At 40.0% G+C, this 70309-nt stretch overlaps 6 protein-coding genes across 12 annotated transcripts in view; 4 read left to right on the top strand and 2 right to left on the bottom strand.

The window, feature by feature from the left end:
* Window positions 1–298, bottom strand: part of adprhl1 (ADP-ribosylhydrolase like 1) — a 6281-nt gene extending 5983 nt beyond the window's left edge. The window contains exon 1 of the mRNA XM_056453066.1: window positions 1–298. This exon is cut by the window's left edge and continues 27 nt beyond it. Within this exon, the coding sequence (XP_056309041.1) occupies window positions 1–178 (178 nt within the window). The 5' untranslated portion in view covers window positions 179–298.
* An 841-nt stretch (window positions 299–1139) lies between these two features.
* Window positions 1140–7902, bottom strand: dcun1d2b (DCN1, defective in cullin neddylation 1, domain containing 2b). Of its 2 annotated transcripts, none has more exons than XM_056464149.1 (7): window positions 7800–7902; window positions 5796–5939; window positions 5238–5406; window positions 4948–5078; window positions 3913–3995; window positions 3155–3251; window positions 1140–2218 (listed from the first exon to the last, which is right to left on the bottom strand). In XM_056464149.1, the coding sequence occupies exons 2-7, from the start codon at window positions 5848–5850 to the stop codon at window positions 2139–2141; spliced, it is 615 nt and encodes a 204-aa protein (XP_056320124.1). In that variant the 5' UTR covers window positions 5851–5939; window positions 7800–7902; the 3' UTR covers window positions 1140–2138. The 2 variants fall into 2 exon arrangements, with proteins under 2 accessions (XP_056320124.1, XP_056320131.1); XM_056464156.1 differs by having other exon boundaries at window positions 5796–5918; window positions 7800–7886.
* tmco3 (transmembrane and coiled-coil domains 3) lies at window positions 7354–21335 on the top strand. 2 transcript variants are annotated; one of them, XM_056464135.1, is made up of 13 exons: window positions 7354–7460; window positions 9909–10303; window positions 13686–13865; window positions 14943–15137; window positions 15285–15413; window positions 15494–15586; window positions 15698–15884; window positions 16099–16216; window positions 16457–16652; window positions 17276–17426; window positions 17758–17837; window positions 19508–19657; window positions 20386–21335. In XM_056464135.1, exons 2-13 carry the CDS (start codon window positions 9917–9919, stop codon window positions 20527–20529), a joined length of 2010 nt encoding a protein of 669 aa, XP_056320110.1. In that variant the 5' UTR covers window positions 7354–7460; window positions 9909–9916; the 3' UTR covers window positions 20530–21335. The 2 variants fall into 2 exon arrangements, with proteins under 2 accessions (XP_056320110.1, XP_056320102.1); XM_056464127.1 differs by lacking the exon at window positions 7354–7460 and adding an exon at window positions 7901–7973.
* Window positions 21336–22605: 1270 nt separating this feature from the next.
* Window positions 22606–37611, top strand: tfdp1b (transcription factor Dp-1, b). 2 transcript variants are annotated; one of them, XM_056464109.1, is made up of 12 exons: window positions 22606–22737; window positions 25811–25880; window positions 26311–26371; window positions 28077–28189; window positions 30002–30099; window positions 31191–31356; window positions 31461–31607; window positions 31709–31777; window positions 31886–32037; window positions 34006–34172; window positions 34989–35040; window positions 37184–37611. In XM_056464109.1, exons 2-12 carry the CDS (start codon window positions 25869–25871, stop codon window positions 37290–37292), a joined length of 1146 nt encoding a protein of 381 aa, XP_056320084.1. In that variant the 5' UTR covers window positions 22606–22737; window positions 25811–25868; the 3' UTR covers window positions 37293–37611. The 2 variants fall into 2 exon arrangements, with proteins under 2 accessions (XP_056320084.1, XP_056320091.1); XM_056464116.1 differs by having other exon boundaries at window positions 22606–22772.
* Window positions 37612–41191: 3580 nt separating this feature from the next.
* On the top strand, window positions 41192–51282 carry grk1a (G protein-coupled receptor kinase 1 a). Its single transcript, XM_056453059.1, has 7 exons — window positions 41192–42043; window positions 46760–46887; window positions 47944–48101; window positions 48859–48942; window positions 49210–49334; window positions 50005–50206; window positions 50783–51282. Exons 1-7 carry the CDS (start codon window positions 41342–41344, stop codon window positions 51073–51075), a joined length of 1692 nt encoding a protein of 563 aa, XP_056309034.1. The 5' UTR covers window positions 41192–41341; the 3' UTR covers window positions 51076–51282.
* A 3152-nt stretch (window positions 51283–54434) lies between these two features.
* Window positions 54435–70309, top strand: part of cenpe (centromere protein E) — a 36241-nt gene continuing 20366 nt past the window's right edge. For 3 of the 4 annotated variants that reach the window (XM_056464080.1, XM_056464088.1, XM_056464070.1), the window contains exons 1-25: window positions 54435–54545; window positions 55262–55368; window positions 57350–57439; window positions 58215–58333; window positions 59034–59153; window positions 59232–59313; window positions 59545–59612; window positions 59697–59771; window positions 60525–60576; window positions 61353–61440; window positions 61754–61883; window positions 62073–62192; window positions 62535–62687; window positions 63411–63558; window positions 64141–64240; window positions 64334–64691; window positions 65020–65076; window positions 65174–65383; window positions 65690–65764; window positions 66533–66601; window positions 66683–66814; window positions 67019–67196; window positions 68168–68313; window positions 68394–68666; window positions 69062–69274. In XM_056464080.1, the coding sequence (XP_056320055.1) occupies window positions 54490–54545; window positions 55262–55368; window positions 57350–57439; window positions 58215–58333; window positions 59034–59153; window positions 59232–59313; window positions 59545–59612; window positions 59697–59771; window positions 60525–60576; window positions 61353–61440; window positions 61754–61883; window positions 62073–62192; window positions 62535–62687; window positions 63411–63558; window positions 64141–64240; window positions 64334–64691; window positions 65020–65076; window positions 65174–65383; window positions 65690–65764; window positions 66533–66601; window positions 66683–66814; window positions 67019–67196; window positions 68168–68313; window positions 68394–68666; window positions 69062–69274 (3219 nt within the window). In that variant the 5' untranslated portion in view covers window positions 54435–54489. The remainder of the gene's footprint in view (window positions 54546–55261; window positions 55369–57349; window positions 57440–58214; window positions 58334–59033; window positions 59154–59231; window positions 59314–59544; window positions 59613–59696; window positions 59772–60524; window positions 60577–61352; window positions 61441–61753; window positions 61884–62072; window positions 62193–62534; window positions 62688–63410; window positions 63559–64140; window positions 64241–64333; window positions 64692–65019; window positions 65077–65173; window positions 65384–65689; window positions 65765–66532; window positions 66602–66682; window positions 66815–67018; window positions 67197–68167; window positions 68314–68393; window positions 68667–69061; window positions 69275–70309) is intronic. The other variant, XM_056464097.1, reaches the window with a different exon arrangement.

Genomic DNA, 70309 nt, shown 5'->3' with positions numbered 1-70309 from the left:
TGTGCATCAGGGCTCCGTCACTCAGGGGCCAGTGTTCTGCATCCAGTTTAAGGGCCGCGAGTCCCCCGAGGGCCTGGAGCTCCTGCTGGATCTGAGAACCCGAGCTGCAGGTCTGCCAGCGGGAGCCCAGCGCGTCTCCCACCGCTCCCAGAACCATCGCCGCCTGGAACTTCTCCATCAGTGTGTGTGTGACGGAGGCTGACCATCATCTGACCAACACACTCTTATCAGCAGCTCTTTGTGTGGCGATCAGGTGTCTCCTAAAAAGGCAACAGCTGTGGGAGAACGAGAGACTGGGCTGTACTGGAGACCACTGGGTAACACACACACACACACACATATATACACCCATACACACACACACACACACATATATAGTCCATTTCAATGTGGTGATGTCACTGGCCCATGAATGTCTCCATCTTGTTGTCAGACTATTTCATAACTCTTAAAAGAGGGAATTCAATCATAACTCTGTGTTAAAACAGCGCTCATAACATTATTGATCAACATGTGGATTATCTGAAGCTGTAGAAATGAAAACATGTCAAACAGGAAATATGTTAGGACCATTGTTATTGTTTACGTCCATCAAAGTGGTCTATATACCCATACACACGTTTACTTATACACAGGCACACAAACACACACACATATACCCATACACACGTTTACTTATACACAGGCACACAAACACACACATATACCCATACACACATTAAAAACACACTATAGATGTTTCATGCAAATATTTATTCAATTTAAAGTAAACACAGACAATGAAAGAGATCATTAGACAGTTGTTTTAGTAATAATATTTCATTTATTTCGTTCTCATTTATCATTCATTCATTTATTAATCTGGGATCACCACAGTGGAATGAACCGCCAACTTATCCAGCACATTTACCTGTACCTCATGTGTTTACCTGTACCCCGCCAACACGGGGAGAACATGCAAACTCCACACAGAAACACCAACTGACCCAGCCGAGACTCAAACCAGCGACCTTCTTACTGTGAGGCGACAGCACTACCCACTGCGTCGCCCCCATTTACTACTGTTGATAATAATATTTAAAAACACACCAGGTAAAGCACAGTACACATATAGTAAATAATGAGGCGAGAGAATGCAGTGTGTTAAATCCTCTTTATTTACATACACAGCATAACACTGATGTTGAGCTGAACTGCAGACTGTGATGAACGTTACACACACACACACACACACACACACACACACAAGCAGAAACTGTGTTAGAAAATTTCTGAAACAGCACAAAACCAGCCTCAGTGTTCGTCCGTCACGCTGCATTCACACACACTTTGACACGTCGCTCTGTGTTAGTAATGTCGATAACACTACTGTAACAGCACAGGAATAATAACGTGTTAATATGTAAATTAGATGTTAATTTATTATGAGTGAAGGCATGCTCTAATCAGGACACAATATGAGTGAATAATGGCCGGCTTAACTACTGGTTAGTACATGTTTGTTAATTAATGTATTAGTTAGCACTCTAGTTTAAGCTACACGTAACTAACACACACTCATGAGCAGGTGTATGTTTATGCTATGACTTTACTTATAGGGGCACATAATTATTATTAACTCATTAGTAATAACTCATGAACTCCTGTGGTTAAACTGTACTTTCCTATTGCTTTTCAATGTAAAGCATTTAAAGGAGCACATTATTATTATTATTAACTCTTTATTAATAACTTCTGTGTTTAATTGTAATGGTCATGCATGTCAGAGGAGTGTGTGTTGACAATAGAAAGTGTTCAGTCTACATCAATATGACCGTAGGAGTTCATGAGATATTACTAAGGAAAATAATGTGCCTCTTCAAGTAAAGTCATGATATAAACATCCATTAACAGCTCATGTTAGTTGCGTGTAGCTTAAACTAAAGTGTTAATTAATACATTAATTAACAAACATGTGCTATTGCGTAGTAAATCAGCCACTATTCACTCAAACTCATGTAGTAAAGTTAGTTCCTGATTAGCGCACGCCTTAACTCCTCATTAGTTATAATGAGTTCACATATTAGTCCATCGTTATTCCTGTGCTGTTGTTGTAGATCGTTATCATGATGTCTGTTTCGTCCTCTTCACCGCGCTCATTATAGAGTCTGGAGGTTTTCTGCTGTTACGATCGGCCGTGCAAACTCCACAAAGTCATCGATGAGCACCGGCCACGCTCCTACAACACAGCAAAACACCGTCAGTGTTACACTGAGAGGCTTTCAAACCAACCCTGTTCATCTGACATAAGAAATGACCCACTTTAGGAGAAAAAGGGGATTAGTGCTTGTCAAATATGCATTTATTAGGCACAAAACGATGTTAATAAATGTAAATAAGTACACATGTTACTCGCTTTAGAATTGCAGGTACATTTCACGCTTAAACAGGAGTGATATACATGTATAAAGATTAAATAAATGTCTAATTTACAGTAAACTGAATCAATTATAAATGTAATGTAATAATAATGCCAAATATATATAATGTGCATTATTACATATAACATCTAATAATGTAAGAAGTGTAATAATGCATTAATGTTAGAATTAAGATCTGTTCTACTGTAAAATAATGCTTATATGTCATTTTCCTTCAGCTTAGTCCCTTTATTCATCAGGGGTTGCCACAGTGGAATGAACTACCAACTATTCCAGCATAAGTTTTACACAGTGGATGCCCTTCCAGCTACAACCCAGCACTGGGAAACACCCATACACACTAATTCACACACACACACACACACACACACATACACACACACACACACACACACACACACACTCATACACTACGGCTAATTTAGTTGATCAGTTCCCCTATAGCACATGTGTTTGGACTGTGGGGGAAAACCGGAGCACCCGGAGGAAACCCACACCAACACTGGGAGAACATGCAAACTCCACACAGAAACACCAACTGACCCAGCCGAGACTTAAACCAGAGACCTTCTTGCTGTGAGGCCACAGTGCGACACCACTGAGCCACCGTGTCGAAAAATAAGAGAAGATTTATCTTGGAGACAGAAAATATACCCGCAATTCCATATTAGCCATATATATCTGAAACGAGTGCGTGTGTAAGCTCATGCAGTGTATGGGACTGACTGACTGACCCTCCTCGTCGTAGTTTGACATGTCGTCTGCGATCATGTTTCCGAAGTCCAGCAGCAGGTTCCACGTGTCTTTAGGGATGGATTTCTTATGATGCTCCTTTACAGAAACAAGATTAAGCAGAAGGAAAAGCATCATCAGTTCACCTCTCATATAACATTATTCCAGTGTCACATGACTGATGTTTACATCCAGGATATTGCATTAAAACACTAGATAGAGTCGAGACACATGTTCAAAAATAATGCGAATATAATTAAACTGGAGTATTGTTGAACGCTTGATTCTGATTGGCTGATGATCATTCTTAGTTATTAACAGATGAAGGCACAGCTAAAGTAGTTCCGGCAGGTTTAGAGCACATTACAGCTCCATATCACTCCGCTGAATGATCAGAGTTATTTCACAGCAGGAGGAGGAGATGTGGAAGACACTAGTGCTACACACAGGAGACGCTTGAGGAGGACACACACCTGACTAACACACTCACACACACACACACACACCAGCTCAACTGTGGTGCGGCATACTGGCTTTTTGTTGACTATAGAAAAGACCAGTGCACTGTGCTTCTTATGTTGCTAGGTAACCGCTGTATCAATGGTCTTGGTGCTGGAGCGCGTGACATCGGGTGCAGTAGATAAAGGTGTTGTTTACATCCTTCTGCAATGCTCGAGCTACAGTGTGTGTAATATTAAAAGGAGATTTTCCACAGAGCTGCTAACAGACAGCAGGTTCCAGTCATTATAAAGCAGGGTACCAGCAGGAACGTGTTCCACAGGCCCAGAAACTTGAAGCGTCCATTAAGAATGAGGTTCCAGTAGGCCACGGCCATCTCCAGATCTGAGAGACACACACACACAGAAACAAACACACACTGATTATAGATAAACACACAGCTGCACATACACTCAAACAGACCAATAAACACACACACACACACACACACACAAATTATAGACACACAGCTGCACACACACTCAAACAGACCAATAAACACACACACACACAGAAACAAACACACACTGATTATAGACACACACAAACACGCACACACACACTGATTACAGACACACACAAACACACAGCTGCACACATACTCAAACAGACCAAAAAAACACACACACAGATAAACAGACACATGCACACACAAAAACACAGACACACACACACAAACAAACAGACACAAATACACACACACTGTCACAAACATTAAAACATAGACACACACATGCATGCGCACACACATAGACACACACATGCATGCAGACACACACATAAACACACACACACACACACACACGGACACACACACATGCACACACACATGCAGACACACACATAGACACACATGCATGCAGACACACACAGACACACACACATGCACATACACACATGCACACACACATGCATGCAGACACACACACACACGCACATGCAGACACACACATAGACACACACACACACATGCATGCAGACACACATGCATGCACACACACACACACACACACACACACACACACACACACATACAGACACACACATAGACACACACATAGACACACAAACATACAGAAACAGACAGACAAACACACACACAGAAATAGACTAACACACACAAATGCACTTACACAGTCACAAACAAAAAGACATACACATACACACACACACACACACACACACACAGTCACAAACAGACATAGACAGATACGCACACACATAGACAAACATAGACACACACACACAGATGTTCACAGTGGCAGCTGACAGCGCTGACTCTCTCCTGATCTCTCACCTAAACACTTCTGTCCGGGACTCTTGGCGAAGCTGAAGGTGAAGCGGTAGAAGTCTCTGAATTTCCCAGAATCCTTCAGCTCCTGCTCCAGTCTGGGTAAAAGACTCTTCAGCTTCTCTGGAGTGTCACAACTACAGCACAACACACACACACACACACACACACACACACACACACACACACACACACACCGAGTCAAGATCTGCAGGGAAATCACCTCCCCTGTGTGTGTTTGTCTATGTCTTATGTACTTGTGTGTGTTTATGTGTGTGTGTGTGTGTGTTATTAACCCGAGCTCCGTCATGCCGTCCAGGAACTCCTGCCGGCTGAACTCGCACTGCGTCGCGGCTCTGAACTTCCAGGCTACGATGAGGACGCTAACGCTAGCCGGATCCAGCATGAGGTCATCACAGAACTGCTGGATCCCGTCCACACCGATCTTATTCTCATCCTGTGGATCTGCAGAACAGCACAGCTCAGGTAAAACACCACACACACACACACACGCACACACACACACACACACACACACACACACACACACACAGCCAAAGTTTGCAGTTTATCACCTCTGCTTAAATGCATCAATGAGTTTCTCATCCAATCTTCTGACCAATCAAATGCTTTCTAGTGTCTGACATGCCCCGCCCCCTTCTACTCATTGGCTGTTCATTTAATGCACTTGAGCTCAACTGCTCTCACTGACAGAGTTGTTAGAAAAACTAAATTCTATTGGCTGATTTTGAAAGGGGAGGAGCTACTCTATGCCCCGCCCTCTCTTCGTGAGATTTAAATGCAGATTTCAGAGCACTTCACGAACGTCCATGTGCATATAGCCCACAGCTGACCTTTGTAGCGGCTGTAGAGCAGGTCCAGCTTCCTCCGGTCCACTGCTGTTTTCATGGAGTCTCTGAGCTGTTCTGTCTTCAGGCTGCAGTCATGGTGGGTCAGGCAGAATGGATGGTTTATTTCTGCAGCATCAAATGACGGATCTTTAGGAGGACACAGAGAGAATGAGCGACTGTTTATGAACATTAACACAACTCATCAGCACTGCTGTGCACCATCAGTACAGGAGACACAGGAAATAACTATATACTCATGCAGACCTTTACCATGATGCCAGAATAGAGGATCAGTTTCATTTACCTGTCAATACTACTGGGAACTTTAGTCAGGGGGGTTATGAACAATTATTTTTGACTTAAACAAAATAATAATTAATATTAATCAAATATTTAAATATTTTATAATAAAATATTATTATTAATTAATAATAAAATAATTCTTTATAATAATAACTTTTATCTTGCAAAGTTTTTTATTTACAATTTAATTCATTCATTCATTCATAGTCCCTTATTCATCAGGGGTCGCCACAGCAGAATGAACCGCCAACTATTCCAGCATATGTTTTACACAGGATGCCCTTCCAGCTGCAACCTAGTACTGGGAAACACCCATACACACTCATATACTATGACCAATTTAGTTCATCAGTTCCTCTATAGCGCATGTGTTTGGACTGTGGGGGAAACCGGAGCACCCGGAGGAAACCCACACCAACACGGGGAGAACATGCAAACTCCACACAGAAACACACACTGACCCTGCTGAGACTCGAACCAGCGACCTTCTTGCAGTGAGGCCACAGTGCTGAGCCATCGTGTCACCCTATTTACACTTTAATGTTTTCAAATGATTATTTTATTTGATTAATTCTGATTCTCACAGCACTTTTAAGACCACAAATAGTTGAGTTTTGATCTTTAAAAGAATTTTTTGCAATTTTATTCTTGAAATTATATTTTTATCACAGTTTACAAGTCTTTATTTTACATTTTGAGTGAACGTTTCGCTATTCTGTTTGTTTGTTTCTTGAGTTTTCAATCTCAATTGTGAATTTCACATTTTCAGATTGACTTTTTTAATTCTGAGTTTACTGAAGTTGCACTGAAGGAAAATCTGAAGTTTGCATTTTTTTCCTCTAATTTTGAGTTTGCATCTCTCATTGTTTCCCTTTTTTAATGATAACTTTATATCCTGTAAAACTCCTCTAGTGTGAACACGAACAGTAACGTGCACTTGAACTGATCATTACTCAAAACTCTAAGAAGTGATCGTTCAACATATGCATGCATGAATCAGCTGAACAGAGCCTTTACTCAAAGCACATCCACACTGACTGACTGTTCCTGTGTGTTTGGGTTTGATCAATGCTGCCCTCTTCCTTTCTGCCCTACATGAAAATGGGCGTGGTCAAAACAAAGGGGCGTTATCTGGTTTGCTGACGTCAAAGTGAGGGTTAAGGTTACATATGATGGATCATAGCATGATTTAGAAACACCCACCAGTTTGAAAACGCCCACAAATTCAGAAGCATCATGTACGCATGCGCGGCACTGCTTTCAGAGGAGTTGTAGTTTCAACACACATGCGGCTGTTCAAGTTCATTTCGACGGAAGACGGTGGACGATTTCAATCAATTCAAAACTTCTAATTTTTCGCTTCACGTGAGTTTTATATGTTTACAGTCAAACTCAATGACTCAGCTGATCAGCCTCGGTTATGTGAGTGCGGGAATAGGAACTACATTTCCCAGAATGCCCGGTCGATTGTTTTGATTCAGTCGATCAGTGTCAGAAATAATAATATAAACATGAAATAAAACAGCTGACAGTAGCCGCTTAGAAAGTCACACACACGGAACTGGCGCTCGTCTATTTTCCGCGAGCTTCACAGCGGTTTAACGGAGAATGATCGGCTCCGGTGAGTCTGTCAGGAGGCGAGCCCGCGAAACTCGTCCGTAAACACTCATCATCTTCATCTTCATCATTATGTATCTCGGTTACCTGCTCCTGCTCCGGTTGTCTCTCTCTACGGTTGTTTCTCTCCGAGCAGCGGGTCTCCGTTTCTCTCGTTCTCCGGTTCGGGAGTCGCGGTGTGTGACGTCACAAGAGCGCGATTGTTTCCTCGGTGTTTTTTCACTGACTAGTTCCTCCAGTTCGCCTCTCCGCACTGAGCAGGTATGAGAGACTCCTGTTTTCTCCATTATTATACTGCAGAATGTCGTGTAGCAGATGCTCTTTAAACGGCCCTGAAGGTGAATTTGTCCTCAGTAAAATAATCTGCGATCTTCAGCGTTTGATTAGATCATAATTCTGCATTAATCTGACTTAATGACAGTGATATACATATATAATGGAGGAGTGTGTTGTCATGGGTTGGTTAGTTTGGTGTCAATTGATTCTTAATGTTAAGCAGTACTGCTTCACTTCTGTATCATATTACATGCAGTTAATTTGAAATATGGAGTGTATCCTTAGTTATATTTATGATAGTTATTAATACTGAAGGCTGTTTAATTTAATGAAGGTAACCATGGCATCACTTCCCTGACATTGACACTCGACACTGCTCATTAATTATGAGTTCATTCATAACTTCTGCTCACAGCTCCTCCCACTTCCACTAAAGCAAATTATTAACTTATTAACTAATTATTATTAAAGTAAATTATTATGTATATGTATGTGTATGTATGTATGTATGTACGTAAGTATGTATGCATGTATGTATGTACGTACGTACGTACTCCTATGGGTATAAATAATTTCATGTTTAATTATATCTCAATAAACCTGGAATTATTTATACCCATGGTAGAATGTACATGCATACACACATAAACATATAATCATGCACACTATGTATTTTATAATTACATGGGCTGTGCGATATGTTAAATAATAAAGGTGCCAGTGTAAAAACTTTAATGTGCATTATATTTATAATTTTGTTATTTTATAATTTTTAATTTTGATTACAGAATATACCCATGCCTGACTGTCTTTTTGTACCATTTTATTTGACAATAAATCATATGAATGGAGCATTGTATTTTGAGTAAAATGACTATATCTATAATGAGGCTATAGACCATTTTGAGGGATGTAAACAAAAACAATGGTCCCACCGAACTTCTTGTTTTACATTTTTTTATTTTATCACTTCAGAGAATCCAAAAAGAGCCACATATTGATGAATAATGTTATGATAGCCGTTTTAACATTAAGTTATGATTGAATCGCCTCTTGGTACAGTTATGAAATCGTTTGACAACAAGCAGGAAGTGTTCACGGGCCGATCATATAACCACATTAATATGGTCTATAGGGTATATTTTTTCCATTCTGTTTCTTTTTGGGATTATACATTTTGTCTCTTATTTCCTATTTATTGTTTCATTTCTTCATTTATTTTAATTGTGTGTATATGGCTAAATTAATGAAATTTAGTTATTTCTGATGTAATGTGTTTCCTTAAAATATATACAGCCGTCAAGCTTCATTACCCGATAATTCAATGTCAATCTATATTGTCTTTAACCGTAATGACTGATTTCATAGATTATGGTTTTTATAACAAAGTAAGCAGAAAATGCACTGAAAACATACAGAAATGTCTAATTTAAAGTGCTGTTAATGTGCTACTGAAAATGACTGTGAAATAGACTAATCTTTCAATAATTTTCCCACAGAAATGCCTAAATAGCTGTACTTTTCTTCTGATAGTCTGGCATGACATTGACCCTGTTATGCCACATTCTAGTATTTGCATCTCACTGCTAGTCTGAGCTCCAGCAGTGTTGTTTTCTGCACACACACCTTTACACTGACGCACTGTTGAGGAAACACTGCTGGATATCAGTGTACGTCAGGGACATTAACCTGTATTTAGTTGTAGGATGTAGGTGTGACGGCAGCTAAACACACTGTGGGTTGTTTGTCTAGTTAGAGACACACCTAAACAAGCTCAAACTGACACACTTTCAGACTCAGGAGTGTGTTGTGTTCATAAGTCAGGTGATTTCTCCAGCTCTAATTTCTTCATACCATTAATAACATGAAGCTGCATGATGGTATAGTAATGATATAGATCTGTGCTGTGTGTGTGTGCAGTGTGCGGGATGCGAGCTCTGTGTGCAGTGCTGTGCCTGGGCCTGGTGGTGGCGCTGCAGCAGAAGCCGCTCCACAGATCCGTCCATGGGCAGCAGTGGGTGTCGGAGAACTGCCGGCGGCTCTCCACGCTGCTGCGGCAGAAGCAGTCGGCGGTGCGGAGGCTGGACACGGCGGCGGCGGCTCTACAACGAAACCAGGAGCTGGCGGCGGCCGAGAAGCTGTTCCGCATCCACACGCTGGAGGTGTTTGAGCGCGAGCTGAACGAGAGCGAGAGATCCCTGTTCCAGGCCCTGGAGGGACTGCAGCGCGTGCTGAAGGGGAACCTCAGAGACGTGGTGAACATGAAGGAGAGCAGCAGACAGCGGCTGGAGGCACTCAGAGAAGCGGCCATCAAGGTCTGTATCACACCTGCTCTTCAATCAATCCTGAGCTTCGTTTTTAACAGCAGATGGCGCTCTAGGCTAGTTTGAACACAGACAGTGCTCTAGGCTAGTTTTAACAGCAGATGGCACTCTAGGCTAGTTTTAACAGCAGACGGTGCTCTAGGCTAGTTTTAACTGCAGATGGCGCTCTAGGCTACTTTTAACAGCAGACAGCGCTCTAGGCTAGTTTTAACTGCAGACGGCGCTCTAGGCTAGTTTTAACAGCAGACGACGCTCTAGGCTAGTTTTAACAGCAGACAGCGCTCTAGGCTAGTTTTAACAGCAGACGGCGCTCTAGGCTAGTTTTAACAGCAGACGCTGCTCTAGGCTAGTTTTAACAGCAGACAGCGCTCTAGGCTAGTTTTAACAGCAGACGGCGCTCTAGGCTAGTTTTAACAGCAGACGGCGCTCTAGGCGAGTTTTAACAACAGACAACGCTCTAGGCTAGTTTTAACAGCAGACGGCGCTCTAGGCTAGTTTTAACAGCAGACGGCACTCTAGGCTAATGGCATTCTAGGCAAGTTTTAACAGCAGATGGTGGTCTACACTTGTGTTTAATAGCAGATGCCTCTCTAGGCTAAATTTCAACAGCAGATGACGCTCTAGGCTAGTTTTAACAGCAGACGGCGTCCTAGGCAAGTTTTAACAGCAGATGGCGCTCTAGGCTAGTCTTTAACAGCAGATGGTGGTCTACGCTTGTGTTTAATAGCAGATGGCACTCTAGGCTAGTTTTACCAGCAGACGGCGCTCTAGGCTAGTTTTAACAGCAGACAACGCTCTAGGCTAGTTTTAACAGCAGACGGCGCTCTAGGCTAGATTTAACAGCAGACGGCGCTCTAGGCTAGTTTTAACAGCAGATAGTGCTCTAGGCTAGTTTTAACAGCAGACGACGCTCTAGGCTAGTTTTAACTGCAGATGGCGCTTTAGGTTACTTTTAACAGCAGACAGCGCTCTAGGCTAGTTTTAACTGCAGATGGCGCTCTAGGCTAGTTTTAACAGCAGACGACGCTCTAGGCTAGTTTTAACTGCAGACAGCGCTCTAGGCTAGTTTTAACAGCAGATGGTGCTCTAGGCTAGTTTTAACAGCAGATGGCGCTCTAGGCTAGTTTGAACAGCAGACAGTGCTCTAGGCTAGTTTTAACAGCAGATGGCACTCTAGGCTAGTTTTACCAGCAGACGGTGCTCTAGGCTAGTTTATAACAGCAGACAGCACTCTAGGCTAGTTTTAACAGCAGATGGTGCTCTAGGCTAGTTTTAACAGCAGACGACGCTCTAGGCTAGTTTTAACAGCAGATGACGCTCTAGGCTAGTTTTAACTGCAGATGGCGCTCTAGGCTACTTTTAACAGCAGACAGCGCTCTAGGCTAGTTTTAACTGCAGACGGCGCTCTAGGCTAGTTTTAACAGCAGACGACGCTCTAGGCTAGTTTTAACAGCAGACAGCGCTCTAGGCTAGTTTTAACAGCAGACGGCGCTCTAGGCTAGTTTTAACAGCAGACAGCGCTCTAGGCTAGTTTTAACAGCAGACAGCGCTCTAAGCCAGGCTAGTTTTAACAGCAGACGGCGCTCTAGGCGAGTTTTAACAACAGACAACGCTCTAGGCTAGTTTTAACAGCAGACAGCGCTCTAAGCCAGGCTAGTTTTAACAGCAGACGGCGCTCTAGGCGAGTTTTAACAACAGACAACGCTCTAGGCTAGTTTTAACAGCAGACGGCGCTCTAGGCTAGTTTTAACAGCAGACGGCGCTCTAGGCTAGTTTTAACAGCAGACGTCGCTCTAGGCTAGTTTTAACAGCAGACGGCACTCTAGGCTAATGGCATTCTAGGCAAGTTTTAACAGCAGATGGTGGTCTACACTTGTGTTTAATAGCAGATGCCTCTCTAGGCTAAATTTTAACAGCAGATGACGCTCTAGGCTAGTTTTAACAGCAGACGGCGTTCTAGGCAAGTTTTAACAGCAGATGGCGCTCTAGGCTAGTCTTTAACAGCAGATGGTGGTCTACGCTTGTGTTTAATAGCAGATGCCTCTCTAGGCTAAATTTTAACAGCAGACGGTGCTCTAGGCTAGTTTTAACAGCAGACAACGCTCTAGGCTAGTTTTAACAGCAGACGGCGCTCTAGGCTAGTTTTAACAGCAGACGGCGCTCTAGGCTAGTTTTAACAGCAGATGGTGCTCTAGGCTAGTTTTAACAGCAGACGACGCTCTAGGCTAGTTTTAACTGCAGATGGCGCTTTAGGTTACTTTTAACAGCAGACAGCGCTCTAGGCTAGTTTTAACTGCAGACGGCGCTCTAGGCTAGTTTTAACAGCAGACGACGCTCTAGGCTAGTTTTAACAGCAGACGACGCTCTAGGCTAGTTTTAATTGCAGACGGCGCTCTAGGCTAGTTTTAATAGCAGACGCTGCTCTAGGCTAGTTTTAACAGCAAACGGCGCTCTTGGCTAGTTTTAATTGCAGATGGTGCTCTAGGCTAGTTTTAACTGCAGATGGTGCTCTAGGCTAGTTTTAACAGCAAACGGCGCTCTAGGCTAGTTTCAACTGCAGACGGCGCTCTAGGTTAGTTTTAACTGCAGTTGGCGCTCTAGGCTAGTTTTAACAGCAGACGGCACTCTAGGCTAGTTTTAACAGCAGACAGCGCTCTAGGCTAGTTTTAACAGCAGACGTCGCTCTAGGGTAGTTTTAACAGCAGACGGCACTGTAGGCTAATGGCATTCTAGGCAAGTTTTAACAGCAGATGGTGGTCTACACTTGTGTTTAATAGCAGATGCCTCTCTAGGCTAAATTTTAACAGCAGATGACGCTTTAGGCTAGTTTTAACAGCAGACGGCGCTCTAGGCTAATGGCATTCTAGGCAAGTTTTAACAGCAGATGGCGCTCTAGGCTAGTCTTTAACAGCAGATGGTGGTCTACGCTTGTGTTTAATAGCAGATGCCTCTCTAGGCTAAATTTTAACAGCAGACGGCGCTCTAGGCTAGTTTTAACAGCAGACAGCGCTCTAGGCTAGTTTTAACAGCAGATGGCGCTCTTGGCTAGTCTTTAACAGCAGATGGTGGTCTATGCTTGTGTTTAATTGCAGATGCCTCTCTAGGCTAAATTTTAACAGCAGATGGCGCACTAGGCTAGTTTTTAAGCCTTTACTGCTGATTGGTATCAAATGTGTTTTGAAATTTGGTCTGACACTGTAGTCAAAAGCATTTTTCAGATATTGCACTGTTAAGAAATGAATGAGATTGTGACTAAATAAAAACCTTGAGCTCAAATATACACAGACACGAGCTGAAAGATGCCAGAGTCTTGGTTTTGATGGACAGTAAATGTCCTGTGTGCTGTCTGACCGGTGTGAGTGTGTGTTTACAGGAGGAGCAGGAGTACATCGAGCTGGTGGCGGCAGAGAAACACCAGCAGGAGGTGCTGAAAGTGGCACAAGATCGAAACAAAACCCTGTCAGTGCTGGACGAGATCCTGGAGGATGTGAGGAAGGCTGCAGACCGCCTGGAGGAGGACATCGAGGAGCACGCCTTCGACAACAACAAACAGGTGCACAAACACAGCTGTAGCCCTGCCCTAAAGCGCTGATAGCCCCACCCTAAAGCACTGATAGTTCCTCCCTAAAACACTGATAGCCCCACCCTAAAGCACCGATAGCTCCTCCCTAAAGCACAGATAGCTCCTTCCTAAAGCACCGATAGCTCCTCCCCAAAGCACCGATAACACCACCCTAAAGCACTGATAGCCCCATCCTAAAGCACCGATAGCTCCTCCCTAAAGCACTGATAGCTCCTCCCTAAAGCACCGATAGCTTCTCCCTAAAGCACCGATAGCTCCTCCCTAAAGCACTGATAGCTCCTCCCTAAAGCACTGATAGCTCCTCCCTAAAGCACTGATAGCTCCTCCCTAAAGCACTGATAGCTCCTCCCTAAAGCACTGATAGCTCCTCCCTAAAGCACCGATAGCTCCTCCCTAAAGCACCGATAGCTCCTCCCTAAACCACCGATAGCTCCCCCCTAAAGCACAGATAGCTCCTCCCTAAAGCACCGATAGCTCCTCCCCAAAGCACCGATAGCTCCTCCCCAAAGCACCGATAACACCACCCTAAAGCACTGATAGCTCCTCCCTAAAGCACTGATAGCTCCTCCCTAAAGCACTGATAGCTCCTCCCTAAAGCACTGATAGCTCCTCCCTAAAGCACTGATAGCTCCTCCCTAAAGCACCGATAGCTCCCCCCTAAAGCACAGATAGCTCCTCCCTAAAGCACTGATAGCTCCTCCCTAAAGCACTGATAGCTCCTCCCTAAAGCACCGATAGCTCCTCCCTAAAGCACCGATAGCTCCTCCCCAAAGCACCGATAACACCACCCTAAAGCACTGATAGCTCCTCCCTAAAGCACTGATAGCTCCTCCCTAAAGCACCGATAGCTCCCCCCTAAAGCACAGATAGCTCCTCCCTAAAGCACTGACAGCTCCTCCCTAAAGCACCGACAGCTCCTCCCTAAAGCACCGACAGCTCCTCCCTAAAGCACTGATAGCTCCTCCCTAAAGCACCGATAGCTCCTCCCTAAAGCACTGATAGCCCCGCCCTAAAGAGTTAACTGATCAGTGCTGATGCTGTGTGCAGATGAAGGGTGTGAATGTGGAGGCAGTGCTGCGAGTGGAGGAGGATGAGGAGGACGGGAAGAGGAAGAACGACTCCAGGCCGGAGGTCCAGGGCAACCTAGGGCTCAGCATGCTGATCGACTCGCAGAATAACCAGTATGTGCTGACCAAACCACGGGACGCCACCATCCCCCGCGCCGACCACCACTTCATCAAGGTCAGCAGACCACCTCTGACCTCTGACCTCTGACCTCTGAGTCGCTCAGCTGAACGTTTATTTTGTGTTATTCCAGTATTTTATAATCAATGTGCTGTGCACTGTTATTGAACTGAACTGTGTGTGTGTGTGTTTGTGTTTGCGCAGGATGTGGTGTGTGTGGTGATGCTGTCTCTGCCGTGTGGTTGGCTCTGTACACTGATGGGTCTCCCGCCCATGTTCGGCTACATCATCTGTGGTGTTCTGCTCGGCCCTTCAGGACTCAACAGCATCAAAGTGAGTAAAGCTACACACACACACACACACACACACACACACACACACACACACACACAGTAAACTGTGCTCCTCTGCAGTCGATGGTGCAGGTGGAGACGCTGGGAGAGCTGGGTGTGTTCTTCACACTCTTCGTGGTGGGTCTGGAGTTCTCTCCCGAACGCCTCCACAAGGTAAAGACCCGTCCATCATCACCAACACTGAAGATGCTGGAGTTTTTGATGATGACTGTGTGTGTGTGTGTGTGTGTGTGTGTGTGTGTGTGTGTGTGTGTGTGTGTGCAGGTGTGGAGGATCTCTCTGCAGGGCTCTGTGTATCTCAGTCTGCTGATGGTGTGTGTGGGGCTGATCTGGGGTCAGCTGCTGGGTCTGCAGCCCACACAGACACTCTTCATCTGCAGCTGTCTGTCCCTGTCCAGCACTCCACTGGTGTCCCGCTTCCTGAGCGGAGCGTCCCGAGAGGCTAAAGAAGGTGAGGAGCACACACACACCCTGCAGCCCAAGAGCGGTCCCTCACTGAAGCTGAGCAGGGCTGAGTCTGGTCAGTGTCTGGATGGGAGACCACATGGGAACACTAGGCTGCTGTTGGAAGTGGTGTTGGTGAGGCCAGCAGGGGGCGCTCAACCTGCCGTCTGTGTGAGTCCTAATGCTCCAGCATATGTGTGTGTGTGTGTGTGTGTGTGCAGGTGAGCTGGACTACAGCAGTGTGTTGCTGGGGATGCTGGTGATGCAGGATGTTCAGCTCGGCCTCTTCATTGCTGTGATGCCCACATTAATCCATGGAGGTGATGGAGAAGTGGACAGGTGAATCTACACCTCTGACACATGTCTGATGATTAACTATCAATAAAAACGTTCACAGATGAAAATAATCTCCGAAAGAGCCGTGATTAAAGCAGAACCATCAGCTTTAAAGCATCCGGACTGTTCTCAGCGCTGTTAATGTGTCCTGATCATCAACTCTTCATCATATACTGACCTCTGAAGGACTCTTTGAGGACTGGAGTGTGTGTGTAACTGTCTGTCTGTGTGTGTGTGTGTGAGTGTTGTGCTGGCGGCGCTGCAGGTGCTGGTTCTGCTGGCTCGGGTTCTGGTGTCTCTTGCCGCTGTGGTTCTCCTCTGCTGGATCCTGCGCTCGCATCTGATTGGTCCGTTCTACAGGAAGCTGCACGCCGAAAGCAAAGGAAACAAGGAGATTGTGGTGCTGGGGACCAGTGCGTTTGTGTTCATGATGCTGACGGTGAGGGAGTGTGTGTGAGAGACAGAGAGAGAGCATGTGAGTGAATGAGTGAGAGAGAGAGTGTGCCCCCCCCTTGAATTATTATTCTTGTTTAAATATTTTCCAAATGATGTTTCTCAGATTCAGGAAATGTTGACAGTATGTCTGATAATATTTGTTCTTCTGGAGAAAGTCTTATTTGTTTTATTTCAGCTAGAATAAAAGCAGTTTTTAATTGTTTAAACACCATGTTAAGGTCAATATTATTAGCCCCTAATATTTATTTTCGATAGTCTCCAGAACAAACCATCATTATACAATAACTTGCCTAATTATCCTAACCTGCCTAGTTAACCTAATTAACCTAGTTAAGCCTTTAAAGTCACTGTAAGCTGTATAGAAGTGTCTTGAAGAATATCTAGTCTAATATTATTTACTGTCATCATGACAAAGAGAAAATAAATCAGTTATTAGAGATGAGTTATTAACACTATTATGATTAGAGATGTGTTGGAGAAATCTGCTCTCTGTTAAACAGAAATTGGGGACAAAATTAATCAGGGGGGCTAATAATTCTGACTGAATTGTATGTGTGTGAGAGAGCATGTGTGTATTCTCTGATCTAACCCTGTGGTCTCCCTCAGCTGACGGAGTTCATGGACGTGTCGATGGAGCTGGGTTGTTTTCTGGCCGGAGCGCTGCTGTCCTCTCAGGGTCACATGGTCACGGCAGAGGTCATGACCTGCGCTGAACCCATCCGAGACTTCCTGGCCATCATCTTCTTCGCTTCCATTGGTCAGTCCTGAAGACCTGATTATGGCTTTATTTTGTGTTTATTAATACAGAACCAGAATATGAACAAATTCTGAACATGGTTATTAATGCAGAGAAGTCAATAAGAAGACAGTAGAGTCGTAATAATAATAATGTACTTTAATATAGCACGTTTAAAACTTAATTCAACACATAATTAGATGTCTTTTATGCATCTTTAAGGTTTATTAGACAGATAAGGGGTTGAATATCCCTGATTCAGCTCCTCTGTGTCCAGCAGTGATTCAGTCTTCAGTGTAGCAGAATTGATTTGAAGCCGCACTTCTTGATCAGCTTCACTATTTCTGCTCAGGGCTTCACGTGTTCCCGACCTTCGTCCTGTATGAGCTGACCATCCTGCTGGTGCTGACCTTCTCTCTGGTCATCATGAAGGTCAGTCGCTGGGCTTACATACACTTGTTTTTATGCACATTTTGGATTATTGCATAAAAAATGCCTGATGGAAACGCCAAGATGCACATCAGTTTAGAAACTGATGTAGTTTAACTGAGCAGGATAAACTTTATATTTGATGATGCACATAAACCACAATAGAAAGAGATTTGGTGAGTAAAGAGCTTCATCAGTGTGTGTGTGATGTGCTGTAGATTATGTAAAAGATCAAATCCGACATAGCCGTTCACACTGCGGTCGCATTGCAAAACATCAGATCTGTGTCTGATTTAAGACTACATGTGAAAGTGCACAGATCTGAAGTGAAAAGATCAGACTCCATGCTGTTTGGGCTGATCACACTGTTAAGACAAAAACAGATCTAAATAGAGCTAGGCACATCTTTAAATTGGCCAGCACACCAATAAAAATAAGTCTTTCTTAACAAATTAAGTTAAAATGAATTATGACTGGTATTTGGCTTTTCCCAGAGATGGGTTGCGGCTGGAAGGGCTGAAAAATGTGCTGGATAAGTTGGTGGTTCATTCCACTGTGGCGACCCCGTATTAATTAAGGGACTAAGCTGAAAAGAAAATGAATGAATGAGTGAATGAATAATATTTGCCAATAATGAAATTAAGATAAAGGCTCTGCAGGATTTGTTTCATCTCTTCTCTTCACTGTCTGGCATTAAGGTGACGGTGAAGCTGAATAATAAAAGCTTAATGAAACATTAGTCTATATACTCGGACTACATTATGATCTTTATGGTTTAATTAATATTTAGTTATAATTTGATAATCCTATATTCACCAAGGCTCCGTGTTTTTGTGGAGGATCATTGTTGAATGCACTGTAGACGGCTATAGTGCAGTCCTGCGCTCACTGAGCGGCACTGAACACCCTTGCTCTGCTGCTGGCCGGGATGCACACTGTTCTGGCTAACTTTGCAAGGTTTGGGTATGATTGTTTGTTCGTCTTCTACCAGCCAAGATCATCCATTTCATTTTCCATGACAGCAGTTTCAATGTAGCGAGTGGCCTTGTCATCTTCCCTGTCAGCTCGCTGTACATTACTATTTAGCGCTCTACTGTAATACGCAGTGTATGAGCGACCACTGAAATACCTTGGCGGCTAGAATGACCGTTCTTTCTGAACTGGCGGCTGGCCTGACCGCAGTCAGAATTCGCTCCATTTGACTTCTCCGTCATCGTTTGGGACTAGATTTTAATGTTGGAACAAATTATTTGATTTCTTTCTCACACTAATAGAAATGCATCACATGATTGTTTATTTACTGCACAAACCTAAGCCCAGTCTGACCCCATATAAATGAAATTAAGCCGTCGGGTTCAGGCAAAGATCTTCAGCTCTACAGCGCGTTCATTGCGTTTGGTCTTCTGAGGCGCAGCTCATTTATTAGAGGAGAACCAACACCACAGTGGAGAATCCTAACAGTGCAGCAGACTCCACTTCTCTCAGTGATATGTCTGACCGTGCAGCAGGAGCTGAGGAGGTGATTCTCTTGTTTCTGATTGGATGGAAACGCTGCTTTATTCACTAGTGTTTCATGCGATACTCCAGTTTTGTGCATAAATCTAATTCGCCTCTTGAATGTAAACACAGTGAGTGTTGTGTTCATCTGAACCTGTTTTCTCTGCTCTGCTCAGTTCATGATAGCGGTGGCAGTTCTGTCAGCTCTTCTTCCTCCGGGGTCGAGGCACATCCGCTGGCTGGTGTCGGCCGGTCTGGCGCAGGTCAGCGAGTTCTCCTTCGTGTTGGGCAGTCGAGCTCGGCGGGCCGGCATCATCTCCAGAGAGGTCAGTCATCTCATGACACATTCAGGATGGACACTGTTTACATTTAGTCAATGAGCAGACGCTTCAGTTCAAAGCTGCTTACAATTGAGGAGGCATTCAACAAGAAGAGGCTATACACACAACGAGAGCTGATTACACAGGGTGTTCAGAGAATTAAATGCTAGACTAAGGAGAGGGAAATGCTTATATATATATAGATAGATAGATAGATAGATAGATAGATAGATAGATAGATAGATAGATAGATAGATAGATAGATAGATAGATAGATAGATAGATAGATATAGATGTGGTGGCTCAGTGGTTAGCACTGTCATCTTACAGCAAGAAGGTCGCTGGTTCGAGTCCCGGCTGGGTCAGTTGGTGTTTCTGTGTGGAGTTTGCATGTTCTCCCCGTGTTGGTGTGGGTTTCCTCTGTGTGCTCCGGTTTCTCCCACAGTCCAAACACATGCGCTATAGGGGAACTGAGGAACTAAATTCTTTTGAAATAAGCCCAATCTCATTTGCATTTAAAGTGACAGTCACCAAAACACCACAGTTAGGATCAAAGCCTGAAAGGGTCAGTTTCAGAGAGACAGAGAACATTATCTGTGTGCTATTCTCGGCTCAAACACACACACACACACACACACACACACACATGAGAGACACTGCTGTTTTGCACTGCTGATGTGTCCGCTGTCAAGATTCTTCATCTGTGTGTGTGTGTGTGTGTGTGTGTTGCTCAGGTGTATCTGCTGGTGTTGAGCGTCACCACACTGAGTCTCCTGCTGGCTCCAGTGTTATGGAGAGCTGCTACGATGCGATGCGTGCCCCGCGGAGAGAGGAAACGCACACCTGAACACGAGAAACCTGCGCTCAGTCTGTCCTGATGCACACACAAATACAGCTACAGTCTCACATTAATGCATCATATTGATGAGAAACAGTGAGATGAGACAGATAAACACACACAACATTCATTACACTAAAGGGCACGACTGGCGAATGCAAGGCTTCAGTGTTGATCAGATCACTGCACTGTAAGAGACCCATACATTTGCAGCTTTCTCTATTTCCTGATTTTTATTTATTTGTTTTTCCCTGTTTATTTCTGCTTTTTAATTGCATTATGGGACTTTAATCTTTCTTTCAACAGCTTTTCAGCACATGTAATAGTCTGCAGTGCTGTGTAGTGTGTGTGTTGGTGTTGTATATTACACTGCAAACGTCTTGTAATAAACTGCAGCACATGTTCTGTTATTCTACACACCTATATTTTTCTATTTCTTATACATTATATTATTTCAAACGACTAAAATGTCAGTAAAAGTCACTTTATTAAAGTGTAGAGTTGAATTTTCAACATCAGAAGTGGACAGAGCAGAGATCAACATCCCATAATGCAATTCACCACCGCAAATAAACACAAAACACACACACTGCTCATTAACAGATATTATTCTAGTGTGTGTCTGTTATAATGTAATATATAAATATGACCAAATGTTATTTATTTGTGTATTATGTGCCTTTAACATGAGTGAATGTGATGTAAATCGGAGTGTCGGAGGTGAGAAAAGAGTTTGCACTGCAGATGTTCAGTCTGTTTCCTTCATTTGATCATGTATTGTTTTCTAAATATATGAGTTGGCAGTTCTTAACACGACTCTTATAAATTATGCAATAGTCTGAATCATTACTGTGGACTGTTGATTGTTAATGCTTTATTTACATATTTTACACATGGACAAAAAGCCCCTATGCTCAGATAATGTTATTGATAATTGTACATGTATGTAAACATGCTTCTGTTGGTCAGTCTATGCGCATGTGCAGAAATTACATGTTAAAAAGGGCCAGGATGCTTGGAGAATTACAGACATGCCTCTACATGCCGAAAAACAGACCACAGACACACTTTACCCAGGTCAGTAATGAAGGAAGACCATCTGTGTGTGCTTTTAACACCCAAATCACATCCATAACGCTATGATTTACATACAAACTGGTAAAATTAATAGCGGAATGTTATAAAGCGATGTCCGAGTCGCTAAAGAATCGATTTCCGAGTTGCTAGAATTGATGATTCAGTTGATTCAAAAAGACATCAGATTTACTCTGTTTATTATTATTATTATTTGTGACAAAACTAATTAGATTTCCACAGTTATGATAATTTTAGTTTTTCTCAATTATTGACTGTTTTCCGCACATATTTTCTTTAATTGAGCGTTAATAAGTTTTCCATATTACCACGTAGAACGTCATTAACAATTACAACTTTATTAACTGTTTTAATGTATTTAAAATATATCTAATAATAAAAGCGGACAACTGATGTGATAACTCCGATGATTCATTCAGGAGTCGACTCACTCAGATGACTCGTTTCTCGGCTCTGGAAAGAGTTTAGAAGGGATACAGCTGCAGATACTCATCAATATAAGATCATTTTTATGACACTACAACAATAATTAATATTTTTACATTACTGTGAGGGTTGGGTTTAGGATTAGTAAGGTGTAGATATTGATAAAATACAGTTTATGGGTAATGTAATAAAACTCGGTATGATTACTGTTTTTACATCACTATGATGGTTGGGTTTAGGGTTAGGATAGACGTTATTAAAATACAAATAAATATGTAATTTCATGAAATGAATAATAAATGCTCATATAATTAATGTTTTACATAACGGTGTGTGTTGGGTTTAGAAGTCGATAGAATATAATTTAATGGATAATTTAATAAATTATTTGAATAATACTCGGTATAATCAATGTTCTTCAGTACATTGAAGTTTGCATTTAGGGTTATGGTTGGGATAGACGTTTATAAAATATAATTAATGGGTATTTTAATAAATAATATAAAAAGTTCTCGTTTATTTTCGGCTGCAGCTGTATCCCTTCTGCGCGCTGGCGTCACTCTGCGCGTCTCCAATCAGCGCGCGCGCTCGCAGGACGCCGCCAAGCTCAGTTTGACTGAGTGCGGAGCTGCTGAAGCGGCTCATCCTGACGAGAAAACTGCTCGACCCCCCCGGAAAACATCACCTGTGGACGGGGAGATGAAGCGGCTGTGAGCCCGAGCTCTCGGTGAGGGAAAAGCCGCCGACTGGACACTGTTGTCGGTGTGTTTGTCGTGTGTTTGTGTTCGGCGCGCTAGATTAGCCTAGCAGTAGCCGCGTCCAGCTAACTCGATATCCTCCTCATCATTATTATCATCGGAGCTGCTCATAAACACGACAGAAGACTGCAGATTCCGTTGCCTGAGGTGTTTACAGTGTGTGGACGGAGCTGATGAATATTAATACTAGTCTGATAAACTTGTGTGGAGTTCATTAGAGGAGTGTTCAGTGACTCTTCATGTCTGACTGTGTTGGTTTTGTGATCAGCAGTTGTGTGTGTGTGTGTGTGTGTGTGTGTGTGTGTGTGTGTGTGTGTGTGTGTGTTGTGTTGTGTATGTGCCTTGTGTGTTGGTTGTGTGTGTTTTGTGATTGGGGTAAAGTTTTTTTATTATTATAAAGTTCTAAGTTTTCTGTTCCCACATTCAGACTTTGTGGTTCAGTAAAATATTGAAGTGTAATTTAGTGTAATAACGTTACAGATCAATCATAATGATGAACTGTTATGAGCATAACTTGTGATCTAAATTGTTTATCACGATATTTTGAATATTGATTATTAAAAATTGATGTAAATATGACTTTAAAACAGCATTAGCACTGTTTGGCACTTAGTAACATTGCTAACATTTGACTGTCAGCAATGTTGTATTTTGATAGTCACATTGAGCTCTTAATATGATTTCCCTGTGTAGAATATGCAAATAATATTTAATTAAATAATATTATGAAGCTGAAAGGCTGAATGTGAAACCATATTTACCACAGTTGTGTGTGTGTGTGTGTGTGTGTGTGTTTGTGTGTTTGTAGATGTCTGTGTGGTTTTGTGGCTGTTGGTGTTGTGCATGTCTATATGTATGTATGTTTGTTTTGTGTACGTTTGTGTGTGTCCTGTGGGTGATTGTTTGTATGTGGGTTTTTGTTTGTGTGCTTGTTTGTGGTTTGTGTATTTGTATGTGTTTATTTAGTTTGTTGTGTTTTGTGTTTTTTAGTTTGTGTTGTGTATGGGTGTGTTTTTTGTAGGTATTTGTGTGTGTGTTTTGTTTTGGGTGTTGATTTTCTTTAAGTTTGTGTGCGTGTGTGTGTGTGTGTGTGTCTTTTGTGTATGTTTTGTATTTTCTTGTTATTTTAGTTTGTGTGTAGGTATTTGTGTATCTGTGTATTGTGTGTGTGTGTGTGTGTGTGTGTGTGTAGGTATTTGTGTATCTGTGTGTGTGTGTGTGTGGGTATTTGTGTATCTGTGTATTGTGTGTCTGTGTGTGTGTATGTAGGTATTTGTGTATCTGTGTATTGTGTGTGTGAGTAGGTATTTGTGTATCTGTGTATTGTGTGTGTGTGTGTGTGTGTGTGTAGGTATTTGTATCTGTGTATTGTGTGTGTGTGTGTGTGTGTGTGTGTGTAGGTATTTGTGTATCTGTGTATTGTGTGTGTGTATGTGTGTGTGTGTGTGGGTATTTGTGTGTGTGTGTGTGTGGGTATTTGTGTATCTGTGTATTGTGTGTCTGTGTGTCTGTGTGTGTGTATGTAGGTATTTGTGTATCTGTGTATTGTGTGTGTGTGAGTAGGTATTGTGTGTGTGTGTAGGTATTTGTATCTGTGTATTGTGTGTGTGTGTGTGTGTAGGTATTTGTATCTGTGTATTGTGTGTGTGTGTGTGTGTGTGTGTGTGTAGGTATTTGTATCTGTGTATTGTGTGTGTGTGTGTGTGTGTGTGTGTGTGTGTGTAGGTATTTGTGTATCTGTGTATTGTGTGTGTGCGCGTGTAGGTATTTGTGTATCTGTGTTTGTACTGTGGGTGTCTGTGTGTGTTTGCATTTTGTGGCTGTTTTTTGTTGTGCATGTCTATATGCATGTTTGTTTTGTGTGTGTGTGTGTGTGTGTGTGTTTGCATGCTATTGTATTTGTGTGTGTTGTGAATTTTCTTTAGTTTGTGTGTTTGTTTGTAGGTATTTGTGTGTCTGTATTTTGTGTGTGTGTGTTTTATTTTGGGTGTTGTTGTTTTTTTAAGTGTGTGTTGTATGTGTGTGTTTGTGTGTCTGTTTTAGTGTATGTTTATGTGTGTGTTTGTACTGTAGCTGTCTGTGTGGTGTTGTTTGTGTGTTTTCTTTGTATTTTGTGGCTGTTTGTGTTGTGCATGTCTATAAGTATGCTTGTTTTGTGTGTGTTTTTGTGGGTGATTGTGTACGTGGGTTTTTGTTTGTGTGTGTGTGTATGTATGTTTGGCTTGTGTGTTTGTTTTTTAGTTTGTGTTGTCTGTGTTTGCATGCTACTGTATTTGTGTGTGTGTTTTGTGTATTTTCTTTAGTTTGTGTTGTGTATGTGTGTTTGTAGGTATTTGTGTGTCTGTATTTTGTATGTGTGTGTTTGTGTGCCTGTTTTTATGTATGTTTTGTATTTTCTTGTTTTTATTAGTTTGTGTGTATTTTGTGTGTATCTTGTGCATGTGTGTTTATACAGCTGTCAGTGTTTTAACATTTGTCTTTGGTGTGATTGTGAAATAACAGGTTTGACTGTTCATTTCTCTCCTGTAAAAGCTGATCGATCTCACACACACACACACACACACACACACACACACACACACACACACACTTTAGATTAATGATGTGTAACTCTGTTACTGTGCTATTTCAGTGAATTTCTCATCAATAATATGGCTATAAAATGGCTGAAGTTGTGTTTAAACATGTCATGTGATAGGGCTTTACCTTATAAATAAGCTCTGTGTTCAGCATCTGAAGCTAAAGCACGGCATGCTGGGAAATATCATATCTGTTATGGTCAGCTCTGTTGACAAATAAGTTACACAACAATAACAGAATCAAATCTTCCCCGTCACGTTTATTGTACAATAATAATGAACACAGTTTACTGTCCGTTCTATATTTGTTAAGGAGAAGGCTTGCAGTGTACACACAATTCTGGAATGAGTCTTATAGATCAGTTATAGGAAACAGGGCAGATTTCCATAAGGTGCAGCCTCATAATACAGTGTGTTTCTTTATTTCCTGTGTGCTTATTAAATGTGTGTGTGTGTGTTTCAGCTGAACTGCAGTCTGACCGGTGGTAGACTCTCACTCAGCTCATCCGCTCATCTTCATCATGGCGAAAGATGTGAGATCTGCACACCACACACTGATTATTACTGCATTACAGACTCAGACCTGTCCATTCCAGCTCACACCTAAATGTTAGAAAAAAAGTGTGATATGATGTGCATAAATAAAAGAAGTGTGTGTGTGTGTGTGAGTTTCTTAATGATGGTTTTGTTCATTTAATTTTGTAAACAGGAACGTATTTAATGTAGTTACAGAGCAGTGACATCTTCACAGTATTTCATATTATATTCATCTGCATGCTCACTCTGACTGTCTCATGTCATCATGTGAAGCTGTGTGGTCTGTGCAGATGTGTCATTTGTGCGTGAGTGCTGACTGTGGTCGGTGTGTTGTGGTGTTTCTGTGCTCATTATCTGAAGTCCAGATGACTGTGATCTCAGTGAAGCTTCAGAGGCGTCTCTGTTCACCTGTTCTGTGATCCGCAGGCTGGACTCAAGGAAACGAATGGAGAGATTAAGCTGTTTGTCAACCAGAGTCCTGGAAAAGGTGAGCTCACACTCGCTGTGTGCAGTGCATGATGGGTAAACACACCTGAGTTCGGTTCAGAGGAGCATCTGTGACCTGCTCATTTACTGTGCTGGTTTCAGGATCCGATTACACACACACACACACACACACACACACACTTTTTTCTTATGATTTTTTCAGTGTGCATGTTAAGCTACCTAATCTGGCTAATATCTATCTAATCACAATTAATTCCAAACACAATATTTTAAACAAAACACCTCAGTTACCAGCGTTCACAGAAGTTTTAATAACACTGTTTGCCAATATGGTGTAATTATCTTCCTTACATTTGTTTAACCTATCCGTGTACAGCTGCCTGGTGAGATCACTATCTGTGGTGCATACATTGTTTGTTATAGGTTTTCAATGTGTTAATTAAAAATAAATAGTTTTAAAAACTTGTCAATTTTTAAAGTTAGCATAAACATTTAAAATTAGCTTTAACAAAGTTATGTTGGAGAAGTTATGTTAATAAACCTCTGCATAGAGCTGCAGTTGACATTATTTAAAGTGTTTACAATATGTGTCTAAGGAAAACTAAGCTGTAATTATTTTGTGAGGGCGAGTCTTTTCCAACCTTAGACTGAAATGCCGTTCGTAATGTTCTTAAAGTGTTAAATTTGGAGACACTGCTCGCTGCAGAGCCACTTGAGCTCCAGCGAGGGTTGAGCTCTTGCTCCTCCTCCTGTAAGCTGTTTTAATGCGTACACCCACCCCTAACCCCAACCTCCAGTGACATCACTTGTAGAAGAAGTGTAAGGAAGGAGGAGCTGGAGCTCAAGCTCCCTCTTGCTGAAGCTCAGCTCTGCCCAAGTGGCTCTGCAGTGAGTCCCACTTGTAAATTTCACTTGCTAGAACCCACAGAAGCCCTAAATGTTCTGTCCAGCAGGTGGTGCTGTGATTAAACACTCCACACATGTTCAGTGAGAAATATTAAAGGGGTAGTTCACCCAAAAAGGACAATCACACTCGAGTGCTTCCAAACCGTTTCTTGCTTTCTGTTGAACCAAAAAGAAGATATTCTGAAGAATGTTTAGCCACTGACATCAGTTGTAGGAAAATAAGTTTGTTAGTCACTGTATATTCTTCCAGCATTCTTCAGAATGTCTTCATTTGTGTTTAACAGAAGATAGAAACTCTAACAGGTTTGGAACAAGTGGAGGATGAGGATATGATGACAGTATTTACGTTTATCTGGTTGAACTGTTTCTTTAAAGAGCTAGAAAAGTTTGTATACAAGCCTTCCTAAAACTGAACATACATACATACATACATCAGAATAAATAGTTTATTTATTAGTGCTGGGCAAAAATTATTCACATCCAAAATAAAAATTTGTTGACGTGTGTGTGTGTGTGTGTGTGTCTTATATATATTTATTATGAACATGTGATACACACATACATAGAAACAAAACTATATACAAAACAGTTTTGTTGCATAGATAATTAAATGTATAAATGTTTGGTAGCATATACATTTTATTTATAAATATATGTAATCATTTTTTGTAAAAAAAAAAAAAAAAAAATTATATATATATATATATATATATATATATATATATATATATATATATATATATACACCCACTACTTAGTACACACACATATTACGGAAGTGGCGTACACACTTTTCTACACCATGTTTGTGTGTGTGTGTGTGTGTGTGTGTGTTTCAGCTGCAGGTGTGCTTCAGCTTCTGACTGTTCATCCAGCGTCCATCACTACAGTCAAACAGATTCTGCCTAAAACTCTGACGGTCGCTGCGGGAGCTCATGTGCTGCCACACGTGGTGAGATGCGCAAACACACAGCCTAAATTAATTAGAGTTTAAGTAGAGTTTATACACTAATACAGACAGGACTACTGTGTCCTCATAGGTTGTTAATTGATGATTTATACTTGTGTTAAATTCATATTTCTTATATTGATTGTCATTATGTCCTCTTTGTTTTGTTTATAGTGTTATAACTCTCATTGCTGCTTGTGTTTATTCATGCATTGAATAAGGGATCATTTTTTTTTCTTTTTTTAATATTTCCCAAACGATGTTGAACAGATTCAGGAAATGTTCACAGTATGTCTGATAATATTTTTTCTTCTGGAGAAAGTCTTATTTGTTTTATTCCAGCTCGAATAAAAGCAGTTTTTAATTTTTAAACACCATTTTAAGCTCAATATTATTAGCCCCTTTAAGCTATATTTTTCTCGACTGTCTACAGAACAAACCATCATTATACAATAACTTGCCTAATTACCCTAACCTGCCTAGTTAACCTAATTAACCTAGTTAAGCCTTTAAATGACACTGTAAGCTGTATAGAAGTGTCTTGAAGAATATCTAGTCTAATATTATTTACTGTCATCATGACAAAGAGAAAATAAATCAGTTATTAGAGATGAGTTATTAACACTATTATGATTAGAAATGTGTTGAAGAAATCTGCTCTCAGCTTCTCTTACTTCAACTGTATATATATATATATATATATATATATATATTGAGCAATCTTGTGCAAATATCAACCTTGCCATGAAAACAATTACGTTTTCACCAAAACACGGAAATCGTTTCTGGGTTTTTTAGGTAAGCAAGTATTTTACAGTACTTTAGAAATACTCAAAAATGCATCTGTCAATGTTCTTAAACTATTCTATTTAATTTACTAAAATCACACAAGTTTTACATCAGTCACATCCATAACGGAGAAATGTCACATCCGTAATGACACTTTATCCTCATAAATGTGAAAACATTAAATAAAATAAAACCAATCATGTTTGTTCTATAGAGAGCAGACTCGTATCCTTTAGATTAGCATTGTTTCTTTTGGCTTGTGCAGTTTAAGTCACAGAATAATTTCTAAGTATGTTGTCTGATGTAAACATGCAGACTTTTATTGTCACATCCATAACGCATGTTTATTTTCCTCATTTAAAGTATAAAACATGTTTACAGATTGATCTTTTTCTGGTCCCTTAACTCGGTGGTCAGCTGTTCTGGAAAATATAAGCAGATGGTTCAATATAGTGATGTATACTTTCTATGTGAATTTATGTTTAGAATTTTTACTCCAAATGTCACATCCATAACGCTGCAATTGCTCATATATATACACACACACACACACACACACACATACACACACACACACACACACACACACACACACACACACAAATATTTTTCAAAGAACAAATGATCACATTAGTGGTATTATTAATAGTTATTAGTTTGTGTTGTTAGTTTTATCAGATGTTATCTGCCAATAGCACACTTTGGAATGTCGTGATTGACCAATCAGGATCAAGCATTTTACTTATGAGTCATGTAATAAAAACACTTTAATCAAAACCTCTGAATGGAGAAAAGCTTCCAGAAAGAACTGCTGCAGAAGTGGGCGGCGCTCACGTTTAATTTGGCCCCTCCCCCATCTCCATGGCGATAAAGCCGCCCATTAACATTGTGTGAGGTGACCTGGGTGAGTGTAAGCGGATCAGAGAACGCTGCGGTCAGCAGGATTACACTCTTCCTCATCCTCATCCTCTTACAGAGACTGCAGGAGCACTTTCACACTGATGCATGTGTGTGTGTCGTCTGCAGGTGGTCAGCACCCCTCAAAGGCCCGCCGTCCCTGTCCTGTTGACCAGTCCACACACACCTATAGCCCAGACGCAGGAGTCCTCGCCCTGGTCCAGCGGGTCCGTCTGCACTGACACTCTCCTCTTCTGACACTAATCATCATCAAATATCATTAGAAATGACTGTTGATCATCAGTTACAGTGCAAAAAGAGCACTTAGTTTCTGCCTTATATAAAGTATTGTGTGTGTGAGACAGACCTTTTGCGCTCTTCATATATGTGAGAAACTCAAAATCCTCCTCTCAGCTGTCAGAACACAGTAAACACAGTAAGTGTATTCCTGCACACACACTATAATCTGCTGTTTTACTCCACTGAACTCCTTATAAATAACAGAAACTCTTCAGCACAGGCCGATCTAAAGGGTTAATGCTGCACACTGATGATCAAGAGCAAATAATACTCATTTGACCTCTTATTCCCAGCAGGGGAAACCAGCATTACTCCAGAATGCATGATCATCTGCTGTCTTGGCTTTAAAATCAGTAAATGTGATTGTAATAGATGTCAATGGGGCAAAAACAGCACAGCATAAGGAAGGGGAGGCAATCTGAACAGTGCATAAGGGTTAAATCAATTTGTTTGTCAATTTTATCCATCTCATCAATATCAATGCTTCTGTCTTTAAACCTTTGGACTTTTATTTTGACACGAAACCCTTAGAGATTAAAAAAGCACTTTTCATTACAAGATAATTATGCAAATTAGAGTCTCACACTTGTCAAAAAATATCAGTTATATTAATAATATTTATACTTCATTAACTTAAAAGGCTATCGCAGTGTGTAACATTGAGCACACTTGCTCTTATATGCGTTGATGGCTTTATAAGTTGATATTATTTAAATGACTACATGTAAAACTAGCCTGCATTAATGCTCACTGCACATCACTTCTGTTTGGGTTTCTCATGATAGAGCATATGGATCATGTTTTAAAACACTGACACAGGACGAGTGCTCATTTTAAATGTGCTGAAGTGCATGCGGTGTGCTTGTAAATATTGATCATCTCACTGACTCTGAGCTGCATGACGGTTTCACTACTGAACTGCTGGATCAGGAGTTGTTGTTTTTCCAGTGTACTATATGCAGACGGTAGAAGAGCTGTGGTGTTTTGTTCTGATCTGTGTGTGTGTGTGTGTGTGCAGGTGTAGCAGGAAGGCTGATAAGAGCGGGAAGGGTTTGCGTCATTTCTCCATGAAGGTGTGTGAGAAGGTGCAGAAGAAGGTGGTGACGTCCTACAATGAGGTGGCAGACGAGCTGGTGCAGGAATTCAGCTCTGCAGACCACAGCAGCATCTCCCCCAATGATGCGGTCAGTTCCTGCGCAGCGCACAAGTGTGTGTGCGTGTGTGTGTTTTCAAGTATGTCCTGACTTGTGTTTTTGTTTTAAGTATGGGTTGTGTGTGTGTCCTGCAGCACGTGTATGACCAGAAGAACATTCGGCGGCGGGTTTATGATGCCCTCAACGTCCTGATGGCCATGAACATCATCTCCAAAGACAAGAAGGAGATCAAATGGATCGGCTTTCCCACTAACTCAGCGCAGGAGTGTGAGGATCTGAAGGTGTGTGTGATTCTGTGTGATGGTAATGCTGTGTGGAGGAGTGTGTGTTCTGCAGGTGTGTGTGTGTTGCTGTCTGATGGTAATGCTGTGTCCTCCTGCAGGCCGAGCGTCAGAGGCGACAGGAGAGAATCAAGCAGAAGCAGTCTCAGCTGCAGGAGCTCATTCTGCAGGTACAGCACCTCACTGCATCTCTTGATATTGTTCAGAATTTAATAATAATAATGATTTCAGTAATGTGAAAGATTGAGTAATGAGGCTGTTTCACTTGTGTTGTTCAGCAAATCGCCTTCAAGAACCTGGTGCAGCGTAACCGTGAGGCGGAGCAGCAGAGTAAGAGATCTCCCTCTGCGAACACCATCATCCAGCTGCCCTTCATCATCATCAACACCAGCAAGAAGACCGTCATTGACTGCAGCATCTCCAATGACAAGTGTGTGTCTGTGTCTAGAGGTGTAATGATACACTCAAGTCACGATTCGATGTGTATCTCCATGCTGAACTTACTATATGATACAGTGCATCAGGAGAGTATTGACAGCGCTTGACTTTTCCCACATTTGTTTATGTTCCAGCCTTATTCCAAAATGGATTAAATTGATTTATTTCCTCAACATTCTACACACTATCCCCCATAATGACAATGTGAAGAAAGAGTTTTTGAAATTATTAAATTTATTAAGAATAAAAAGCTGATAAATCAGATGTACATCAGTATTGACAGCCTTTGGTGTGCAGCTCTACATTGAGCTCAGCATTCTGTTTCCACTGATCATTCTGGAGATGTTTCAGCAGCTTCATTAGAGTTCACCTGTGCTCAATTCAGCTGATCTGAAAAGGCGTACACCTATATATACATAAGGGCCCAGGGTTGACAGTGCATGTCAAAGCACAAACCAAGCGTGAAGACAAAGGAATCGTCTGTAGACCTCTGAGACAGGATTGTCTGGAGCACAAGGCTGGGGAAGGTTACAGAAACATTTCTGCTGCTCTGAAAGCTCCAATGAGCACAGCGGCCTCCATCATCCGTAAGTGGAAGATGTTTAACCACCAGGACTCTTCCTAGAGCTGGCTGGCCATCTAAGCTGAGTGATCGGGGGAGAAGGGCCTTAGTCAGGGAGGTGATCAATAACCCGATGGTCACTCTGTCTGAGCTCCAGCGTTCTTCTGTGGAGAAAGGAGAACCTTACAGAAGAACAACCATCTGTGCAGCAATCCACCAATCAGGCCTGTATGGTAGAGTGGCCAGACAGAAGACACTCCCCGCCTGGAGTTTACCAAAAGGCGTCTGAAGGACTCTCAGACCATCAGAAACTAAACTCTCTGCTCTGATGAGCCTCAAACTGAACTCTTTGGAGTGAACACCAGGCGTTACGTTTGGAGAAAAGCAGGCAGCGCTCATCACCAGGCTAACAGCATCCCTACAGTGAAGCATGGTGGTGGCAGCATCATGCTGTGGGGATGTTCTTCAGCAGCAGGAACTGGAAGACTAGTCAGGATAGAGGGAAAGATGAACGCAGCGATGTACAGAGACATCCTGAATGAAGACCTGCTTCAGAGAGCTCTTGACCTCAGACTGGGGCGACGGTTCATCTTCCAGCAGGACAATTACCCAAAGCACACCGCCAAAATATCACTGTAGCAGCTTCACAACAACTCAGTGAATGTCCTGGAGTGGCCCAGCCAGAGCCCAGACTTAAATCCTATTAAATCCTAGATCTGAAAATGGCTGTACACCATCGCTTCCATCCAACCTGATAGAACTTGAGAGGGACTGCAAAGAGGAACGGGCCAAAATCCCCAAAGACAGGTGTGGTGAGCTTGTGGCATCATATTCAACAAGACTTGAGGCTGTAATCGCTGCTAAAGGTGCATCAACAGAGTATTGAGTAAAGGCTGAGAATACTGATGTACATCTGATCTTACAGCTTCTTTATCTTTAATAAATTTACAACAATTTCAAAAACTCTTTCTTCACATTGTCATTATGGGGGATAGTGTGTAGAATGTTGAGGAAATATATGCGTTATCAATACTCTCCTGATGCACTGTATTATCTCAATATTCTATGCTTTTTAATTTAAGAATTATTAGATATTTGAACTAGAAACAAGGCAAATCACAGACACATGTACTCCTTAAGTAAATTAAGACATCACTAATACACCAAATAGATACATAAATAAATAAAACAATCCATAGTTTATATGTAAATGTCATGTGAATCTGTCATTATGCAATGTAATGTGTGAAGACAGAACAGATATGATTTTGTGAGTTACATTATAAATACAGTAAGCCGAAGATCATCAGTCATATGGTCTACATGAGCGATTTTGGGTAATACAATGTACAGTTACACTTGAGCGTTCAGTGTTAACCTCTGCTTCTGTGTTTGCAGGTTCGAGTATCTGTTCAACTTCGACAGCATGTTCGAGATCCACGATGACGTGGAGGTGCTGAAGCGTCTGGGTCTGGCGTTGGGTCTGGAGTCGGGCCGCTGCAGTGCGGAGCAGATGAAGATCGCCACATCACTGGTTTCTAAAGCTCTGCAGCCCTACGTCACCGGTCAGAGAGACACACACACACACACACACATGACTGAAAACACAACACAGGCACACACATGGCTGAGAACACAGAAACCACACACACACACATGACACAGACACACATGACTGAAAGCACAACACAGAGACACGGACACAACTGAAAACAAAGACACACACAAATGACTGACAACACAGACACACACACACACACACACACACACATATGACAAAACATAACACAGGCGCACACATGGCTGAGAACACAGAAACCACAGACACACACACAGCACAATGACACACACGACTGAAAACAACACAGACACACACAAATGACTGGCAACACGACACAGACACACACAGCTGAGAGCACAGAAACCACACACACACAACGTTGAGACACACATGACTGAAAACGCAACACAGAAACACACACACGACCAGAAACACACACACGACTGAAAATACAAGAGACGCAAATGATTGTCAACATTACGCAGACACACACACATGACTCCTAACACAAGCGCACACCCACACACATATGACTGACAACACAACGCAGAAATAGCATAAACCACATCAAGCTGCTGTCTGTCTGTCTGTCTGTCTGTCTGTGTGTGTGTGTGTGTGTGTGTTTGTTTGTCTTTGTTTGTTGTTGAGCTGAAACACACTTCAGACGCACAGACACTTCAGACGCACATTTCATTAGTAAAAAGTGTGTAATATTAGACCTTTAATATCAGAACATACACTGATTAACGTGTGTGTGTGTGTGCGTGTGTGTGTGCGTGTGTGTGTGTGTGTGTGTGTGTGTGTGTGTGTGTGTGTGTAGAGATGGCACAGGGCTCCGTCAACCAGCTGATCGATTTTTCCCATGTGGCTGCGTGAGTATCACATGCTTTGCAACACACACACACACTCACACACACACACACACAGAGTCAGAACATTTACACTGAGTTAAAATCGTTTGGTATGAAATAATTAAAGCTTTAACAACCATACAAAATCCAAAACTGTGTTTATGTTCACAATTAAGGGTTGTTTACCCGAACTCTACACAGTGAATTTAGATGAGATTGTTCACCATCTAGACCTGAACACTTTTACACTGCCCAGTCAGGCTGTGTGATTTGTAAAATTACACACATTTACCAGGGTTTCTGCAGGGTCTTAAAATGTCTTAAATCTTAAAATCCAAATTTTAGGCTTTAAAAAAGTCTTAAATGTACTGAAATATTGTGTTATAGGTCTTAAATCTTTTTTTAAATAGGTCTCAATTTTCCTTTGTTCATGTATTGCTACCAAATCTGGCCAAAACCCATACAATCATCAACAATAATCTCAATAAAACTTTAAACTTTTTATTTAAAAAGGTCATTTTTTACTCTATTTATCATAATGGTTTAATTATTTTCCTTACAGTAACATTTGTTTAAAGTATTTGTATTTACTGCTGAGGACACTGACCTGGGCGGATTGTTGTGCACAAATTTAGTTTATTATAGTTTTTAAAACTTTTAAAACATTTGTTTATTTTTATTGTAAAGAAAGTTAATGCTGTAAAACGTGTATGGATACAACTAGATCTTGCAAAAAAATGTAATGTAAACTATTTTAATTATTGAATAATAATGTATTATTAAATGTATTAAATTATTATTTTTTAAAAATTGATAGGGCAAATAAAAATCTGTTCCATCTGTGTCATTTAAAAAAAATCTCTTATGGCGTGCTCACACTATGTACAGTTGCCTTGAACCGGGCCAAAGCACGCTTGGCCCCCCTCCCGTCTCCCCCGACGGCCCTCACTCACATTACATTCGGGCCTGGGCACGCTTTCGTCATCGATGATGCGCTGGTCAGAGGCGCTCTCGCTCAGCACAGTGGAGAGTTCTTCAGTTATGTCATCGTCATTTGATATGCAGCGACACACAGTCAGATATTTCGCTGAACAGATCAGACACTTTTGACACTCATAAACAATAAACAAGTCCTCGTGCTGCAGGAATTAGGAGGTTTGCTGAAGGTGCAGAGCTGTCGTGCAGTGAGGGGTTTGCGTCTTTAATAAACTACAACAGTTTGCGTTCATTGAACAGTAAGAATGATTAATAAACGCATATGAAACAGTCCCTTAAAGTCACGTCTCGCTTTCAGTTTCGGGCTTTGGCGCATTATGCACTCACACACAAGCGTACTGCTCCAAAACCCAAGTGAACCGGGCCCAATTCAGAGCACTTACACTTCTCAAACGATCCGGGACACGGGCCTGGGCACGGTTCGGATAGCAGAGTGTGAGTGGGCCCTTAGTCTTTAGCCCGTTATGGGTCTCAAATTCCGTTCATGTTGGTCTTAAAAAAGTCTTAAATTTAGCTCTGAAACCTGCAGAAAGCATGATATACACAAGTAAGTAAGTCTGCAGAAGTCTGCCGCACAGATTTCATGTGGGCCTACTTATGGGTCAAAAATGACCCAAGCACCATTTTAACAGCAGAAAAATGCCCTGAACAATGTTTAATTCATCTTGAAGTTTTGTAACGTTAGAAAAGATGTCTAATTTTCATAAGAGCTGAACACATTTAGGGTACAAGACCTGTCCTTCAGGTCAAATTTGAGCCGGCAGCTATAAAACCATGTGTACACCACACACACACACACACACACACACACACACTGCTTTATCTATTATTCATGAATACTGTCTTCCTAAACACCTTTAAAGTTCTGCAGGTACATTTATCATGATAAAATACACCCTTATTTTAGTGAGTGAGAGTAACATTGACAGATCATTGACAGAGATCAGCTTGTTTCCTCCTGCAGAATAGATGTGAGGAGTGATCTGAATTGATCTGCTTTATTTTTGGACGATTAGCGAAGGTGGGACATTTTTGACCCTCAGGACGTAATGGTGTACACAGAATTATAAACAACAGTTAAGAGTGTTTGTGCTGCTGTGATTGGCCAGTCAGTGTTTTGAATAGACATCAGTGGTGTGTCTGATCCTGATCTCCATCCATCCGTCAGTGAGCGTCGTGCCTCCAGCTCCACCAGCTCACGTGTGGAGACTCCCACATCCCTGATGGAGGAGGACGAGGAAGATGAAGAAGACGACTACGAGGAAGAGGACGACTAGAGCTGCACGCTGTGATCCTGCTGTAAGGATTCCCTCAAACGCTTCCCATAATGCTCAGCTCAGTCTGTGATCTGCTGGGGCTTATGAGCAGATGAGCTGGACTGATCGTCTTTGTGCTACTGATTCACGCCAGCGCTGAGGTTTTTACACTCTTCTCTTGTGGTTTTGCTCTCATAGGCAGCTATTTTTGATATCCCAGCTTTTTCTGGACGCTTCTCAACAGCTCTGAGCTAGCGTCCGGCCCTTTTGTACAATGCAATACTACAGAACGTATACTTTTCTTATTCTTGTATAGAGATTAAAGTGAAGGGTGGATTTACATGCTTCTGTGTATGTCTGTCATTGTTATGCTTTGAGTTTTAGTAAAAGCTGGATTTTTTTTCCTGGGGGGGGTGGAAAAATGACAGGTTTATTTATGTAAAAATGTCTTTAATATTTATAACCACATGCATGAAGCCATTTTTGACCAGCCAAACAGCATAGAGGGGCATATCTAATCACTCTAGCTGATATATCATGAGTATATATGAGTATATGAGTTTTTGAGCGTGTCTGTTTGGTGGTTTATAAAATATAATCATCATTTGGCTAAATTTGCATGGTGCACATGTTTATCTGAACATGTAAACACGCACATAGCTGTAGGTTTATAGGGCAGGGTGGGTTCTGGGATGGATCATAAATGTTTGGTCAGTATTAATCCAATAGAAATCTGTGGGAAGTTCCTAAAACAATATAACTCTATGGAAAGTCCCTACAATCCTGTGTGCATGAAGCAATATTAGACAAACACTTTTGACCGCAGTGCCAAAACACACTGCAGCCAGTGAGGGACGTGGTCTTGTTGAGGTGTGGCTGTGTTTGTTTTGGTGCTTTCAAATACCCAGATCATTGAAAAGCATGCTTGGTGCATCTTTACAAACACTAAATAATGTTTATCTGGAAGTGTCAACATGCAGATAGGTTTAGCTTTAGCTGTAAAGTTGGGTTGAGGAATAGAGAATAATAGTTTGGTCAGTATTAAAACTACAGAGATCAGTGGAAAGTTCCAGCAATTCACAGGAAAGTGTGTGTGTGTGTGTGTGTGTGTGTGTGTGTGTGTGTGTGTGTGTGTGTGTGTGTGTGTGTGTGTGTGTGTGTGTGTGTGTGTGTGTGTGTGTGTGTGTGTGTGTGTGTGTGTGTGTGTGTGTGTGTGTGTGTGTGTGTGTGTGTGTGTGTGTGTGTGTGTGTGTGTGTGTGTGTGTTCGTTACTCTGTTTGGATCTAATGTCCCCACAAGGATAGTAATTTAATATTGTGTCCAGCCTTCTGTCGTCACAAGGGAACCATGAGAAGTGAATTAATTAATTTTAGAAAAACACTGTTGACTACATTGTCAAATTTAAAAGCACTTCGTCCAATCAGTGGTAAGCGGAGATATCAAAAAGGGGAGTAACTGTTGAGTTGTGTGCGTCTTTATTTTTGGGCCTTCAGATATCAACATTTCATTTAAAATGTGAAATAACCTTCATCTCAAAGTGTGAACATGCAGAATGGGTTAGGTTTGTGTTGGGTTCAGGGATCAGAAATAAGTAAATCTAATAGAAATCAGTGGAAAGTTCAAAAAACAATCAAAGTTCAAGGAAAGTCCCTACATTTCAATATAGTGTCTGTGTTAGAGAGGGAGAGAAAGAGATGAACTGCTTACAGCGAAATCACATTTGTGGATGCTAAGGGTCAAACAGAATCTGCGGATATTTTTTGCCGTTTCTGCAGAGAATTTAGTCAAAAATCTGCAGCTTTATGAGGAATGATTTTGGTAATATAACTAAAATAATAACGTATGAACTAAATAAGTAATACCTTTTAAAAATATTGAAATGTTTACGAAGTAGAATTGCAGATCCAATTAGATCGAGTTTATTTGGTAAACAAAGCATGTCTCTTATATAACACATCTTCTAAAAATATGACTTTACAAACTGGTAAAAAAGTAAATAAACAGAATTAATGATGGGCTAACAATCTGCAGAATACTGTATGTGCAGATTCCGCAGGGCCTGAAGATAACTAAAAGAGTTGATGACAAAAATATTAAACCTTCACTAATTGAGAAAAAAATCAATTCTTGCAGCATTAAAAACATTGAACTAAAGTATGTTTTTAAAATGATTTACCTTCTTTTATTAATATCCAGGAGGAAGACCATCAGTTCTTGCTGTTTTTTGACTTTCATACTTGACATGAAGAAATTAGATATAGTTTCTGTTGAATGTTTGTCTTCAGAATGGTTTCATACATGTCTTATATTGAGGTGTTTTCCAGCATCTAGTCAGATCAGAGACACACTGAACTCTCTTCAAGCTGTTTTCTGGCAATTCAAAAAAAGGAAGAGCTGCATGTGTGAAACTTGATGATCATGTGTGCAAAATGACCAGTTCATATGGATATCCACTGCAATGACCTTTATTCTAAACGCTGATTTCCAGAACCTTTACTCTTTCTGATCCAGGAACAGTTTTATTTTAGTGTGGATGGGGATTTTCCTGTGGTCAAGCTGGTCAATCAGCTCCAGTCAACTTGATCAATTTTCTACCAGAGTAAGATCTGACAGCTAGTAGTGAATGATCTTTTGGGTGCCATTTTTCTTTTATTATTTTTATTTGATTGAAAGAAATGCATGAATGACTGTGAAAGCCAAAATATGTTGGGTTTTGTTTGAGAGGGGTGATAAATGGCCAGTTTCACCTCAAAAATACCTTTTAGAAAGATGTCTGCATCATTATTTTTTGTTTTACAGTAATTGGTGGGATATATTGGTGGTAAATATGTGGTATTTATTCATTCTTGAAGCATTATGTTTCAATGGGGACACTTTTAAAGTGTGAAAAAGCCCTTTCTGAGTTTTTCTCCTCAAAAGTAAACATGCTTTTATCTTAAGAAGTATTAATCATATCTCAATATCCTTTTGGGATTTTGGGTTTCTTGTGTTTTCTGCAGTTTTAAGGCCCTCTCTTCTTTATAGTCAAAGATATTGGGACCTCAGCGTGGCTTCAAATGCAACAATTTACCGTTTTTAAAAAGATTTTGCTCTCACAGACAGATATTTTTGATATTCTGGTGATTTTGGGTTAAGTTAGAGCTCATCAACAACTCCGAGTATCCAGCCTTTTTGTCTAATGTAATGAATACTTCAGAAAATATCATTTACAATTCAGCTACACCAATGGCTTCAAATGCACCAGTTTCTTATTATCAGAGATTTTGCCCTCTCTAAACAAGCGTGTGCTTCGGTATCTACATTTTAAAGCCCCAGTCTTGTCTATTTCCAAACAATAGTGTGGCTTCAAATGCACAGAGCTTATCAATTCTGGAAGCATTGCATTTCAGGGGGGACGCTCTTGAGTTCATGCCTATAATTTAAGGAGTATTAATGATATCTCAATAACCTTTGGCATTCTGATTCTAGAGAGACTTTTCTTTTGCTATCATTAATTTTAAGGCCCAGTCTTATTTATTTCCAAAGATATTGGGAGCTTAGTGTGTCTAAATGCACCGATTTCCCATCATCAAAAAGATTTCGCTCTCTTTAAACAAAACTTTCCTTTGGTATCTACATTTTAAAGCCATATTCCTGTTTATTTCCAAACATATTCAGACCTCACATTGGTCATAATAGAATTTGATCCATTTTCAAATAAAAACCTGACTGAAAAAGTCCGATTTGAGCTGTGAATCGGCTGTTGTGTAATGTAGCGTCTCAGAAGCGTGTCAGTGATGGTCGAGGAGGTGTTATTAACCTGTGGAAGGAATTATGGAGTTAGAGGATAAAGCCTTATGAAAGATGTTGAGTCAGGCAGATCTGTGTGTGTGTGTGTGTGTGTGTTGCAGAGCTTATCATCCACTTGTCCATCACACACACTGAATCCATTGGTCCTCCAGCAGATCTCTACATCCAGAGTCTGATGGTCTGATCCTGGCCTCTGTTGCTGCGTCCAGTTTGAGCTCCAATGCTCTCGCTGTGACCCATCAGTATTCAAGACTCCTCCAGAAACCCTTCATCTCCTCAACATGGACATCGGCGGCCTCACCACGGTGGTGGCCAACTCTGCCTACATCTCCGCCCGCGGCAGCTTTGATGGCACGGCCAACCCGGCGTCCAACCGAGACAAGAAATACCACTCCAAGCTGAAGCTGCCGCACATCACTGTCTGTGAAGATCTCCGGGAAACCCTGGATCTGCAGTTCAGGAGCATCTGTGTGGAGCAACCCATCGGGAAGAGGCTTTTTCAGGAGTATCTGGAGACCGCCAATGAATACAAGGGCCCCTGCCGTCTGTGGAGGGATGTAGAGGAATATGACACAGCCGAGGATAAAGACCGCACTCAGAAAGCTGCGAAAATCCTCCAGCGCTACATGGAGCCCTCAGCCAAACACTTCTGTCCGTTTCTACCAGAGAATGGCATCACCAAAGTCAAGGAGCGGCATCAGGAGGCGGCGGACGACCTGTTCGTGGAGATCCTGGCCTGCGTCTTTGATTTCCTCAAGGAGGTGCCGTTCACGTTCTATCTAGAGACCATGTACTTTAAGCGCTTCATGCAGTGGAAGTGGCTGGAGATGCAGCCGGTGGCCGAGGACTGGTTCCTGGACTTCCGTGTTTTGGGAAAAGGAGGATTCGGAGAGGTTTCCGCGTGTCAGATGAGGGCCACGGGGAAGCTGTACGCCTGCAAGAAACTCAACAAGAAGAGGCTGAAGAAGAGGAAAGGCTATGAGGTATTAGAGAAACACACCTGTGGGTTTGAGAGAGACATGCAGTGGCGGGAGACATTATTATTTTCCCACATGATGTTGAACAGATTCAGGAGTTTCTCACAGTATTTCCTCTAATATTTGTTCTTCTGGAGAAAGTCTTATTTGTTTTATTTCAGCTAGAATAAAAGCAGTTTTTAATAGTTTTAAAGCCATTTTAAGGTCAATATTATTAGCCCCCTTCAGCAATATTAGTGTTGGATTGTCTCCAGAACAAACCACTGTTATACAATGACTTGCCTAATTACCCTAACTTTACCCTAATTACCCTAGTGAAGCCTTTAAGTGTCACTTTAAGCTGAATACTAGTGTCTTGAAGAATATCTAGTCTAATATTATGTGCTGTCATCATGACAAAGAGAAAATAAATCAGTTAAATGAGTTATTTAAACTATAACTCAGGAGGGCTAATAATTCTGACATCAACTGTATCAGCAGTGCATCAGTGATGGTCTTCATAGTATAGAGGTCCAACCCCAAAATGAGATTTCATTTCCTCACGCTCAAGTGGTTGTAAAATGTTATTCTGTTTATTCTGTGACTTTCTGAGTTTCTTCTGTTGAACACAAAACAAAATAATCTGAAGAATGATCAGCCATCGAGGAACAAATAATACTGTGGAGGTTTTGAGGAAAAGAGTAAAATACCATAATAGATGAAACTATCATTAAAGTCAGGCAGGGATGAGGCTCGTGGTGTAGTTGTAGTGAAATGTTTAGTGTAAATGTCACTCAGTTCCTGAAGGCCAATTCGGTTCAAGCTGTTTTAATAATAATAATTATCATTTCAAAGTAGCTTTTGCAAAATGCAAAGATTATTAAATGACAATCAGAAAGAGAGAAGGTGTTGAGTATACTGTGCACAGAACAGCAGTCAAGAGTAGGCATGGGATGATAACCGGTTTCAAGGTTCACCGCGCTTTGGAAAAGTCAAGGTTTTAAAACCGCCAACATTTTCTGTAATACAGTTCCTGAGGTATGAGCAAGATTTTTATTTACATTTTAGTTTTGTTTTTTAGGACAGCAGGATCTCCAGCAGAAATAATAGCCAAAGATGATGATTTAGACTGTAAAGTAATCTGTGTTTTAGAAACTAATGAAGACAGCAGAAGTCAATAATTCATTTGAGTTATTCAGCCTGACATGTGTACTGCTCCAAACATATTATAAATCTTAAAAAAAATAAAATATATTGTTTTCAAAGGGGAAATAAGCTTTTATTTTGTACCCAGACATTTAAAAAGAATATATATTAGAGCAGTAATCACAATACTTTGAAAGCATGATATTTTTATCTTAGGTTATCACACCGTCAGAATCTTATACCGACCCATGCCTAGTCAAGAGTATACCCAGTTAACCTGTAGGTATACAGTATATCGTCTACTTTTAAAAACAAAGTAAGATTTATGTATATGACACATTTTTAATGAAGTGATCTCATCCACAAAACAATTGAGACCAATGTGTCTTACAATTTTTTAGTCTTACATCCTACAGCATGTCTGTCTTAGAAGAAGAATGAGACCCGTGAATAATGGCAGAATTTTTTACTTTTGGGTGAGATGTGCCTGTTAGTTCTGGGAATGTTCATTCTTAAACGTTTAACAAACATTCAGTTATATCATTTTGCCAACATTAAGAACAGTTCAGTTCTGGTGTGAGTGTTATACCGCCTCTCTGCTGAATGCTGGATTCTGATTGGCTGCTGGTCACTCTCAGGTGTTTGGTTATTGTCAGATAAAGGCACAGCAGAAGTAGTTCCGGCAGGTTTAGAGCAGCTCCATATCACTCCGCTGAATGATGAGGGTTATTTCACAGCTACAACAGTCAGACATCACATCAGAACACATCAGGAGGAGGAGATGAGGAGGACACTAGTGCTACACACAGCTGTGCATTACTGTTTAATAATTTAATAGTGTGGGGCGACAGTGTCACCTCACAGCAAGAAGGTCGCTGATTCGATTCCCAGCTGGATCCCCCGGCTGTGGAGTTTGCATGTTCTCCCCGTGTTGGTGTGGGTTTCCTCCGGGTGCTCCGGTTTCCCCCACAGTCCAAACACATGCGCTATAGGGGAACTGATGAACTGAATTGGCCGTAGTGTATGAGTGTGTGTCCTGGTCCTCCATGTTGAGCATTGAGCTGACAACACACCTCATAAGAGCTAGATGTTACGAAACCCCAATATGGTGCGGTTAATATCAGCTTCGATATAAATGGCTCTGGGAGTAAGAGTAATGTAATGGTGTGATATGATATCTTGTGTTGGCGCTCTGCTCTGCTGGACTCTTAGGTAAGGGATCCTGCTCGACCTGCTGGTCTGCAGCGATTAATCAGCTCAGACGTGACATTGATGATGAAGGTGAAGGCTTTACTGAGGATAATATGCTTGACTAGCTCCACACTCCAACAAAAGCAAAACGATTCTAAACACCACAGTGGGAAACCCCTGTGAATGAGCAGTTTTCCCTATTGTGTGATTGGACATTTAGTTCTCCTTCTGAACTGCATTATGGGAGCTTAATCTTTACTCCAACAACTTTCAACCCTTTGTTAAACTGTAGAGCTGAATTTACACCATCAGAAGTGGACAGAGCAGAGATCAACATCCCATAATGCACTTCACCACCACTAATAAACACTAGTGAATCACAGGGAAACTGTTCATTAGCAGATGTTTAATGAGCTAATATCTCTCTGCAACTCTCACATGGTCGCCCACTGAAGCTGAGCAGGGCTGCGCCTGGTCAGCGCCTGGATGGGAGACCACATGGGAAAGCTAGATTGCTACTGGAAGTGGTGTTGGTGAGGCCAGCAGGGGGCGCTCAACCTGCAGTCTGTGAGTCCTAATGCTCCAGTATATTGATGGCGACTCTGTACTGTCAGTGAGCGCCGTCTGTCAGATGAGATGTTAAAGGTGCTGACTTAAGACTCATGGATGTCCTTGGAAAAAGAGTAGAGGTTTACCTCTGGCATCCTGGCCAAATTAGGCTTCTGTCCATCATGGCCTCCTCCTCATCCCCATATCATAATTGGCTTCATTTCACTGATAATCGGCTCCTCTCCACCAGTCAGCTGGAGTGCAGTCTGGTGCAATATGGCTGCTGTCGCATCATCCAGGTGGATGCTGCACACTGATGGTGGATGAGGAGATTCCCCCCAACATGTAAAGCTCTATGAGTGTCCAGAAAAGCGCTATATAAATGTACAGAATTATTATTATTATTATTATTTTACAGAGTAAAGAGGCTTGTTTTCTTGCTTGTCTAGAAAATGATCCTTTATTTAAGAATTTGTCGATATTTTAACTAGAAACAAGACAGAAACTCTCAATCAGAAAAGCCTGTTTCCAGTGTGTCTGTGTTCTTGGATGTAAATTAGATGGTTTATAAAATATATTTTAATCTTTGTTGTTGTGTTTCATAGAGCTCAGTAGAATTGAACTTTATTTTATTTCATGTTCTCCAGAACTCTGATCTGCATTCGTTTGTTTGAAATAAACACTTTTTTTGTTTGCTGAAAAATCTAAAACCCTACATTCAGAAATAAAGGTACGCCAGCTGTCACTTTACAGAAGAGACACATGTGTTCATAAAGGGTCCATACTGGTACCTCACATGTATATATTAGTACCTAAAGTTTGAAGAGGAACACCTTTGTTCTTTTAACTACTAATATATACTCTTGAGGTATTAATATGGACCCTTAAGGTACCACCCCAGTGACAGCTCGCGGACCTTTATTTCTGAGAGTGTAGAAAATGTAGTGAAATAAAAATAATCGATAAGCATCTACATTATGGAATATATTATGAAGAAAAAACTATTTTAGATCTAGAAATATGAGTGCTATCTAGAGAAAAAAACATGAAATATTGAAAGCTTTTAGATATGGAGAATCTACGTTAGTAAATAGAACTAACTATAAAGAAATGTGTGAAACATAGACGTGTCTGTATTGAAGTGTGTGTGTGTGTGTGTGAAGCTTGTGGAGTTGCAGAGCATTAGAGGCGCTCCAGCTTTGGCCTTCAGCTCATTATGAAACGCAAATCCAACACATTTAAATATGGAACAGACTTATGTGGAAATCCTGGACAGAGGAACGATGTGATCTGCACAGGATGATGCTGGCGCTGTGTGTGTGTGTGTGTGTGTGTGTGTGTGTGTGTGTGTGTGTCGCAAGGTTATTTTAGTAAACAAAGACTAAAAAACTATTGTTTCAAAAATAATTGACATTAAGGGGCACCTATAATGCAGAAATGACTGTTATGTGGTGTTTAACCGCAGGTGTGTGTCAGCAGTGTGTGTGTGTGTATCTCCAGTCTCTCATGATGAACAGTAATGAATTGTGTTTATTATAATCCGACTTGATGAATGAAACACTTTGATTGACATTCTGCCTTTGTACGTGTCATCAGAGAGGGAAAGCCCCGCCCACTAGTGCCCAACTCTCTGTGTGTATGTGTGTTCATGTATGTGTGTTCATATCTGTGTGTGTGTGTGTGTGTGCGCATGTTAAATTTGTGTGTTTGTTTTCATGAATGTGTTCGTGTGTGTTTATATTTGTGTGTGTGTGTGTTTTCATGTATGTATGTTCATATATATGTGTGTGTGTATAGTGTGTGTTTTCATGTGTGTGTGTGAGAGCTGGTGTTTAATGCTCTTCTCGTGTTCCTCAGGGAGCGATGGTGGAGAAGCGTATCCTGGCTCGTGTCCACAGCAGGTTTATCGTGTCTCTGGCCTACGCCTTCCAGACCAAAACTGAGCTGTGTCTGGTGATGACCATCATGAACGGAGGAGACCTCAGGTGAACAACCTTTACAAACATCCTTACCTCAATGTCAGTGTCCCTTTAGGCAATTCCTTTCACTCGCCGGCCATCTTTGAAGCAAGGATGAGTGGGGAAACACACATCAGACTCTCCAAAGTACATTATGAGTACATTTCAGCTCTAGAATCTCCAATAAAATTCAACAACTGTCTATTTATGATCATTTCTGCAATATCATGCACTTCTAATCGGTGTTTTATTTTGTCCTGGTGATGGGATATCAGGGAGGCTTGCTTGTCTCTTTATACTGAAGCTCTCATTCTCTCATTTATCAGGATGTCATTGTTCTGTACTGTAATGTTTATACAGTCAGCAGAATGTACCTGCTTAACTGAGGCTAATACACCATAATATACATTTTAGGAGCTTTGTGAGTGTGTGTGTGTGTGTGCTATTCTGTGGTGTGCATGTGTCTGTTATTGTGTGTGTGTGTGTGTGTGTATCTGGGTGTGTTGTTTTGCGTCTGTGTGTGTTATTCTGTGGTGTGTATGTATATGTTATTGTGTGTGTGTGTGTGTATCTGGGTGTGTTGTTTTGCGTGTGTGTGTGTGTTATTCTGTGGTATGCATGTGTCTGTTATTGTGTGTGTTTTAGGAGCGTTGTTATTTCGGAGGATTCTTAACGCTGAGAGGAAATGTGTTCTGAATACGGGTCTGCATGACATTAATAATCATGTAGATAATTAAATAATCACTTGGCTTGGTGAGTTCGTGCATGTGATCAGTTTAATCCTGCCTGAGCAGTTTTTAAACAGCGCCACCTGCTGGTCAAGAGTGAAGGTTAAATCTCCTCCTCATGACCTTTGACCTTTCATTGGTGATGTTGTCAGTCTTCTGATTGCTGCCTTTAAAGTCTGCGTAAGCTGGAGGGTGCTGATCTGCAAAATATGCATTCCTCACTCAGAGTGTTTGTCTTTATCTTTAATTAAATATATAACTAATAAGAAGAGTTTACAATTTAATAATCTGACTGTGGGTTATTTGAAATAGCTTCATGTCAAAAAGAAAAGCAAGATTATTTTACTCTCTCCAGGTACCACATCTATAACGTGGATGAGAATAACCCCGGCTTCTCTGAGCCCAGAGCCTGTTATTACGCCGCTCAGATCATCCAGGGCCTGGAGCATCTGCACCAGAAGAAGATCATCTACAGAGACCTCAAGCCGGAGAACGTGCTGCTGGACAATGAAGGTCTCACGCACACACACACACACACACACACACTTGTACAGCTATCTTTATCTTTATCATTATTATGCCTATGGGACTTCCCATAGGCATAATAATGTTTCTACAGACTGTATATTCTCTAAACTTAACCCCTACTTTCACATCTTCACAATCCCTCATTCTGCCTGATTCACTTTATGAAGACCAAAATACTACTGCACAAGGTCAAAAAATACTGGTATTGCTATACTTGTGGGGACATTTGGTGCATTAAAAATATTCATTCATTTTGTTTTTGGCTTAGTCCCTTTATTAATCAGGGGTCGCCACAGTGGAATGAACCGCCAACTTATCCAGTATATGTTTTACACAGCCGATGACTTTCCAGATGCAACCAAGTACTGGGAAACACTCATACACTATGGCCAATTTAGTTCATCAATCCCCCTATAGCGCATGTGTTTGGACTGTGGGGGAAACTGGAGCGCCCTGAGAAAACCCACACCAACACGGGGAGAACATGCAAACTCCACACAGAAACACCAACTGACCCAGGCGAGACTCGAACCAGAGACCTTCTTGCTGTGAGGCGATCGTGCTACCCACTGCGCCACCGTGATGCCCATATTAAAAATATTTTTGTGAATAATTAATCTAATTAAGATGTTATAATAAGAACCCTAGTTTAAACACATACTCTCTCACACAAACAGAGATCAGTATCAGTGTAGGAGTCATGTGTCTTATGTGTGTGTGTGTGTGTGTGTTGTGTTTTCAGGTAACGTCAGGATCTCTGACCTGGGTTTGGCTGTTGAACTGGCAGAAGGACAGGAGAAAACTAAAGGTTACGCTGGAACTCCAGGTAAAACCTTCATGATGATGATGATGATGATGATGATGATGATGATGTTCACTGCTGAAGACTCACAAGATAGGATCAGTGTGACATACACACACTCTCATGTGAGCAGTGGTAAACCAGTGATTTACCTCTGTGTGTGTGTGTGTGTGTGTGTGTGTGTGTGCGTGCGTGCGTGCGTGCGTGCGTGCGTGCGTGCGTGCGTGCGTGCGTGCGTGCGTGCGTGCGTGCGTGCGTGCGTGCGTGCGTGCGTGTATGTGTGGTGCTCAGGGTTCATGGCGCCGGAGCTGTTGAAGGGTGAGGAATATGATTATTCAGTGGATTACTTCACTCTGGGGGTCACGCTGTACGAGTTCATCGCCGCTAAAGGACCCTTCAGGACTCGAGGAGAGAAGGTCAGTTTTAGCACATCTTCACATCACACACACACACACACACACACACACACACACACACACACACACACACACACACACACACACACACACACATTATCTCTCAAACCATATTATCAGATCATATCGTAGTATAGTCTATTATACTGTATACATTATAGTATCTACAACTCTTTGTTAACGAATGTTCCTGGATACTGTAGTGTTAACTTCTATTGACATTCTCCATTTGTGCATGTCATAGATCACCTTTACATTGACTGATGGATGGATGGATGAATGGACAGATAGATAGATAGATAGATAGATAGATAGATAGATAGATAGATAGATGGATAGATGGATACATGAATGGATAGATGGATGGATGGATGGATGGATGGATACATGAACGGACGGATGGATGGATGGATGGATGGATGGATGGATGGATACATGAACGGATGGATGGATGGATGGATACATGGATGGATACATTAACGGATGGATGAATAGATGAATAGATAGATGGATGAATAAATAGGTGGATGGACAGAGCGATGAATGGATGGATGGACAGATTGATTTTTCTACAATACACACACTGTTATGCGTCTGTGTTTGTCTCAGCTTTATAACTGCTGTGGAGTTTTTGGTTCTCAGTCTGACAGATGTTGTGCTGTTCTCTCAGGTGGAGAATAAAGAGGTGAAGAAGAGGATCCTGAATGACCCGGTCACATATTCAGAGAAGTTCAGTGAAAACGCAAAGTCCATCTGTGAGGGTCTGCTGGCCAAAGAGGTGGACAAGAGACTGGGCTTCAAGAACGGCACATGTGACGAGATCCGCACGCATCCCTTCTTCAGCCAACTCAACTGGAGGAAACTAGACGCAGGTCACACACACAAAACAGGCCTCTTCTGCTCCACACTGCTGCTTATACTGGGAAATACTGGGAAATTAATAATAATAATAAAACATTTGATTTAGAACGCTCTTTTCTAAGACCCAAAGCAAAATCTGACAGTCCTGCAGTTTCAGATATCTGTTTACTATGTGGATCTCTAGTGAAGTCTGATTTATATCTGTGATGTAAAGATGGATATTCAGCATCATTACTGCAGTCTTCAGTGTTCATGATGCTTCAGGAATCAGAATGAGGATTTGAGGATCTAGAACAGTGTTTCTCAGTTGTTCTGGGCATAATTGTGAAGAGAACCATAGTAGAAATTAAAAGAAAATCTAATTCTACATACAAATGTGGATGAATCGTTCAGATGTAGTGTTTGAGAGTGTCCTCCACATCTCCTCCTCCTGCTGTGAAATAACTCTTAATCATTCAGCGGAGTGATATGGAGCTGTAATGCGCTCTGCCGGAACTACTTTAGCTGACAATAACCAAACACCTGAGAGTGACCATCAGCCAATCAGATTCAAGCATTCATCAGCATCCGTGTGTTTTTCTCTGCAGGTATTCTTCCTCCTCCTTTCATCCCGGACTCTAAGACGGTCTATGCGAAGGATCTAGATGATGTGGGCGCGTTCTCCACAGTGAAGGGCGTCTGTCTGGAGGATGATGATAAGTGTTTCTGCGATGAGTTTGCGTCAGGGAATATCTCCATTCCGTGGCAGGAGGAGATGATCGAGACGGGGATCTACGGCGAGCTGAACGTCTGGGGGCCTGGAGGCGCTGTGCCCAATGACCTGCGCCGGGAGTCCATCCTGGAGCAGCCGCCCAAATCCTCCACCTGCAGCGTCTCATAATGCACTGTAGCAATGCTGGATTCCACACAGTTCCTACACTAATCCATTAGGATAACTCAATGGACTCTCTTCACAACTCCAGGTTTCTCCACAGCAGAAGTGCTCATAGTCTGTAAACTCAGAGTGGTGTTACCAAGACCTCCAGACAGAGGAAAACAATAGTGTGAGACTGCGTTACACACACCTCACACAAGCAGTTATTCGCTTTTCGATGCATAAAGATATATAATACACACATAAATACATATATATATTCATACATTAAAAAAATCTAAATATTACAGGCTTTCAAAGATTTATGATGACAGTTAAACTTGTCTTGTGAAAAGAGTCCATCATTTTTACAAATTTAAGTTGATTGAACATGAAAAATTAAGTTTTCCCCCCAAAAATCTTAAGAATTGCATTGCTTCAACTCATTTTAAATAAGTAGTTTGAAGAAGCAGCAGAAGTCATTTGCTGAGCGTGCTGCATTTACCTCCGGCTGATGTCAGGAGACCTCAAAGTGAAGTGTGCATGGTGTTAGTGGTCACTGAATTATTACTGTTGAGTGTATTAAACTCGGAGGACACACACTGCTCCGTGATCAGGCACATCTAGCATTTAGGCTTCTAAAACAGAGCAGGAGACAATAACATCTGCATGAAAGCTACATTGACGATGTTTATTTTGCTGGCGCACATTGTTAGTCTTAAAGGAATAGTGCACCCAGAAAATCTCATTAACTCTCACTAAAGTGGTTCCAAGTCTTCGGTTGATCACAAAAGAAGATATTTTGTAGAATGCTGAAAATGTATAACCATTGACTTCCATAGTAGGAGAAACAAATACTGTGGAAGTCAATGGTTACAGGACTTCAGCATTCTTCAAAATATCTTCTTTTGTGTTTAAAAGAACAAAGAAACTCTTAATGGTTTGGAACCACTTGAGGGAGAGTACATTTAAATTTTAGGGTCAACTATGTCAACAATTAATCTGCTGATGTTATGTAAATCTGATTCTGTTCTGTAACAGCAGTCATTCTCTGATGATTCTGATTGGGGGAGATATGCTTAGCCACGCTCCTCTAATCTTTAGTTCGCTGTCAGTGAAAGATGAGAGGCGGAGCTCCAAAATAAACCCCGCCCCTAGCCCCCTACTCAAAACTACAAATAAGTTTGAAATGCGTGATCATACTGAAGTAAAAGAATGATGAGAGAAATGCTTTGCATGAAACACTATGGAACATGATCTGTTAGATGCTGCCATTATCCTCCTGAATATCCTCTGAAAATCCAATGTCAAATATGACAAATGTCTCTTTATTTATGTTCATAATCAATCAAATGCAAGAAAACAGGAGTTCAGGAACTGTAACTGTCTGTTTAATAGAGAATCAGTCTGTCAGGAGGATTTCTGACGGATGCTTTTAAGACCTCTTGAACTCTTAGTGAAGTATTTAATTGCTTTAATTAATGCCTTTACTGATTGTGTTTGGTTTCTTCACACAGAATGAGTGAGAGTGCAGACGGTTGACTGAGTGTCTAGAGAATAGTCAATGCTGTTATCTAGTCCTGCTGTTGTTGCCATAAACACACACATGATGTTGAGCACCAGTCGCTTTAAGCTAAGACAGAAGCAGCGCTACGTTTGGAAAAGCCCATTTTTATCATGTACAAAGCTGTAAATGTCTTTAGGTGGCATTGACTGCACACGTCAATCTTTTGATTAATACTCTGATAGCTGTCCTCATTATTATCTTTAAATAAATCTTTTGCCATAAATACCCCTCTGTTGGCTGTCTTTGCTTTATTCTGTCAACATAGTTTTGAATTTTTGATGTTTTTTACAGATTTAATACACGAATGTTGTTATATTGAGATAATTTGGGTATAAATGAACAGAAATCTTTCAGCTGTTGCTCTGTTTATGTTCATTTTTTTAGATAATACTGATGTTTTAACCCTAGAAGTGTCCAGATTTGGTGGAAAACCCTGATTTCCCTTCAGTTACAACAAATAAAATAATTTGTAATTCTTACCAAGTAGAAAAAGCTCTAAGAGTATATATGATCACATTTAAATATTTATTTTAAATACTAATAATAATAGTACAGTTTTACTGATGAAACATTTTTAAAAACATTACATTAATTAAGACTATCTCATATATATATATATTTATATATATTTTTATTTTTTTATTTTCATTTTTCACATAGTTTAATCTAACAAACCTTAGGGTTAAACATATAAATAAATGTGTTTTTTTTTTGTTCTCCAATTTTCAAAATAATAACAATATGATAAAATAAGCACATTCTTTATTTCCTTAATGTGAAACAGATATTTTTTCCAGACTGATGGGGATTAAAATCTCTTAATCTTTTGATTCTTTAACAAATATATGGCAAAATTCCTACAGACAAAAGATTTTAAGAAACAAAAATATGAAATGAACCTAAAAACACACCAACTAAACATGGCAAATGTTCCCCGAACAGATCTGTCTTTATAATATTTATGAGACGTGAGTAATATTCATGAGGCGTACTTGCATATTCAATGAGATCAGCTCGTTTAAATTTTGTTGGGCGGAGTCTCTACACTGAAAATGGTAAAGTCTAGATGGGATACAGCTGCGGATTCAATATAGCATAACTTTTGTGATACTGTACAACAATAATTACTGTTTTTACATCATTGTGAGGGTTGGGGTAGGGTTATACTGTTAATAAAATGCATTTAATGAGTTATTTAATAAATAATATAAATAATTCTCCTTATAATGACTGTTTTTACATAATTTTGAGAGTTGGATTTAGGCTTGGGTCTGTTAGGGGTTATTAAAATACAATTAATGTGTAATAAATCATTTTCGTGGGTGACAAGGTGGCTCAGTGGTTAACACTGTGGCCTCACAGCACGAATGTCGCTGGTTCGAGTCCCTGCTGGGTCAGTGTGTGTTTCTGTGTGGAGTTTGCATGTTCTCCCCGTGTTGGCGTGGGTTTCCTTCGGGTGCTCCGGTTTCCCCCACAGTCCAAACACATGCGCTATAGGGGAACTGATCAACTAAATTGGCCGTAGTGTGTGAGTGTGTATAGGTGTTTTCCAAAACTGGGTTGCAGTTGTGTAAAACATATGCTGGATAAGTTAGCGGTTCATTCTGCTGTGGCGACCCCGCATAAATAACGGACTTAGCCGAAGAAAAATGAATGAATGAATAAATTTCGTTGACTTTCGGCTGCAGCTGTATCCCCTCTGAGTGCTTTGTTGTTTCAGCAGGGACCAATGAGCGCGGCTGTTGATCAGCGCATGAGCACAGCTCGCCGTCCAATAGAAAGTCGGTTAGAATTTTAAATCTCACCAGCGCCCAGTCAGTCGGTTAGTAGGAAAGTTAACCAGAGTCCGTTCAGCGTTAATGGAGTGACCGAAAATGACGGAAGAATCCGCGGTGAAAGTGTGCGTCAGGGTCAGGCCTCTGATTAAACGGTAAGAATACGTTAATATAAAACATCCAGAGGTTTAATGAGCTTAAAGCAGTCCGCGGTTATCACAGAAAGACGAGTCGAGGAGTTCGCTAACGCTTCTGACATCGCCTCAAGTTTGAGTAACTGTTAGTTTGAGTTTCATTTCAGAAACAAGATTAACTTACTCCTATAAAATACAGTAAAACAGTTGATTTTTAATAATAACCTCTGTTTTTAGAGCTCTTTCTGAGCGAGCCATATTTACAGTTATTAACTGACACCATCTTAAGTCTGTTTATAGAACATTTTGTTGTATTTATCTGTTAGCTTTTGCTGTATGTATGTGTTAAATCTATTTAAAAACTATTTAACCCTAACCCTAAGACTACATTGATTATAGCTTCATATTGTGCCGTTTTATCAGCATTGACAGTTTGTCAGTCACCTCATTTTTTCCATTAAAAGGGGATGGTTCACTTAAAAATGTAAATTCTGTCAGTTCATCATCCTTCATTTGTTCCAGACCTGATTTCTTCTGTTGAACACAATATATACTGAAGAATGCTAGAAAAACACATGCATTGACTCTAGTACTATTTGATGTTCCTATTATGGATGTCAGTGGCTGAACATTCTTCAGGATATCTTGCTTTGTGTTTAAAATCATAAAGAAAACTTAACCACTGAAGCATGAGTAAAAGAGTCGCCTGTAATATAAGGATAATCTGATGATTTCAGAGAGGCATCTGAGAGCTCGGAGCCGGTTCAGCTCTACTGGAGATCTGACAAACAGGCCATCCATCAGCTGGATGAAGATGGAGCCCAGACCAAGAGCTACAGCTTCGGTGAGTGGAGCTTCGGTCATGGTTAATAGTATGGCACTGACCTAAAATCACTGTTCAGTTCTCTGAAACTAACTAGAATACTAGCTAATACACTGGAACTTTAAGTAGTAGAGCACTGGTTAATGATCTGATAGTGACTAGTAAATATGTTCCTTATATTTTAGTCTTGTGTGTTTCAGGTTTGAAAAGTGCTTAGGTTTTGAATAAAGTGCTTGAAAATAGGGCTGCGCGGTATATCGTTCAGCATCGATAGTTCGCAATAAACACAAACATATATGCAATGTTGAGTTTGTATTATAGTTTATAATTTGCATGTGTTTTTGATGCCCGGAATTGAATGATTTTAAAAGCATTCAGGCATAAGAAATTGTACCATTTGTGACTTTAACAACAATTCATTTTATTGAATTGTTTTTATTTTGATCATTCAATTACTGTTCTTGGGTACTATATGACTTGGTAAATGTTAAAACACTTTAATTTTGTTGTATCTTTTTTATTGATTTGTGTTTATCGATCATGCAAATACAGAAATGCACTGCAAATAGCACAGACCACAATGAAAATGTGTTGGAGGAGCCCAACAAGTTTATAGGTTGTTTATTAGATTTTATGGAGATGCAAATAGTAAACCTCAATCATTGACTAAACAAGTGCATGAAAATACTCACAACACATGCAAAAACAGAAACCCACTGCAAACAGCACAGTCCACAATGAAAATGTGTCGGGGACCACACAAAAAATGTAGGTTGTTTATTTGATTTTATAGAGATGCAGAATCATCCCAATTGATGTAACGGAGATTAAGTCACCTGGTGAAATGGGATTCATATCACAATATATACAGTTTGTCAGAATTATTAGCCCCCCTTTGAATATTTTTGTTTTTTAAATATTTCTCAAATGATGTTTAACAGAGCAAGGAAATCTGGAGAAAGTCTTATTTGTTTTATTTTGGCTTTAATAAAAGTATTTTAAATAAAAAAACAAACATTTTAAGGTCAAAATTATTAGCCCCTTTAAGCAAATTTTTTTTCGATATACAATAACCTGCCTAGTTAACCTAATTAACCTAGTTAAGCCTTTAAATGTCACTTTAAGATGAATACTAGTGTCTTGAAGAATATCTAGTCTAATATTATTTACTGTCATCATGACAAAGAGAAAATAAATCAGTTATTAGAGATGAGTTATTAAAACTATTATGATTAGAAATGTTGAAGAAATCTGCTCTCTGTTAAACAGAAATTGGGGGAAAAAAATGAACAGGGGGGGCTAATAATTCTGACTTAAACTGTATATCACAAAATAAACAAATATCACAATGCTAGATTTTTCCAATATTGTGCAGCCCTACTTGAAAATATAAATGTGTTGCTTTCATAATCCGTTACTAAATAAATATCAATTCAAGATGAAAGATGACACATTTATGATGAGAGAGAATTATTTATTAAACATTTTTTTGCCAGATAAAATAGCTGTAATTCAGTGTTGAGCTATGAGCAAACATGCCATCAAAAACTTTCAGTATGGTATCTAACAATTAACGTCTGATATCATGTGCCTTATGTATGTTTATGTAAAAATAAGAAATATAAATATAAAAAAGAAATTCTTGACAAGCAAAAATATTGTCTTTTTTTAAGAAAGGAGTAAAAACTTAATAATCTCAATAATAAACTCAATAATCTGCAAATGGGAAGAGCAAAATAATCAGATTTTGCATTGAAATAACATTTTTCTTACATAATTAAGTTAACCTATAATTAAATAATATTTTGCTTGTTTTAATGTAAAACTCACTTAATTTTGTCTCATTATTTCTGAAAATCAGACAATTTTTTTCTAGTCTATTAAATGCTTCTTGATTTAAGATTATTTAGATATTTGGACTAGAAACAAGACCGATTCTAAGTAAGAAGATAATTTTTTGACTTTGGTTAGCAGGTTAATGCTCTGTCCTCGTGTGTTTCAGACCGTGTGTTCAGTGCTGCAGAGTCCACTGCTCAGCTCTATCAGGACATTGCGAAGCCTCTGGTCGTGTCTGCAGTTGAAGGTTATAACGGTGAGTCCAGATATTATGATTTATTCCGTTTAGCACAGTAAAGCACAGACAGATGGGTGATTTACTGAAATATTGGGTTGGATGATCAAGAGTACAATAACGTGACAAGTACAAGTGATTACACTAGATAAATGGAAGACCTTAAAAGACTAAATACTAAATGTTTCAGGAGAGGTGTTCTCTTTTATAAAGGTAAAATATAAAAACACTCCAAGCATATAAATTTATACACGCATCTCGTCTTTCTTGAGGTCAGATATTTGCCTTTCTTAGTAGCTTTCTATATCAAAGTACACTAATAATCTTTCTATGTACATAAAAACACATGTTAAAGTGAAAAATAATCCTGAAATGCAGTTAATAGTTTTTGCACTGTATTTTATATCCTGTATATATTCTTAAATGTAATTCAATGTATTTTGCACTGTGGAGCATGCACCCAAGCTTTTCACTCATAATAGCACATGTGCTGCTATTGATGTGATTGAGTAGAAACATTTATTAAATAAATGTCAAAATAAACATGTATGTCGGCGCCAGTGGTGTAGTGGTTAGAGCGTCGACACATGCACTTCGGTGCTCACGGCGACCCTTCCCCTCTCTCTGCTCCTCATGCTTTCCTGTCAACATTCTCTCCTGTCCTATCCAATAAAGGTGAAAAACCCAGAGACAAAAATTTAACATTTATTCTGAACTGTTCTGCTAAATATCACATACAACCAGTGGTCCTACTAAATTTATCTGTAAGGCATGGTAAACGTATTGAATTTTCCAGGCACAATATTTGCCTATGGACAAACGTCTTCTGGAAAGACCTTCACCATGATGGGAAGTGAACACAATCCTGGGGTGATCCCCCTCGCCATGGCTGACGTCTTCAAAACCATTAAAAGTGTGAGTATTGATGAATATTGCTGTCATAAAAACTGTACACTTTAATTTCTGTGGCACCACTGGAAACAACAGTTCTGAGGGCACATTTTGTAAATAACAGCTTGATTTTAAGTCTTTTCCCTAAAGGAAAATGCTGTCATTATTTTGGGGTGGGGGAAATATTGATACAGCATTGCAGTACATAGATGCCCATATTGATTTCATTGTACTTTTATTATACTGTTTGGTTGAATATCCATTATGTGGTAATGCTGAAGTTTTTTTTCTGGTGAGCTGGTTACCTTCAGCATGCAGTAAGCTGCATAAAGATATAGATGTCGTATTGTGGAAAGATGCAGACATAATTTGACAGGTTTTCATTAAAGTGTTGGTCAGTTTGTCTGCTTTTAATGCCATTTTTGCACTATAGCACCAAAGTTTTAGTGAGAAATATGCACTAAGAAATGTTTCTGTTTATGTAAAACAGATGAGACATAATTTGAGTTTGCAAAAAGATAATAAATTGGAATATATCATCCATTATAACACTGTTTAAATTCACAGTAATATTGTATCATGTCAAAAGTCCTATATCGTGGAGACTGCAGTGTATCCAGCTCCTAGTCGTTATGAACACCATCATTATGAAAGTGAAGTGTAGTTTATTCCAGTGTTTGTGTAAATATGTTTGACGTAATCATTGTTTTTTTTTGTGTACCAGTTTCCAAAGAAGGAGTTTCTCCTGCGCGTGAGCTACATGGAGATCTACAACGAAACGGTCACTGATCTGCTCTGCGACAGCTGGAAAAGAAAACCTCTGGAGATTCGTGAAGGAAACTACGTGAGTCAAACATCTTTCAGTGGATTTGCAGTTTGGATGCGAGTTGAATTCAGCTTTTAATCCACGCGCTCTCCACAGAAAAACGTGTATGTGGCTGATCTGACGGAGGAGCTGGTGACGTCTCCTGAACAAGCCCTGTCCTGGATCACCAAAGGAGAAAGTAAAGCAGCTCTCATTTATTTTAATTATTTATTTATTTATTTTACTGTTGTTTCTGTCAGTGTTTTATTGTACTGCCACTTGTTTGGTAATCGAGGAATTTCTCAGTTTTGTGGCAGTGTTGGTTTGTCGCTCTCATTTCTACTCTCTCACTCAATAAATCATCATACTTTATCTTGATTTGCTCCTTGAAGTTTATTACAGCATTTCTTTGCTCCTCTTATTCATACAGAAAACCGTCATTATGGGAAAACTAAGATGAACCAGCGGAGCAGCCGCTCTCACACCATTTTCCGCATGGTAAGAGGGGTGATGAAGCGGAGTGTGTTTGGGGTGTGATTTAAAACTCTTCTCTGAAGCTGTGTGTGTGTGTGTGTGTATCAGATATTGGAGAGCCGCGAGAGAAGTGACCCGACGGCTGGTGAAAACGCTGATGGAGCCATCATAGTGTCACACTTGGTGAGTTCAGAACAAACCAGCAGCCGTCTGTGTGTGTGAGAAATCATTAGTTGGTCCCAAATGGCACTGTATAGACTGCACTTGTACGCTCAACCATGTAGTGTAGAGTTTATTGTCATCTGAAATGGTACACTAACGTTTATTGACTAAATGGAAATTTTAATAATTTCCTAGGCAATGTTTAACAGGTTTCAAATTGGTGAAATAAATGACCAAACTACAAAATAGTAGCTATCATGTGTGTAACCACTTTAGCCATTAGGAGGCGCCATAAACTTATCTAGAAGAATTTTGTTTGCACAATCCAAAATAAAGACTGTCTGAAATATGGTATAGTATATCAAAAACAGTATGAGAGCCGAGTAGTATGTCTGAGTTCAAAGTATTATAAAAACAGTAGGCGAGCAGTACCCAGATGACCTACTACTTCTGACAAGATTCTGAAATGCACATCCAATGGATGCTATGCTATCCCATAATGCACTGCAAGATAATTCATGAATAAGATTAAAAAGTTAATAACTTTTCCAGTTATGTTTTATCTAAATAAAGTGCATCATGAGGGTATTTAAAGTGCACTTATTCATTTTAAAATAAAATGAATATTTCAGTGTGAATGCACTACTTGTGCTATTTATACTACACAAGGTTGTAAAGTAGTGGATATGTACGCAGTTTGGGACTCGCTTCTTTACTGGAGCCATTTAGATATACCGCATTCATTCTGTTCACTCATTCACTTGTTTCCTGTAGAATTTGGTGGATCTTGCTGGAGCTGAACGTGCCAGTCAAACTGGAGCTGAGGGTAATGGGTTTGATTTATTATTTTAGTCAGATTTGTATGTACCTTTATTATTTTTATATATATATATATATATATATATATATATATATATATATATATATATATATATATATATATATATATATATATATATATATATATATATATATATATATATATATATATATATATATATATATATATATAATTTTATTAATTTTTTTTAGTCGAATGTTGTATTTAATTTGTGTTAACTTTTCTTGTGTTAATTGTTTCCTTAATTAGATTATCAACATTTATTTTATCAAATCGAACAAAAAAAGAATTTAATTGGCCAACAATAATGGAAAATATTGTAATCTTTAAATTGAAATAATGGACTAAGATTGTAGCATAGAGTATTTAAAAAATCTATATTAAAAAAATGAAATCTAATAGTGTAAAATCTTCTAAATGTCTATTTTCTGAGCATAACACATCTGGAAGCTGCACAGAACTCAAAGCAATCATTCATCACCACATAATTATGATATTAACTGGTGTTGTTGCCTATTTATCACTAGATGGCAGCACTCTGGCCCAGATATATAAGATCTTATGTTGTTAGTTTTAATTTACAGAAGTTTCACAGTGTTTATCTCTAGTAAGGTTGTTTGCATATTTACAATAATTTACACACACAAATGCATTTGAATAAAAAAGTGACTGAACAGCTGAAGTGTGAGCTTTTTGTTTTTAAAGGTTTGTGAAGGTTTAATATAATGACTAATGGATGAACATTGTTCCTCTGGTTTCAGGAACCCGTTTTAAAGAAGGCTGCAATATAAACCGCAGTTTGTTCACACTGGGTCAAGTCATCAAGAAATTATCTGATGAGAGTCAGAAGTGAGTTATTTTAATTACTGCACGTGTACCCTGCTGTTACTGTTGTACATTATTAACATTTACACACTTATGTAGATAGAAAACTTCTTTTTTTATTATTTATTTCGTAATTTATGCTGGTTTACTTTTTTGGATGCCTGTTTTGTTAATTATTATATATAATTGGAATTTAATTCTATATGGTAAGAATATATATTATTATATAAAGTAAGAATTTGACTTTACAGGGAACATGTTCATCACTGTATATGACATTAAACACTTTAAATCTTGAATATAATGTAATGATAATGCTTCTGTTCTATCCCAAAAGGGGCTTCTTGAATTACAGAGACAGCAAACTCACCAGAATCCTGCAGAACTCTTTAGGTGGTAATGCCAAAACAGTCATCATCTGCACCATCACTCCAGCCACGGTGGACGAGACCGTCAGCACTCTGCAGGTACGAGAGGGCAGCCCAAATCCAGTCGCAATTTGAAACCATGCAATTAGCTATGGTTGATTGGTGTCTTATGGGAACAGTTCATCACATAAATTATTTTTGTTTCTCTGCACAAAAAAATACAATGCAAATAAGTTAATCAAAACATACACCATATTGCATTGAGTGTGTTTTTACTGTGATTTAAAGTTTGCCAGTGCTGCGAAACGGATGAAGAACGACCCTCATGTCACAGAGGTCTCTGATGAAGGTGCTCTGTTGAGAAGATACAGAAATGAGATTGTGGATCTTAAACGCCGTCTACAAGAGGTAAGAATGTGCATTTCACTCTTTCTGTGGATATACTTCTCCTGTGTGAAGCAAGTATTCGCTGAGATTTCAGTGGGTTTGCTGACCACAGAGTGTTCATAATGAAGCTGATAAAACTGTCCTAAACGCATGTCTGCACCGATCCACTCCCCCAGAAAACCCTCAATCTATGGTGATTAATGATTAGCTCCTGGTCTAGAATGCAGGGCTTTATTAGCCACATTGACTGTTAACATGTTTTTCTCATTCAGAACTACACAAGTGGCATGTCTTGTGCATTCTATAGTGTTTGTCATAACTCAACCCATCCTCTCCTCATGCGTTTCACTCCTGATTACGCAGGTTTCATCTGTAACACAAACCACAGCGACCGAGCGGGAGTCTCTCTGTCAGCTCTTGCAGGAGAAAGACCAGCTCCAGAGAGAGCAGGAGGACCGCATCAAGAACTTGACCAAGTTGCTGGTTACTTCCTCTAACATTGCGCTCATCCCGAAGGTAACAGATGACACCAGTTACAGATCACTCAAAACTGACAATTCTGTAATCATTTGCTCACCCTTTACCTACAAACCTTTTTTTTTCATCTGTTGAACACAAATGAAGATGTTTTAAAGAAAGTTGGAAACCTGTAACCATTGACTTCCATAGTTTTTGTTTTTCCTACTATGGAAGTGGATGGTTACAGGTTTTCAGCATTCTTCAAAACATCTTTTGTGTTTAACAAAAGAAAAGATTTCAGACTGGTTTGTAAACACTTGAGGATGAGTGAATAGTGAATACATTTTCATTTATAGCTCATCTTTCCCTTTTGAGGCAAAATTTGCAGTGTTTATTAGCTCGCGTTATTTTTTTAAATGGAATAATCTGTGTAAGGTCATCCACTGAAATTTTGTTTTGGGAATCTTCAATCAAATTTTGACCATTTGTGTAACTTTAACTACTGTTAGATGAATGAAAGCGCTGTTTATTTTAGGATTATCGTTGCTATATGGTATTTACTTTGTTGTATTTTGCTTGTAGAGTTTTTATTTTATTTGACAGTGCTTTTTTTACTATGTTTTTACTGATATCATGACCTGAAATCCAAACCATGAGAATACTGAATTGTTGCACTCCTGATCGTCACTCAGCATTTTCAAACTACTTTTTGCCCACACAGAATGAAAAAGCTTATAAAATATAAGTCTGTATATCTGATGGTTGTGTTTTAACCTCAAGGTCCCCAAACGGAGAGTGACGTGGGGTGGGAAACTGCTGAGATCTGCTCATCTGCTGAATGAGGATCTCTGCTCCACTGATATGAGTTTTGCAGAGCCGTACCTCAAGAAGAGGAGAGCGGACTGCTCTCTGGCTGACGTCGGAGAGGGTATGAGCTCAAGGACTTTTATGTTTAAGTTTTGTTATTTATTAATTTGACATTATTTAACAGGGACAGTGCAGTATAACATTGCTACAGTTTAAAGCAGCTGATGCTCCACCTGTAGGCTTCTAGCTAATGGCTCATTTGCAGCCTTAGTCTTAGGTTAGGCATTTTATACACTACACTACACTTTCACACTACAAATATCTTTATTATATATATGTATATTCTGTATCCAGTTGTATTATTCTTAATTTTTTATCTTAAAAATAATATTTAATGTTTGCCAAATTGTATTTATTTATATTCATTTATTCCATATCATTGAGATATGAAGTTATTATTGCTATATAATGTGTTTTATATGTCTTGCCATGGGTTGCTAATGTGGCAATAAATAAACTCAGTGTTTTGATCATTACAATAATCAAGAAGATATTTATTTATTTATATATATATATATATATATATATATATATAGAGAGAGAGAGAGAGAGAGAGAGAGAGATAAATAGATAGATAGATAGAGTGTGTGCTTTTCTTGAATTATACAATGCTGTATTGTAATTTTGTTGTTGTTCTATTCAGATATGGATGAGTTTGACAGCCGCTTTGACTTCACTGCTCTGGAGGAACCCAACGTGGACATGGAGATGAGCAGTATCACTGTTCGCAGCTCCTCAGAGGGGTGAGAAAAAGCTCTGTTAGGTTTAAAATAGCTCATTCCACTGTATGTTGCAAAGACAATTAACCTCATCTTGTCTTGATATCCTCTGTTTAGGAGTCATTTTCTGGACTCTCCCCGTGCGAGTGAGCTGATGCAGAAGGTGTCGTCTCTGGAGAGTCAGCTGGAGGCTGAGACTCAGAGCAAACAAACAGCAGAGGAAATGAACGCTGAGCTCCAGATGAAGCTCTCGCATCTGCAGAACATCCTGGAGGCTCAGTCTGCACCATCACGTGAGGAGATTAACACCATCTCTGAGCTGGAGAAACAGATGGAGGAGATGCAGCGGAGACTGGAGACGGAGGTTCAGGAGAGACAGACGGCTGAGGAGAAAAACATCTCACTGGAGCTGAAGGTGGCAGAGCTGGAGAAACCATCAGAAGAGCTGCTGCACACACAGAACACCTGCGAACGGGTACAGCTGCTAATATTACAGCTTATACAGAATCTGCCCATCTGCTTCCACTCTGGAACGGCAGTCCATTGACCCTAATTGGGTGAAATGTGCTTAGCCACGCCCCTCAAACCGTTTGCTGCGAGTGCAATATGCAGTCTGCGGCAATTTTTTTTTATTTTTTTCTGTTTTTTTGCTATTACCTGCCTATTATTAAGATATTAACTGTCCATTAATTATTATTCTCATTAATTAAAGGCTTAATAAAGTAGTATATTAAGCTAGTAGTGTTTAATGCCATGAGTTGAGACTTAAACTAAAATAATACTGATTTTTCTTGTGTGTTCAGGTGAAGAAAGATCTGGAAGAGGCCATTCAGCTCTGCGAGACTGTTAGTTTCGAGAAAGTGAGTGAGCAATCATATTTCTTTAACTAGCTTTTCATAACATTACAGTAAGAAATGCTTTTTCAATGCTGTTCTTCTGTCTGTTTCTTTTGTGTAGGATGCTGTTATTGCTGAGCGGGACATGATCAAGCACTCGCTGGACATGACGACAGAAGAGCTGGAGACACTGAAGGCAGAGAAGGACTCGCTTCAGAAAGAGAAAGAAGCTCTTCAGAAAGATAAAGACACTCTGCAGAAGGACATCGAGGAGAGGAGAGATGCAGATGAGTTTGAGAAGCTGGAGGAGGAGAGCAAGAGGGATTATGAGGTGATTAGATTATTAACTTGGCCAGGATTTAGACAATAGCTGTGTTTCCATCCAAAGATGAAAGTTTGATCATCTGTTCAAACGAAATCATATCGCTTTGCTGATGTACATGTTTATCGGGATGCACAAGTTTATCCTACTCAGTTCTGCGTGTTTTTTTTGTGCATTTTCGAAATTTAATGCGCTTCTTGGCCTTTCCATGAAAACAATAAGTGATTTTGTTGATATTCCAAAATACGCACAAATAGCTTAATGGAAACATGGCTGATATCTCATAATGAGCTGTTTTGTTTGCTCTTCACACAGAGAGAATTGGAGGCTGAAAACTGCAGATTGGAGAAAGATTTAAAACAGTCTGAAGACATGATCCAAAAACTGAAGGTCTGTTTACATCATGGATGTCCTGCTCTTAAAAGGAGAATTCATCCAAAACTGACATTCACTCATCCTTCACTGCTCGTAAACCAGTTTTAGTTATTTTCTTTTGTTAAACACAAAAGTAGATATTTAGAAAAATGTTGAAAACCAACAATTTTTTATAAATTGTTAATTTTGGTGTTTGTGATGCAGCAAGTGCAGAGACTGTTGTGTACACCATGATTTATCTAAAATTCACTTTAATGTGTGATAGAACTAAAAAGTGGCCATAAACAATTTTTTTCCTCAATTCAAATGAGTAGCGACTTGGAGCCGGAATCCATACATCACGACTTAACAAGCGGATAGCCCCCGTCCAAGGTTTACATTTATAGCCCAAAATAAGTGTAGAACTGTTTTTTTTTTTTTCGGCTGAGGGAAGGTTATGATATGTGATCTAAAGATTATGAGGGCAAATAAATGTGTACGAAATAATAAAGTGCACAGATGCATCATTTAGTACTGCTAAATACATATAAAAATAAGAGCAAATTTAAATCTCAAGGCGACTTGTTGCATATCCACTGTATATGTAAGTGTAGATCATCTCTGACCAAGCAGTGATCAGCAGTGCGTATGTCGTGTTTGGTAATGGTATGGCTTGCTCGGAGTCTCCCCAAGACACTTGGACTGTAATGCAGTGGAAAAGCTCCCAAAAGTGACCTGTACTGACCTGTGCTGTAATACGCAGTGTAAAAGCACATTATATGACCTCTATATTGTTCTCCACAGGCTGATCTGGCATTGATGTCCTCAGAGCTTCAAAAGAAAACAGACCTGACTACTGAACTGCAGAGTTTTGTATGTCACTGCATCACTGCACTCATAAGCCTGTAAACCTGTATTTTCTCATTTATTTATGCAGTATATTGTATTCTGCAGAGTGGAAAGGATATTGTGCAGGAAGTGACACGTCTGCGCCGTTCTCTGGATGATGCTGAAACCCTCAGTTTGGAAACCAAGAAGGAATGGGCTTTCCTGCGCAGCGAGAACATCTCCCTGAAGGAGAGAGACGTGAGTACAGTAAACATCTGTGAAAACACACATTTTATTACAATGTGAAAGATTGTATCTTACTTTCTGGATTATTTATTGATGTTATTGTCTTTTTATTGTTATAAATCTTTTTATTACTGAAAAGTAATGTTTATAATGTTTATGTTTAATCAGTTTTTATCAGCTGATATGGTAATAAACTCAACTCTCTCTCTCTCTCAGGCGACCCTGACCACAGACTATGGAAAGATGGAGGTGGAGGTGAAGATGCTTCAGGACAGGCTGGAGCAGGAGAAATCTCGCTTTAAGAAGATGCAAACGGATCTTCAGAAAGAGCTAATGGGAGCCTTCGACGAAAACACCAAACTCACGGCTCTGATGGATGGGAAAGTGCCAAAGAGTGAGTGCAGAACTGATGGAGAGAGGCTTCATGATCTGAAGCACACATACTCATTTACTCTCTAGATCATTCATGTTTCTGCTAAACTATTTATAATGTCTATGAACTAAACTAATGTTTAACCCTTTGTAGTGCACTCATTAGAGAAAAAAAACCCGGAGAGTTATTTCAAGACGTTTGAACTTTTATTACTTTTTTTTTAATATTGTTAGTAATGTCAATGAAGTTAGCATATATGGTTCCTCACACACTAAAGTGTGGAACCAGACTTAAATGCATAATATACCCTGATTCTCCTACTGAGTATTTCTCATGTTGTCATAGTCTTAAAGTTTTAAAATCTCCTGAAATTCAAAAATTAACTTAAGTCTTAATTTCACTGAAATATGGTGATTAAAAGTGCATGTATACCACTAGAGATGGCTTGTTTTGACACATTATTTATAATATGTGGCTAAGAAATAGTAAAATTTGAATTTTTTTTTGGGATGAAGCGAGTATATCCTTAGTGTTTAGCTCTGTAAAAGTCTGAAATTTTATTCATAATGGTCTTAAAAGGTATTAAAATGTCTTAAATTTGATTTGGTGAATGCATTATTATGTATTATATCAAAGTCTGTTTATTGACTGTAATTGTAGTCTGTTTGGACTAATGCATATCACCATATCTTAACTCTCTGCTAAACCAATGTATTTTTCTAAAGCACATTGCACATTTTAATTCTGCTAACTTGTAAAAAAATCCTTATAAAATTAATGTTTTTTTTAATACTCTTATATTTTAATTTCTTTTTTTTTATTGCCTAGAAATTGTTTATTATGTGACAATTCCTGAGAGAAATGTTATAACTTCAATTAATGGAGTCACAGAGGATTTTAATGTGATTTATTTATTTTTTCTGTAATTTGATTTGGCTTTATGAAGATGTTTTGCTGCTTTTGATGTTGACCCTATTTCTCCTCCTCTATAGATCTGACAGATAATGTTGTGTTGGAGAAAACCGTGAGTGATTTGCATAAAGAGCTTGATCAGATCCGGGAGCGTGAGCAGAGTCTGCAGAATAAACTGAGCGAGTTGGAAACACTTCCTGCTAAAGTGGACGAATTACTGGGACAGGTTAGAGAAGCTGCTGCAAATCAGTGTCTGAGTTACTTTTATGTCTGGATGACTATCAGCTCTTTATGGTTCATCCTCAGGTGTGTGTCGCGTCTGAGGAGCTGCGGTGCGTGCGCGAGGAGAGAGACGCTGTGTGTTCTGCTCAGGCCAGTGTGAATGAAGCTCATCAGAGGCTGACAGAGGATTACTCTACAGCTCAGCATCAGCTGCTGCAGATGGAGAGCGATCTGCTGGAGGCGCAGCTGAAGGAAACACAACTGAGCCAAGAGCTGAGCGACAACACACAGCAACTGCACAACATGCAGATGGAGAACGACACACTGCACACATCACTGCAGGAGGCACAGCAGAAGGTGCACACACACACACACACACACACACTGCTCCCATATAAACATGGATATAAACACACACTCCTCACATTATTGCTGAAGGTGCACACAAAAAGGTGCATGCGGACGCGTATAAATACGCATCTGCAGACACATGTAAATATACACACACACACTCACGCACACACACACACACGCACACACACACACACACACACACAGGGGCTGCTCCATCAGATGATGACTTTTCACAGTTCTTAACACCAAAGCAGAGTGGGACTAAGTAAACATCAGGCTAACAAGAAGTTCACAAGTATGCTGAAGAAAACAAATACAACAGAATAAAAAAATACCTTTAACACTAATATACTTTATTACATGTAATTACATCATTTAACCCTCCTCGTGTGTGTCAGTGTGAGCAGCTGAGCGCTGATCTGGGGTCAGTCTGCGCTGAGAGAGATCAGCTTCTGTCTGAGAAGATGGAGGGAGAGTCTGAGGAGCTGCAGAATCTGAGAAACACCATCAGCTCCATCACAGAGGAGAAACAGCAGATGCAGGAGATTCTGCAGAGCCTCCGGGAACAGCGGGACCAGCTCAAGGCAGACCTGGAGGAGAATGTGGAGATGGTGAGCACTTACTCCTGAAGGGCAACTCTTATGGGGTTTCTCTGACGTCGATATTTAGAAATCAGCGCAGTCAATGTGTTTGGCCAGTTTGATTTGTCCTTCATGTAATTATACGTGATGCAGATAATTGCTTTAAATTAAACACTTAATTAATAAATAAATGTCTGTTTAATCAGTGCAGTATAGACCTTGCTCTAAAAACAAGTGCGACTATGACTATACATAAAAAATAGAATAATATAAGAAGAAAATCAGATTGCAACATCAAGCAGCATTATGAGCTGCTTTTTATGTCTAAACATCAAAGGAAGTGAGTGAGAGCGGACGTCCTAGAAAAGATTCAAATGCCCGTGCCTGCTCGTATGTCAAGACTTTGACATTTATCTAATTTAGTTTAATTTAATTGCAGTCACAAGTAAAAATTGGCACGAGACGTATTATTAATGTAGAGTTGCTAATGTTTAACAGATAATTAATTCCCTATTTGCTAATGCTTAATAAATGGTTCATAGTGTGTAGTTATTATAAAGTGTTACCGAATAAGGGTATTCAAATATTACAAAACTGATTATTTTCTACATAAATATAAAAACCACCGCCTCCATGCCTTCATCTCGGGGGGCTTTTCAGTTTATTCATGACAACTTGCTTATTGTATAATGTGGTTATTATTATTATTATTATTATTATTATTATTATCAGCAGTATTATTTATTATATGCATATTTATATTTGTTTTATTAAAAACAAGCTTAGATTTGTCCAGCATGTGTGTTTGGATATTACTCAGTTGTTTGACCACACTTCGTTATTATTGGTCATTTATTCATTTGCTGGAAATTAGAACTAAATTTAAAAATACTTTTAAAGCAAATCTTTGTGCTTAAAGGAAATTGAATGTAGGCTAATGGATGTCTTCAGTGAGTGTGTACAACACCATTTCCTTATCCATGAAAGACAGAAAGTGAAAGTAAAGGCAGATTGGAGGAGGCTCATTCTTTATCCTTGTGCTGCAGATGCTATGTTTAACTGTTT

The sequence above is a fragment of the Danio aesculapii genome, chromosome 1 (genome assembly GCF_903798145.1).
Source record: "Danio aesculapii chromosome 1, fDanAes4.1, whole genome shotgun sequence".
In the NCBI taxonomy this organism is placed as follows: domain Eukaryota; kingdom Metazoa; phylum Chordata; class Actinopteri; order Cypriniformes; family Danionidae; genus Danio; species Danio aesculapii.
The sequence above is the reverse complement of the archived record's forward strand: the minus strand, read 5'-3'. Positions and strand labels throughout refer to the sequence as shown.

Excerpts from the sequence above, each read along its gene's own strand:
- dcun1d2b (XM_056464149.1), bottom strand. The coding sequence starts at position 5,850 with ATGAAAACAGCAGTGGACCGGAGGAAGCTGGACCTGCTCTACAGCCGC. Across the intron at positions 5,407-5,795 it reads GCTCTACAGCCGCTACAAAG|ATCCACAGGATGAGAATAAG; the intron begins GTCAGCTGTGGG and ends GCTGTTCTGCAG. Across the intron at positions 5,079-5,237 it reads GACGGCATGACGGAGCTCGG|TTGTGACACTCCAGAGAAGC; the intron begins GTTAATAACACA and ends GTTGTGCTGTAG.
- tmco3 (XM_056464135.1), top strand. The coding sequence starts at position 9,917 with ATGCGAGCTCTGTGTGCAGTGCTGTGCCTGGGCCTGGTGGTGGCGCTG. Across the intron at positions 10,304-13,685 it reads TCAGAGAAGCGGCCATCAAG|GAGGAGCAGGAGTACATCGA; the intron begins GTCTGTATCACA and ends GTGTGTTTACAG. Across the intron at positions 16,653-17,275 it reads TTGTGTTCATGATGCTGACG|CTGACGGAGTTCATGGACGT; the intron begins GTGAGGGAGTGT and ends GGTCTCCCTCAG.
- tfdp1b (XM_056464109.1), top strand. Across the intron at positions 28,190-30,001 it reads CTCATGTGCTGCCACACGTG|GTGGTCAGCACCCCTCAAAG; the intron begins GTGAGATGCGCA and ends TGTCGTCTGCAG. Across the intron at positions 30,100-31,190 it reads TCCTCGCCCTGGTCCAGCGG|GTGTAGCAGGAAGGCTGATA; the intron begins GTCCGTCTGCAC and ends GTGTGTGTGCAG.
- grk1a (XM_056453059.1), top strand. The coding sequence starts at position 41,342 with ATGGACATCGGCGGCCTCACCACGGTGGTGGCCAACTCTGCCTACATC. Across the intron at positions 48,102-48,858 it reads CGTGCTGCTGGACAATGAAG|GTAACGTCAGGATCTCTGAC; the intron begins GTCTCACGCACA and ends TTGTGTTTTCAG. Across the intron at positions 49,335-50,004 it reads TCAGGACTCGAGGAGAGAAG|GTGGAGAATAAAGAGGTGAA; the intron begins GTCAGTTTTAGC and ends CTGTTCTCTCAG.